Source organism: Panthera leo, chromosome A2 (assembly GCF_018350215.1).
Source record: "Panthera leo isolate Ple1 chromosome A2, P.leo_Ple1_pat1.1, whole genome shotgun sequence".
NCBI lineage: Eukaryota > Metazoa > Chordata > Mammalia > Carnivora > Felidae > Panthera > Panthera leo.
The window spans coordinates 150,634,260-150,706,348 of record NC_056680.1 but is presented as its reverse complement, the minus strand read 5'-3'; positions in this window follow the sequence as shown (position 1 = coordinate 150,706,348).

The window sequence follows — 72,089 nt, the reverse complement described above, 5'->3', positions numbered from 1 at the left end:
ACAAACAGCTGATTTCTTTCATCCCGACCATCCATTCCCGACGCTTTCTTGGAAATGTGTCATGCTACAACATTTACAGGCGATCTGAACTCCACTGCCTCAGTGAAGAGACCTGGAAGAAGGAGGCTCCTTATTTCACTTATTTGCCTTAATGTCTATATTAATATCTATATTAATATCTATATCTTGATATCTATATTCGCAAGCTTCAGATGTGCAGACTCCAAGATCCGACGGCTATAAAGATAGATTTAAGTGACGGGACAGAAAGCAAGGATTCCCACAACGGGACATATACTGCTCGGTACTCCATCCTGGATAATGGCACCCAAGTGTCTATGACTTTACCTGTCTGTGAACAGCCCTCTATCCCTGTCTGACACATAGTGTGTGTTCAAAAATATGCGCCGAATAAATTAATCTGAGTTGAAGCTTAAATGGGGGCTGGCAGAACCAGATCAAAGCCTGGAATAGGGATCCAAACGTTGCAGGCGACTTCCTCCCAGGTGGCAAATAGGTGTTTGTACATCTGGCGAGCATCAGTGTGGAGGAAGTCAGTAGAGGTTGCAGATCACGATAAAGAAATATTCAGTGTCAGGAATGCAATCAAGACAGGAAAAGGAGATGCAATGAACCAAAGACAAGGAGACCTGAAAGTGAAGCAAGAACTCTCTCAGATAAAAAGCCTTGAATGTTTTTGCAGCTATAGGAAATGCCAATGGTAAGCTTCCCAATACCTGGTCAATAAAAGGATCCTGCCGTACTTAGCAGATGCTGGCGGGGCAGAGACGACTATTTCTCAGAACACCCATGTTTTCTATTATGGATCTACCAACAACGAACTTTCACGAAGCTGCTTAAGATTAAGTAGAAACATGACCAATGGGGGGAAGTGATGAAAAACAAAATCTGGGTTGCCATACAAAGGAGCTTCATTACCACTGAAGCAGAATGTGGGCAGAGGCAAAACTTCCATTGAAAGCGTGAAGCATGGTGTGCACGACCACAGGTCAGGGCCGGCGGAAGGGGTTTCCACACTGTGTGGGGAGTCTGCCTACGTAACTGTTGGGGTTAATTCCATGGATAAATCTACAGTGTTATGGTGACTGATCCCAGCATGTTAAGAGTAACCGTCAACCTAGAATCTCTTGCTAGAGTACTAATGAGAAACCATTTGTAACCTACCTATTTGCAGGAGAGGAGAATCCCAGAAAAATGCAATTCCTTTCATTTTTATTAACTTTTTTAATTATGAAAGCCCTTTTTAGTAACAACATGAAAAAATTATTTGCAACACTAGTGAAAATATCATGAAGGACACATGGTATGTTCACATGCTCCCTGAAATGTCGGCACACAGATCCTACCACGTGGCATTGGGGGTTCCTCCATGGAATGCAAACTTCTTTGTGTCGAGTCTTTGCTCACAACTGGTTCTTTCGAAGAAGACACCCATCTCTCAGGGCCTAACTTTGGCTGACTGAAGACAAACAACTGATTAGATGGAAACAACTCACCAATTGCTTGACTGACAAGGAATTTCCACACCTGACTTATCCAATCAGTTTGTGTAGGCAGAACAAGGAACACATTCCTGGAACGACTTAAGGACTTCACATGTGCCTGGCGTGATTACCGTAACTCAAAAATCTGGCTTGGAAATCTCACATCTTTATAATGATCGTAGTAGGGAAAAAAATGGTAACTTGTTTCAGTGTTGTTGTTGTTTATCATTTATAACCTCTGCTTTTGTAAGAAGCATTAGTATTTTTCTCTGTGTTTGCCAGATGCATAAGCAGATCACTCAAAGGAAACATCTTACATAAAATGTGGCATCAGATTTGCAATAATGACCTAAAAACCCTCTGCTTTATTTGATCTACAAAATGATGTAATTACATTTTATGTAAGGGTTCATATTTTCCAGGTATTTAACATGTGATCGTTTATTTAATCACTTGGTCATAACACTGCTCCTCTTGGCATATCCTTTATAATATCTATTCAATAGAGAAGTAAACTGAGGCTTGGAAGGATTTGGCAAGTATACAAGAGAGTCACTTTCATCATTTCGTAAAGAGTACATTTCTCTGGAAAACAACAAAAACAAAAGGATCTTCAATCAGGCTATACCTCAGCATAAAAATGCAAGGGAAGAAGAAACAACTCAACAGACAGGGTCTTTGGTAATAAAATCGGAGTGCCAGTCAACTCTCTAATTGCTCTCAGTTGCCGAGTAGAGTCAAGGATTGCATCCCAGAGGAATGGCATCAATTCAACAGCTGAAAGATACATTGGCATTATCCAAGCCTGTCCAAGGGAATAACGGGGAGTAGCCAGGATACGGAGAGAAGCCAGAACATGATGGCTGTGGAGTTCAGGGAGGGCAGGAATGTGAGGAGCTGTAGATGGACTGTGTAGACGTATAGAGGGTGGATAGACATAAACTGGGATAATAATCCATGGCAGAAGATCCCACGGGATGTTCAATGTGATATGAAACAGCCTTGGCTTTTTACTAAGAAGTACAAGAAGGACATCTTTAAGCCAGTGGATGTAGGTGCATTGTCAGTGGATCGAACTAGTTACTATGTGGAGAAGAGCAGAACCAGAGAGCTAGTCTGGTAAAGAAAAACAATAGGGTTCTTATGATAATCTAGAGGAAATATGACATAGGGCTGCACTAAGGTAGTGGCAGTGTGAATGCAGAGAGACTGGAGAAGTAAAATTGTGTCTGCGAAGTAAAATTCACAAGACTTCTTACGGATGAGATGTGCTGCATAAAAGAAAGCAAAGAGTCGAGGATGACGCCAAAGTTGGCAATTGAGCAAATGAGGTTTAGGAGAATATAGAACAGATAACAACCGTGACTGTGGAAACAAGACTCCTGAGCATCTCCAAGGGCCCAGTTGAGGCTGGAGACCATGACTTCCCCGTGGCCCCAATCTTCATGGAAGGGACATTTCTAGAGCACCTGTCAGTCATGGGCAGGATATAGCATCAGAGAAGGCAAACTTGTTTGTATTAGAAAAGGGGGTATTTCTGAACGAGCATGAGCTGAGGGCAGGAGGGAAAATGACTTGGAGTAACGACAAGAGTGCGGAAGTGATGGGTTGTGCAATTTAAATCAGTAAGGAAAAGAAATGAAGAGAGAAGGAAGCTGGTAATATGGCTAAGTTGGAGGGGAACCTTGTTGAAGGTCCTTACAGTGTGAGGAGTACACACTATTAGAACAAGAGAGCTAGAAGGACAGGAACTTGTAGACAGAGCGGAATATTGGCGTCTCGGATTTTAAGAGGTGACAGAACCATTCCAGATGATGACATTCTCGTGGGTTTGGGTGACGTGACACGGGTGACCCCATGGACCTCACTGGAGACAATGAGGAGAAGGGGCTGAGAGACCAGATTACTAGATTGGTGAACATTAGCGCCTTCCAGGGTGACTAGGAGGCTTGAAGTGGGGATGAAGAGTATGGGCAGTTGGAGCTTCACTGAAGGAGACAGGGTGGGCTGGCAGTTGGTAGGTAAGGGTAATGGAAAGAGTGAGGGTTGGTGTAGCAGCAGCATGAGCCACAGGAGAGCAGGAATTTTTTTATTCTGGAAGCTCTGGAGGATTCCAGCAGCCAGCTCCAGCTCCGGAGGTCCCTGGGTTGTGAGAAAATAAGCATACTCCGTTTGAGATGGCTGCAGGGAAAGCGGTGCCCTCAAGGGATAGTAAGGTGTCAGGGAAGGAGCTGTAGGGAAGGAAAGTCGTTCGGAATGGAAATGAGAACTTTGGAGGGGAGAGAGGGAAGTCTTGGCAGGAGTAGGTAGATGAGGCGTTTGTATCTGGGAAGAGGAAACACAGCGCGCCATGAGTGAAGCTCAGGGAAAGCTAAGCTGGGAAAGGATAGTCCAGCGTGGACTGCTGAGAAACAGTGACAGAGATCTAAGATGTGATGAGTTTAAGGTGACTCTATTCTCCCCCCCAACATGATTAATATGCAGATCTAGCTTACGCACACTCAGGGTTTAGTGTGTGAAGGGTGCATATCCTAGTCTGGAAGGCAAAAGGCAGTAGGGGGGCAGCGCTTGGACACCTTCCCCAGAAACGTTCTGAGCTGAAGTTTCAAAACGCTATGCAGAGCCTCACAGATGTGGTCAGCATGGGTCTACAATGTGGAGCTGATGAGCTGCTCATCATAGTGATTAGGAACACACTACAGTCTCCACTCTGTAAACGGATGTGAAGTCTCATTTAAGTTCAAAGTCTGAGTCACTTGTCAACATTTATGGTCAACCGTTTAATCACTCTGTGATGCTGCCCCAACTTATTTTACGAACAGCTATAAAAGGAAGGAACTGAGGTGCAGTGGGTTTCAGTATCGTAGTGAAGGGTACACACTGATAGCAGTGAGAACGAACGAGAGCTTGATAAAATGGGAAAAGAACAAAAAACAAATGCCATAAAACTCAGTCACAAAATACACAGCTATTGGAATAGCGGGGGTCATTTAGTTAGGGACAAGGTGTCCCCCATGTCTCTGAAAGCCCTGGGAGCTTCACTCTGTTGCCTTCACTGATGCCATAAGCAGGTATGAAGCTCTAGAAAACTAAAGAAAACTAAGCTTGGTGTTGTTTACGAGCAACACCGAGGAATACAAAAAAAGGTGACAAAGTCGGGATGAGTTAAATACCCAGACCAATAAGCAATCCACAGAATGAGGACCACTTGACTAAAGGATACATAGGACATGACAGTCCCAAAAGGGCCAGGGTAATAGGAGTAGAAGTGGGCGGTGGGTCAGGAAATGCTTAGTCCAGGAGGTGAAACAAACAGGATCTTCAAAGTGGAGTGGGTGGTCACAAGTTAGAAATGGAGAGAAAGGGCTTTCTGGAAAAATGGAGCCATCAATGGCACAGAACTGTGCAACGCTGTGGTCCACTGGGGGGACGGCACACAGTGCTCGAGGGTTCCAGAATCAGGGGTGAGGAGAGAGACAGAAAACCAACTAGGGTGGTAAGAAGTGACATGATTTGAAGAACTTCCTGGGACTTGGGCTTTTCCTACAGGTAGTGGAGATTATGGAAGGATTCTAAGCAGGAGGATCATCTGACTGGATTTGCAAGTTAGAAGGAGCACACCAGCTTCATTACGAATGTGAATGTGACATTTGAAATCACCTACTTAATACTAATTGATATGTATGATAATGATTTTTAATTAAGGTAAACCATATTCGTCAGAGCCTTAGAATATATGGAAATGTATAACATTTAAAGAAATATTTTCTACCCGACTGAAAATTGTAATGGAAGCCTCTTGATCCTAACATGACCTTATTTTGACATTTTAAGTTTAAAGGAGTACAATACCATTTTTTTGGAAATCCACTTACAAAAACATCTTTTTCCCCCCCAGTAATGCTGGATGAATGTCTGTTTTCATACAGTGCTTTGAACTGAGAACAGGCAAAATAAAATGTTATGACATGTCCTAGGGGTCTTCAAAAGGTTGTCCATTCAGCATAATATAGAGGAAATGGCCAACGGTTTTCTGCCACATTGCACTTTAGAAATAGCTAGCTATACAGAAGTTATAAATGTTCATTGCCTGGGAAAAGTATTTGGACCATTAGTAATAGCTATTTCTCCAGATTCACCCCGATTTCCACTTGGTTAAGAAGCCACTCAGCATGATTTTCTCATATTCATATCTCATTATGCTATGACATTAGAGGACCTCGGTATATGGCTCTCCTGCGGAGGAACCACCACCAACGGAAATGGTTTATCCATCATTGAGGCAGCAATGAAATGAGGTACGACTGTTGCCTAGGTTACCTTTCCCACGGGATCTGCTTTAAGTTGTGAGTCTCTCGCTGACCAGGAATGAAGCACAGGGTCATTTAGGTCCCACAGAAAGATATATCACTGGGCTGCTGGAAATGTCCCCGTAACACCAGCCTTGAGAATCAACAGTCTTGCTGACGATGTCAAAACTTGTGGACAATGTCACTTCGGGGGAAGATTTCACCAAATGATTACGAACTCTATGAGCATCAAAGTTGGAGGATAATTAACACTGAGATGGAGTAACACGGGGGTATCAATTCTAGAAAGTTAGGGAACCAAGACACTAGTTGTTAGTAGCTAGTCATTTTTAGGGCAAAATTTCATCAAACATCTATACGTTAAACAGAGAGCATGATGCGTGGGCTGATCTAAGTGAATTTCGACTTTAGTCTCTCCTGAGATGTTAGCAATTGCTGTGCATTTCATTTGCTCAATAAACCTGTCCGAAACACTGAAGGACATAACGTTTTGAGGTGAACAGTGCCCAACGTCAGTAAATTTATCATCTCGTTGGGAAGACGGCACGTTGTGTTCCACGTGCACGTGTTGATATCTTTCGGTTTCCTGTGCCCTCCGTTCATTTTCCCCATCGCTTAAAAGCTTCCTCTTCTCAGAAGCAAGCACAGTTATTCTAAATAGGCTAATAACCCTGATGTTACTGGCTAACGTAGTTATTATGGAAGGAAGAACGTTATTTATAAGAACCTTTGGGAAGATGAAATAAAAATTAAAAAAAAAAAAACAAAAAAAACTCTGACATCACATCTCTTCCAAATCTGATCTTGTAATTTTCTAGGAAGATGGTGACATTGACCCACAATTGGTGTTAATGCTGAAGATAGTACACTAACCCCAGCAAAAGCTATCAGAAATCTACTACCCACCCTTGCTTACCTCATTCTCTCTTTGTGAAATAGAGTAAATGCGTGCAAAATAGCTCTCGTGGTTTTGTGATGCAGAGAGAAACCAGAGAGAACATAACCAATTAATCTGTTAGGACTCTTTTATGATGCTGAGCCTGTGGACAGCCAGCAACCGGCCTCTCCTTTCCATGGGTCAAATAGTAATATGTTTTCACACCGTTACGGACCCATCAGAGGTGAAGAGACACATAAAGTTTGTAATTCACACACTATTTCCCCGTGTCAGATCACGGGAAAGGGTAAGGAAATTAAAAATACGGAGACAAATGCTGAACAGAGAAAAGATTTGAACATCCAAGGAAGGAAGAGAGGAGAAAGGGATGTAAGAAAAGAAGAAAGGCAGACAATGAATGGACAAGCCTAAAAAAATATGGAGGAAAGCAAAGAAACGTGAGAAAGATTAAAAAGAGCAGTTGTGATTGGCTTTTATGTAGAAACTTCTTTTTAAATTTATAATATACCAATTTCTGAAAAGGACTTGGAGAGGTTTTATAATGAACTAAAGGCGTATAGTAGACCCATCAATACACAGGTCAAAGAAACAGAAGTCATAAAAAAGGAGGCAGATGGGGCGCCTGGGTGGCTCAGTCAGTTAAGGGACCGACTTCTAATCACGTCATAATCTCGGGGTTCCCTCTGCTGCTGGTGCAGAGCCTGCTTTGGATCCTCTGTCTCCCTCTCTCTCTGCCACTCCCCAACTTGCTTGCGTGCACGTGCTCTCTCTCTTTCAAAAATAAACATTAAATTTTTTTTTTTACAAATGAAACTTCTACAACAGAAATCAAAACTTGACTCTAAACTTGAGCTTCCAAAAGAACTATACCTACACACACATTTACTCCGAGAAAGAGAACAATGTAAGGAACTGTCCATTTCCCTTAATCCTGAATTGTAATAGGGATTTAGCCTTTATGTCTTTATATGAAGATCCCCATATAATATAGTAAAGAGCATTTTTAGTGGTTGTTTACAAACACAGAGAAACATTTTATGCTATAATATTAAAAGTGAGAAAAACTTAAAAAAGGAACATTTAAGGAGAAAGGAGATAAAAGGGGATAATGTGAAGAAAAATAAACTACAATGTTTTAAATGCTTTTTACTTATTTTTGAGAGAGAGAGAGAGAGAGAGAGAGAGAGCACGCAAGCAGGGGAGGGGCAGAGAGAGAGGGAGACACAGAATCCGAAGCAGGTTCCAGGCTCTGAGCTGTCAGCACAGAGCCCAGTGGAGGGCTTAAACCCACAAACCATGAGATCATGACCTAAGCCAAAGTCAGACGCTTAACCAACTGAGCCACCCAGGCACTGCCCACTCCCCCCGCCGCCCCCCCCCCAAAAAAAAAACCTTTAATGTAGAATGTACGTAAAGAGGGGAGAAAAAAAGAAAAACATGGGAGAAAATATTGTGAGAACTAGAAATGTAGCAATACCCATTCAAGAACATAAAGAGAATATGCATAAAATAAACCATCGGTTGAACTAAGTCACATGGTCCTCAGAATCCGTATCATAAAGATACATTATAGACAAGATTCTTTAAAAACTTGAAAAAAATACAGCGTCTTCAATAAAGTCAAGGCAGACCCATTACAGAGTGAATGCTTCTTTGGAGAGGATAGTATAGTACCCAAAATGAGGAATGGAAAACATTAAGACATACAGGCAAAAGGCCAGTGAAGTGTGTTCTTATTTTAATTTATTGTTCTTTCCAAGATAAAATTCGATTTCATAACCATGCAGCTGTATTTTCAAATTGAGACGCTAAAGAAAGGCAGATCAGATTTCGTTTATATGCTTACATTGCTCCCAATAATAAGAATTTTGATATAATGACCAAGATGGGAATTACAGTGATAGTGTAAAAGGAAAGTTAGAACACCACTGCCTCCAAGAAGAGGCACCTAGTCCAGAAGCAATAGTGAGAGTAATACAGTCATGATTCCTATAAACAGGACCTAAACCACTGAGTTAGATTACTCATTGCTCCTTTTTCTTTTAGACCCTTTCACTATTAATCCAATATATAAGCACCTGCAAGGGGCCAAGCTGGGAGATGGACAGAATTTATACATAGATGAACGTGGATATCTAGCTAATTCCTCCTGGCTTCTGTTTCCAAGTAATAGAGTAAGATTCTCCAATACACATTTTAGGCTATCACACAGGACCAAAAAAAAAAAAATTTCTTCTTTTCGAAATGTCTCTTGATTTGGAAAACATAATTGTGCTTGCCACATTTTCTATTGTTTCGTGTCACGCTGTCCTGAATTCTCAGAGGCTGCTCATTGGCAGTATGGATGAGAATTCTGACACAAAGAACAGTAGGCATTTCTTTGTCCACTTTCCTCCCTGAGATCCTGAGAATTTTGCACATCATTCTCAACACAATTTTCTCCCTTGATTTATCAATTGTGATGAGAAGTTGGAACTTGTTGACATAGGTGAGTCTAAAAAAGAAATTCCTCGGGGCACCTGGGTGGCTCAGTCAGTTGAGCGTCTGACTTCTGCCCAGGTCATGATCTCGCAGTCCGTGGGTTCGAGCCCCATGTCGGGCTCTGTGCTGACAGCTAGGAGCCTGGAGCCTGCTTCGGATTCTGTGTCTCCCTCTCTCTCTGCCCCTCTCCCACTCATGCTTTGTCTCTCTCTCTCTCTCTCTCTCTCAAAAATAAGTAAACATTAAAAAAATTAAAAACAAAATAAAGAAGAAATTCCAGTTGACAAGTTATGACATTCCTCAATCTTCCTATAAAGAAAAACACATGCCAGTCCTTTAAAAGTTTTCGGAATTCTTAATAATATACGTGACAGAAAGTGCGATCAATGTGTCCAAATTACCGATCACTTCAATTTAAAACCTATCAGTCAATACAGGGAAGGTAAATTAGTCACATCAATGATTCATTATAGTCCCAAGCACTTGAAAATTGAACATACTTTTCTCAGTGAATTATTCAGTAAATTAATCTTACAGTGTGCATGCACAGCCTCAATTAATTAATCCCATTGAACCAGAGATTGATAGGGCATGAATGTACTTTATGACTTTAAGCAAGTAATAAAACTTTACGAAGGCATCTCTCCTTGTATTCAGCTTTCCCTAAACTCTCAAAATGAGCTCTGCAATAGTGATACATCTCTCTTCTGACACTTATCTCTTTTCTCCCCGAACACATTCCTTACAGGAATGATCTAAGCATTGTAATAGAAGTCTGTAGGTTGATTAATGGTGCTGACTCCTAAAAGTTTGTAAGTCATACTCTGGATATAGTACAGACGCTTTGGTAGGAGCATTAATCCTTCCCCCTGGACCACTAGGGCATCACATAGGATCTCAATTCTTCGTTCTGAAATCAGCAATTATCTAAAAGAACTAAAAGTACCCAAGGACTTAATTTGCCATTCACTCCGCAGAGTCTACTTCATTATAATAACAAACATTTGGATGTAACTTACAGTTCACCAAAACCTGTCATTTGCATGATCCCATTTGTCCCCCTATGATAGTTCTACATGGGAGATAAGGTACATTTGGTTAATACTTCTATTTTACCAATGAGAAAACTGGGGCTTAAAATTCCACTGCTTATTAGAGTTACCCAACACCCTATGAAGGTAGGACCTGAAACCATGTCCTCTTGTAGAATTCTGCCTCATTTCCCGTGTTTTAAAGGGGCTTGTTCTGATTCCTTTCATGGGCCCTTCCGGGTACAGTCACGACGTTCCTCCATGATTCTACTTTCAGGGAGGGTGAAGTCATTCCCAGGTGGGGTTCTAAACTGAAAGCCCTTCAACACACCCTCCAAAGAGCCCTGCTCCGCCTTTCTGAAGTAAGCAGGCTGACAGGGTTTATTCTTTTACTAACCACTATAATATGCAATTAACAAATGAAAGCTGTAATTGTTTTTCTTCCAAATATAACCTTTCTTTAGATGCTGTTTTATGAATCTTTCACAATCAGCTGGAGGGTAGGTGAGTCTGAGGTTGCCACTTCGGTGATCGCATAATCAATTGAGAAAAAATTGCACGAACTGAGAACAAGAGTAACAACTGGAACAATAATGAAAAGAAGCACAAGGAAGCGGAGGTAAGCAACTGCATGTGTATTTTTGGAATCCTGCAAGACAGGAGATTACGTTAGGCGTGAGAGGAAAGGAGTTAAAGGCAAGTTTCACTTGTACTGTTTGTGTGATCTTTTGCAAAAGGTCTAGACTTTTCATTCAATATATCAAAATGGCATTTAAATGCACGACCAGATAATGAACAGTATGACACTGTTCTTGGCCCAATGTGCTACCAATCTGATCTAAATAGTTTCTGCATTCAGAAATGAGTTTCGGGAAATAAACCTTAAGTGGGCAGTAAACTATAATGGGAAAAAAAAACAAATACAAAAACATTTGCTGTCAGTCTCCCAGATCTGCTACCTGTGCGTTTTATCCTTTCTCTGGCATTTTAATATATTAATTTATAATAAGTTTATAATTAATACATTAAGCTTCTGAAAACATGTCTAATTTAATGAGTATTTCATATCTATCCAAATACTTTCTTAATGTAAACCAGGCCATTCTATTAATGCACAAGCATACATCAAAGATATTGTGGGTTCTGTTCCAGACCACTGCAATAAAGTGAGCTTCATTATCTTTTAAAAGTAATACCCAATTCCTGGCATTGTTTTGACAATTAAACTACTAACGTGATAAGCACTCACTACGTACACAGAAATGGTAGCTGGTTATTAGGTCTCCAGCAAAATCAGATTATATTCTAGGGCTCCCATCTTTGAGAGCAGAGGCTCAGCTCTACTTGCTATGGGCATGAGCTGGGAAGGAAGTCCGCTCAAAAATAGACAAATGTGCTCTAGAGACCTCCTCCAGAAACAGACTCCTCCAGAAACTGGGAGATGACTTCAGCGCGATTTCCAAAGAGGTATGTTTTCGCTTTTGAGAAAGGATTCCTTTAAACAACTCCTTCTTGCACAGATAGAAAGCTGATATTTTGCCACCCTGAATAAGAAATAGGCTGATTCATAATTTATTCTATTTTCATTCTAAATCTTTCAATCAGAAAGAAGCCAGGCACAAAGAAGGTGCTCGAAAACATGTATCATATCCAGGCACACCTCGTCTTGCTCTGCTTTGCTTTACTGCACTTTACCGATACTGTGCTTTTTACAAACGGAAGGTTTATGGCGGTCTTGCATCCAGCCGGTCTACTGGCACCATTGTTCCAACAGCATTTGCTCACTTCACATCTCTGGGCCACATTTGGGTAATTCTCACAGTAGATGAGACTTTGTCACGATTAGTATATTTGGTGATCTGTAATCAGTGATTATGACCTGCGGTCAGCATTTTTTAGCAATCAGGTATTTTTTATTAAGGTGCAGACATTGTTTCTTGAGCAGAATGCTGTTGCACACGTTAACAGAATACAGTATGGGGTAAACATAACCTTGGCGTGCACTGGGAAACCAAAGAACTCATGTTGCCCACTTTACTTTGGTTGTCTGGAATTGAACCCACAATCTCTCTGAGGTATCCCTATAAATTAATGGATGAGTCTGTTTTAGATTATGGAAGTATTGCATTAGATATTGAAAACTTACTAAGTTAGACATCTTTCAGGTGCTTAATGTATGAAAAATGTATTAATTACAAGTTTATTATAAATTAGTATCTAAAAATCAGTTCTCCACTTGCATCCTAGATTTTTCCCCCTTTTTTCCCCCCACATAATAGTGGTGAGCTAAATAAAGCTATAATAATAATAATATAACATTGACTGAGGTTTAGGACGTGCCAGCCCTCACAGCAAGCGCTTTGGCCGATTATCTCACTTATCCCACACAGCAACCCTGAGCGAGGTGCCTTTACTACCCTATTTCATAGACGATGAAACTAAGGCGTGGACAAATTAATGTTATGTGCGTCGCTACTAAATGTACTGAAAAAATCAACTAGTAGCTTTGTGATAGTAATGACACAAATTTATCTGTTGAAGTCATCTTGTTAAAATTAATATGGTATTTCCATGGGACTGCTTACACTCTGGGCCTGTTTCTCATTAAAAATAACAAGACTCGGGGTTCCGGAAGATGGCGGCGTAGGAGGACGCGGGGCTCACAGCGCGTCCTGCCGATCACTTAGATTCCACCTACACCTGCCTAAAGAACACAGAAAACCGCCAGAGGATTAGCAGAAGGGAGTCTCCGGAGTCAAGTGCAGACCAGAGGCCCACGGAAGAGGGTAGGAAGGGCAGCGAGGCGGTGCGCGCTCCACGGACTGGCGGGAGGGAGCCGGGGCGGAGGGGCGGCTCGCCGGCCAAGCAGAGCCCCCGAGTCTGGCTGGCAAAAGCGGAGGGGCCGGACGGACTGTGTTCCGACAGCAAGCGCGACTTAGCGTCTGGGAGGTCAGAAGTTAACAGCTCTGCTCGGAAAGCGGGAAGGCTGGAGGACAAAGGGAGGGAGAGCTGCTGAGCCCCCGGACGGCAGAGCTCAGCTTGGCGGGGAACAAAGGCGCCAGCGCCATCTCCCCCGCCCATCCCCCAGCCAAAATCCCAAAGGGAACCAGTTCCTGCCAGGGAACTTGCTCGCTCCGCGCAAACACCCAACTCTGTGCTTCTGCGGAGCCAAACCTCCGGCAGCGGATCTGACTCCCTCCCGCTGCCACAGGGCTCCTCCTGAAGTGGATCACCTAAGGAAAAGCGAGCTAAGCCTGCCCCTCCAGCCCCCGTGCACCTTGCCCACCCACCCCAGCTAATACGCCAGATCCCCAGCAACACAAGCCTGGCAGTGTGCAAGTAGCCCAGACGGGACACGCCACCCCACAGTGAATCCCACCCCTAGGAGAGGGGAAGAGAAGGCACACACCAGTCTGACTGTGGCCCCAGCAGTGGGCTGGGGGCAGACATCGGGTCGGACTGCGGCCCCACCCACTAACTCCAGTTATACACCACAGCACAGGGGAAGTGCACTGCAGGTCCTCACCACGCCAGGGACTCTCCAAAATGACCAAACGGAAGAATTCCCCTCAGAAGAATCTCCAGGAAATAACAACAGCTAATGAACTGATCAAAAAGGATTTAAATAATATAACAGAAAGTGAATTTAGAATAATAGTCATAAAATTAATCGCTGGGCTTGAAAACAGTATACAGGACAGCAGAGAATCTCTTGCCACAAAGATCGAGGGACTAAGGAACAGTCACGAGGAGTTGAAAAACGCTTTAAACGAATTGCAAAACAAAATGGAATCCACGATGGCTCGGCTTGAAGAGGCAGAGGAGAGAATAGGTGAACTAGAAGATAAAGTTATGGAGAAAGAGGAAGCTGAAAGAAAGAGAGATAAAAAAATCCAGGAGTATGAGGGGAAAATTAGAGAACTAAGTGATACACTAAAAAAAAATAATATACGCATAATTGGTATCCCAGAGGAGGAAGAGAGAGGGAAGGGTGCTGAAGGGGTACTTGAACAAATTATAGCTGAGAACTTCCCTGAACTGGGGAAGGAAAAAGGCATTGAAATCCAAGAGGCACAGAGAACTCCCTTCAGACGTAACTTGAATCGATCTTCTGCACGACATATCATAGTGAAACTGGCAAAATACAAGGACAAAGAGAAAATTCTGAAAGCAGCAAGGGATAAACGTGCCCTCACATATAAAGGGAGACCTATAAGACTCGTGACTGATCTCTCCTTTGAAACTTGGCAGGCCAGAAAGGCTTGGCACGATATCTACAGTGTGCTAAACAGGAAAAATATGCAGCCGAGAATCCTTTATCCAGCAAGTCTGTCATTTAGAATAGAAGGAGAGATAAAGGTCTTCCCAAACAAACAAAAACTGAAGGAATTTGTCACCACGAAACCAGCCCTACAAGAGATCCTAAGGGGGATCCTGTGAGACAAAGTACCAGAGACATCACTACAAGCATAAAACATACAGACATCACAATGACTCTAAACCCGTATCTTTCTATAATAACACTGAATGTAAATGGATTAAATGCGCCAAATAAAAGACAGAGGGTATCAGAATGGATAAAAAAACAAGACCCATCTATTTGCTGTCTACAAGAGACTCATTTTAGACCTGAGGACACCTTTAGATTGAGAGTGAGGGGATGGAGAACTATTTATCATGCTCCTGGAAGCCAAAAGAAAGCTGGAGTAGCCATACTTATATCAGACAAACTAGACTTTAAATTAAAGGCTGTAACAAGAGATGAAGAAGGGCATTATATAATAATCACAGGGTCTATCCACCAGGAAGAGCTAACTATTATAAATGTCTATGCGCCAAATACCCGAGCCCCCAGATATATAAAACAATTACTCATAAACATAAGCAACCTTATTGATAAGAATGTGGTCATTGCAGGGGACTTTAACACCCCACTTACAGAAATGGATAGATCATCTAGACACACAGTCAATAAAGAAACAAGGGCCCTGAATGATACATTGGATCAGATGGACTTGACAGATATATTTAGAACTCTGCATCCCAAAGCAACAGAATATACTTTCTTCTCGAGTGCACATGGAACATTCTCCAAGATAGATCATATACTGGGTCACAAAACAGCCCTTCATAAGTTTACAAGAATTGAAATTATACCATGCATACTTTCAGACCACAATGCTATGAAGCTTGAAATCAACCACAGGAAAAAGTCTGGAAAACCTCCAAAAGCATGGAGGTTAAAGAACACCCTACTAACGAATGAGTGGGTCAACCAGGCAATTAGAGAAGAAATTAAAACATATATGGAAACAAACGAAAATGAAAATACAACAATCCAAACGCTTTGGGATGCAGCGAAGGCAGTCCTGAGAGGAAAATACATTGCAATCCAGGCCTATCTCAAGAAACAAGAAAAATCCCAAATACAAACTCTAACAGCACACCTAAAGGAAATAGAAGCAGAACAGCAAAGGCAGCCTAAACCCAGCAGAAGAAGAGAAATCATAAAGATCAGAGCAGAAATAAACAATATAGAATCTAAAAAAACTGTAGAGCAGATCAACGAAACCAAGAGTTGGTTTTTTGAAAAAATAAACAAAATTGACAAACCTCTAGCCAGGCTTCTCAAAAAGAAAAGGGAGATGACCCAAATAGATAAAATCATGAATGAAAATGGAATGATTACAACCAATCCCTCAGAGATACAAACAATTATCAGGGAATACTATGAAAAATTATATGCCAGCAAATTGGACAACCTGGAAGAAATGGACAAATTTCTAAACACCCACACTCTTCCAAAACTCAATCAGGAGGAAATAGAAAGCTTGAACAGACCCATAACCAGCGAAGAAATTGAATCGGTTATCAAAAATCTCCCAACAAATAAGAGTCCAGGACCAGATGGCTTCCCAGGGGAGTTCTACCAGACATTTAAAGCAGAGATAATACCTATCCTTCTCAAGCTATTCCAAGAAATAGAAAGGGAAGGAAAACTTCCAGACTCATTCTATGAAGCCAGTATTACTTTGATTCCTAAACCAGACAGAGACCCAGTAAAAAAAGAGAACTACAGGCCAATATCCCTGATGAATATGGATGCAAAAATTCTTAATAAGATACTAGCAAATCGAATTCAACAGCATATAAAAAGAATTATTCACCATGATCAAGTGGGATTCATTCCTGGGATGCAGGGCTGGTTCAACATTCGCAAATCGATCAACGTGATACATCACATTAACAAAAAAAAAGAGAAGAACCATATGATCCTGTCAATCGATGCAGAAAAGGCCTTTGACAAAATCCAGCACCCTTTCTTAATAAAAACCCTTGAGAAAGTCGGGATAGAAGGAACATACTTAAAGATCATAAAGGCCATTTATGAAAAGCCCACAGCTAACATCATCCTCAACGGGGAAAAACTGAGAGCTTTTTCCCTGAGATCAGGAACACGACAGGGATGCCCACTGTCACCGCTGCTATTTAATATAGTGCTGGAAGTTCTAGCATCAGCAATCAGAAAACAAAAGGAAATCAAAGGCATCAAAATTGGCAAAGATGAAGTCAAGCTTTCGCTTTTTGCAGATGACATGATATTATACATGGAAAATCCGATAGACTCCACCAAAAGTCTGCTAGAACTGATACATGAATTCAGCAAAGTTGCAGGATACAAAATCAATGTGCAGAAATCAGTTGCATTCTTATACACTAACAATGAAGCAACAGAAAGACAAATGAAGAAACTGATCCCATTCACAATTGCACCAAGAAGCATAAAATACCTAGGAATAAATCTAACCAAAGATGTAAAAGATCTGTATGCCGAAAACTATAGAAAGCTTATGCAGGTAATTGAAGAAGATATAAAGAAATGGAAAGACATTCCCTGCTCATGGATTGGAAGAATAAATATTGTCAAAATGTCAATACTACCCAAAGCTATCTACACATTCAATGCAATCCCAATCAAAATTGCACCAGCATTCTTCTCGAAACTAGAACAAGCAATCCTAAAATTCATATGGAACCACAAAAGGCCCCGAATAGCCAAAGTCATTTTGAAGAAGAAGACCAAAGCAGGAGGCATCACAATCCCAGACTTTAGCCTCTACTACAAAGCTGTCATCATCAAGACAGCATGGTATTGGCATAAAAACAGACACATAGACCAATGGAATAGAATAGAAACCCCAGAACTAGACCCACAAACGTATGGCCAACTCATCTTTGACAAAGCAGGAAAGAACATCCAATGGAAAAAAGACAGTCTCTTTAACAAATGGTGCTGGGAGAACTGGACGGCAACATGCAGAAGGTTGAAACTAGACCACTTTCTCACACCATTCACAAAAATAAACTCAAAATGGATAAAGGACCTGAATGTGAGACAGGAAACCATCAAAACCTTAGAGGAGAAAGCAGGAAAAGACCTCTCTGACCTCAGCCGTAGCAATCTCTTACTCGGCACATCCCCAAAGGCAAGGGAATTAAAAGCAAAAGTGAATTACTGGGACCTTATGAAGATAAAAAGCTTCTGCACAGCAAAGGAAACAACCAACAAAACTAAAAGGCAACCAACGGAATGGGAAAAGATATTTGCAAATGACACATCGGACAAAGGGCTAGTATCCAAAATCTATAAAGAGCTCATCAAACTCCACACCCGAAAAACAAATAACCCAGTGAAGAAATGGGCAGAAAACATGAATAGACACTTCTCTAAAGAAGACATCCGGATGGCCAACAGGCACATGAAAAGATGTTCAACGTCGCTCCTTATCAGGGAAATACAAATCAAAACCACACTCAGATACCACCTCACGCCAGTCAGAGTGGCCAAAATGAAGAAATCAGGAGACTATAGATGCTGGAGAGGATGTGGAGAAACAGGAACCCTCTTGCACTGTTGGTGGGAATGCAAATTGGTGCAGCCGCTCTGGAAAGCAGTGTGGAGGTTCCTCAGAAAATTAAAAATAGACCTACCCTATGACCCAGCAATAGCACTGCTAGGAATTTATCCAAGGGATACAGGAGTACTGATGCATAGGGGCACCTGTACCCCAATGTTTATAGCGGCACTCTCAACAATAGCCAAATTATGGAAAGAGCCTAAATGTCCATCAACTGATGAATGGATAAAGAAATTGTGGTTTATATACACAATGGAATACTACGTGGCAATGAGAAAAAATGAAATATGGCCTTTTGTAGCAACATGGATGGAACTGGAGAGTGTGATGCTAAGTGAAATAAGCCATACAGAGAAAGACAGATACCATATGGTTTCACTCTTATGTGGATCCTGAGAAACATAACAGAAACCCATGGGGGAGGGGAAGGAAAAAAAAAAAAAAAGAGGTTAGAGTGGGAGAGAGCCAAAGCATAAGAGACTGTTAAAAACTGAGAACAAACTGAGGGTTGATGGGGGGTGGGAGGGAGGGCAGGGTGGGAGGGAGGGCAGGGTGGGTGATGGGTATTGAGGAGGGCACCTTTTGGGATGAGCACTGGGTGTTGTATGGAAACCAATTTGACAGTAAATTTCATATATTAAAAAATAAAAAAAAATAATAAAAAAAAAAAAAAAAAAAAAAAAAAAAAAAAAAAAAATAACAAGACTCTGGGGACGCCTGGGTGGCTCAGTCGGTTAAGCATCCGACTTCGGCTCAGGTCGTGATCTCGCGGTCTGTGAGTTCGAGCCCCGCGTCGGGCTCTGTGCTGACAGCTCAGGGACTGGAGCCTGCTTCGGATTCTGTGTCTCCCTCTGTCTGACCCTCCCCCGTTCATGCTCTCTCTCTGTCTCAAAAATAAATAAACATTAAAAAAAATGAAAAACAAATAACAACACTCTGGGGCGCCTGGGCTGGCTCAAGTTGGAGGAGCGTGCGATTCCTGACCTCTGGGCCGGGAGTTTGAGACACAGGTTGGGTGTAGAGACTACTTAGGTAAATAAAACTTCAAACAATCAAACAAACAAACAACACCCACACTTTAGGTGGTTATGCCTTTGACACCTCACAAGCTGTACCAAGAGTCAGAAGTTCTGGATGCAAGTCCCAGCTCTGCTACCCACTGATGGGAAAGGGGAGACCTTCTACCTTAATAGTTGTTCTCCCCCAACACAGAGTGACAATACTGTTAGGTGAGATGAAGAGAGTGTGCTGGAAGGTCCGGAAGAGGGCATGGGGTCCCAGTTCCTTCAGGACAGGGAGCATGGTTTATTATCTTTTTATCTCTCAAAGCAGTATTTTCTTCTCTGCTATGACACGCACATGGGTCAGTGAAGGGGCATTCCCTCGGGCATACTTGGAAATTAAAAGGCAATAAATATAATTCTACTTTTTCTTTCATTCAAGTGAGTATACTACAATGCAAGTGAGTAAGATTAAAATAGATCTGTTCCAATGTATTGGGAAAGGACACTATTCACAGATTTTTGTGCCGTAAATATCACTGTCCATAAATTACTTGTGAAGCATGTCAAAAATAGTTGGAAATGGGGCATCTAAGCTAACTTGTGGTATGTACTCAATAAATATCTGTTAATTGAATATATGTAGAAGGAGGAAATAAGTCAAACAATTCTTTTATTCCTTGATAGCATCCAATATCAAAGAAGTAAATCTTTAAACCATAAAAAAACTATAATGTTATTGAAGAAGGATCAGAAATGTTTAATTATATTTTTTGATATTAAAATTCCTTTTCTGACAAAAAGCCTCTCATAGGAAGGTGTGAAAATTATAATCTGTGTTTTAATCACGTTTGTATTACAAAGACAAAATTTTAACAAAGAAATTATTATAAAGAAAATGAGAAATCGCCATTAGCCCATTACAGTATTCTTAATTTATTTTATTCTTTGAAAGCATTGTCTATAGGGGTAGATATTTAATATGGTTGTAATATGTAAAAAAGAAATTGAAGAAATTTATGGGTGGCCACTTGAGAATTTAGTGAGATCTACTGAAAAAGCAGACCTCCTTATCCACAGAATATCTAAAAATCTGCCTGAAGACTTGTTCTAATCAATAGTGGTAAGAATATCATAATATGTATAGAGGAGAAAGGCAAAGCAAAAAAATCACATTCATCTGAATCATAAATGCTACGTAAGAAAACATAAGAAAATTCAATATATAAACTGGTTTGAAAAAAGGAGAAATTGATTGAACTAAGACATTTGATAGCTATATTGTAACTAGTTGCTAAGTGTTAACTTGTAACCAAATACAATCATTCCAATTTCTTCCTCCTTCCCCCAAACCAGTCTGTAAGTGAAGATATAGGACGAAGATCCAAATAAACAAACATCAGACAATATGGTGGCAAAGAGCATGGCTTCGACCCCAGCCCTGCCGGGACCTAACCTGTCTGACTTTGGGCAAGTTACTTACTAAATGTTCTGATCTTTAATTTCCTTAAGTTTAAATGGGGAGAGATAATGGCATCTAATTAATAGAGTGGTTGTATATACAGAACACATAAGCGTTACTTCTGCTTTTTTGTTGATTTTGCTGCTGTTATGTTTAAGAAACTATCAATCCAAAATATTATGTTAGATATACTGTTAGGTATTATATTTTCGACTATGATGGGAGCTATGCAATGTGACAAAACACTAATTTTTAATCCATATCATTGTTGAAACCCAACATTTCATTTGCTGCATAAAAACATTGACTTCTCAAATGAGTAATTTAGCATTATTATACAGTAAGGTTGTTGGTTCTGTTACTCTTAAGTAAGGCTATTTGGGTGGGATTGATCAGAAATATTTAAAGTTGTCTTTGGGAGTGAAAGAAACCATGTGTAGCTCCACTGCGAAGGAAGAGAATTTGTATAATAGAACAACTAAATCACTGAACAAAACAAAGTTAAAAACACAACATTTGGAATAACAGTTGAGTGACTGTAATTTGAATAATTTGGTATCGTCTCCCTCTCCCTCCCTCCCTCCCTCTCTCTCTCTCTCTCTCTCTCTCACACACACACACACACACACACACACAAAACCACTTAATTTTAATTAACGGCACCAAAACTTAAGAATCATACAGTCAGAAGAAGTATATAACTCCTCATCACTAACAAAACCTCAGTAGCACAGAAAAAATAGTTAACAATAATAAAAAAGCAGATTCAAGTTTCAAAGATGGCACCATGCTATTGAAAGGAGAGAGAGTGATGGCAGGTTTAGCTGTGCCTAAGTATCCACACACCTCCAATCATGTTTTTTTATGCCCTTCCTTAGTAAACACAAAAGGCTTTATTCTGAGAATCTCAGTGATGAAAAGAGATTTGCAGTCTTCACATCTTACAAAAAGGTGACAGGTGTAGTAGCTGAGCCAATAGAGCATTTGGTGCTTTTATATAAGGACCTTAAACTTCTGAAAGACGATTCAGAATCCTGTGAGAGGACCTATCAAATTGTAACACTAGTTACTTCGCTTCAGTTTAAACTCCCAGAAAATAAGGAAGCATTACGGTCATGTGGACATAGAATGTTACCAAAAGAAGCAAAATGTGTATGTTTACTATGCTAATCAAAATCATGCTAATTAAAATCTGAGTACTTATAAGTTATGATTCCATGTATAGAACTGGGCAATACTTTAAATATGAAGAACAAAGTGATTAGCGAAGCATCCCTTTTATCTGCCTGAATTACCTAAATAATCTGAATAGAGTGCTGAATGTTGTCTTTGGTCTTTCCTACTTTACCTGCTCCCCTAGCCATAGCCCCACTCCAAACCCTCAGTTTGGTTAAAAGTCACACTTACCAGCTAGTAAATATGCATGGTTCTTGGTGTGTGTGTGTGTGTGTGTGTGTGTGTGTGTGTGTGTGTGTATGTGTATAAATTTATCTTGGAGGGAAAATTTATTCAACCCATATAACCTTTCTTTCACCCACTGTTGGTTATACTCTGCAAATGACCTAATACAAGATGACTTCAGTACCTTAAAGTCAATCCTTCTCTGATAAAAATGGTGGCTCAGCCATGTGTGCTTGAGAAATGCGTACAAATGTGCGTGTGAACTAAAGAAGTGCATCTAAAGGGGTTCACTCAGGTAGATTTGAGTATGAGACTCTCTACAGACACATTTGAAGAACATGAGTTTCAAGAATGCGCTTAATCTGCATGTGCATGTATATATGTACATAAATGTGTGTGCATGCGTAGATAAATATACATCTTCTTGGGATGCAATTCAGCATAGTTATAAACCTGAGCTCTGCAGCTGTATCTTTGGCATTCAAATCCTAGGACCAGCATTTAGAAACTGTGTGACCTTAAGCAAGTTATTTAAATTCTCTTTGCCTTAGTTTCTTCATCTACTGAGTGGGCATAAAATTTTACCTACCTCATGGAGTCGTAACGAGAATCAACTAATCTTTTAAAAGTCTTAGCACTGGCACATAGTCGTCAGCAAAAATTATTGTCTATGATTATCTCCCCAAAAAGAAAAGATACGTGCACTGATAAGTATAACTGTGCTTGCCATGTATGTGTTGGAGAATAACACGGTCTATACCTTATGTGCATTTACTATTTTCTCCTCCCCCTCCCCCGGCCACTCCATAAATGTTGGCACTTTCGTCACCATTAGAGAACAGTAACAGAAAGAAGAGCTGGAGGGAGGGGCAACTGGGTGGCTCAGTAGGTTAAGCGTCTAACTTCGACTCAGGCCATGATCGCACCATTTGTGAATTCAAGCCCCGCATCAGGCCCCGTGCTGACAACTCAGAACCGGGAGCCTGCTTTGGATTCTGTGTCTCCCTCTCTTTCTCTCTCTCTGCCCCTCCCCCACTCTCTGTCTTGTCTTACTCAAAAATGAATAAACATTTAAAAATTTTTTTGAAAGGAAGGAAGGAAGGAAGGAAGGAAAGAAGGAAGAGCTGGAAGCAATCACTGAGCCCAGAGTAATCTCTGACTCAATGTGATGAAATTCCAGTGAGAAACCTGTGTGCCCTTGGCTAGTCAGCCTATTAAACATATTAGCACACAATTAGCACACTTGAAAATAAAGCAGGGACTCTATCTAGGCAAAGACTTGTTAACTCCTTGGGAAAGCAAAATTGAAACTCATAATTCAAAACAATTTAAAAACTTCCTTATTGTTCACTGCCTGTATAGGTGGCTTTAGTATTTCAAATTCTGGGTCTAGTAAGGAGATCTCACTTACGTATTAGAGGTGCAGACTTATATTTGCTCCCCCAAGTTTACGCTCACGCGTATATTTCACCTCTTCCTTTCGTGGACATATGCAGATTTGTAGATAATGAAAATAAAGTTTCTGATTATGTTTTTTTTTATTATATTCATCAACAAAATGGCTTAGATTTGCAAGTAAACATACGGACCCTGTCCAAAATTCCACTTTGAACATCAGGATGGGCTTGTTCACTTTGAAAAAAAATAATACTAATACCGGATGATTCAAAATTTAGTCAACATATATAAACATACTGCTATGGTCAAAAAGAAGAGATAGAAATTCTTCACTGACTGTTCATTAGTCAGAATGCTCACGACTCCACCTAATGTACCAGAGTAAGTAGACTTTGCCTCTGTTTCCCACCTGTTTTGGTTTTCCAATTTACAGGCTTGTCGAATCCATCCCGCAATCTATAACCAATTTATAATACAATCTGAAGATACATTGATTTATGAACAAATACAAGTACATATGCCCTATCATACCCTGCCTTTGGTCCAAAAATGCTAAAGCACTGAGGCAGTTCTGCAACATACTTAAGAATAAATACCTGGTAACTGTGCCCTTTCATTTTCTAGATGTTTGTTCGTGAGCAGATGACTCAAGGCTCCATTATTTTGCCCTCCCCAAAGAAAGATGATGACGAAAAGTTGAATCTCATAAAGTTGTTTTGAAAGTTAAATGAGATAATGAATAGAAAGAGCCTAGAGTTCGAGGCATATGTTAAGTCCTCAAGCAGTTAACTGTTATTATTTTTCCTATCCTCTACGTCTAAATGCTCTTTTCTTCCATTTCCAACAAGGTATTTGCACATCAAGCGTAAAACCAAGTGATTCCTTTGTAAATCCTTCACGGCATCTCCAAGGAAGCCAAGCACATTTTTCCTTACAGAAAAACTGGGAAGCATCAATATGGAAAGAATGATACTGGGAAAGAAACAAGAAAAACGAGGTAAGAAATACACTCTATGCTGCCCTGGGTCAAGAGCTTGGTGAGCTCTACTTTGTCTTTCCTGAATCCCTGATAACACCTTCATAGTCTGAGATGGAACTTCTGGGATGGAAAACCGGGGGGTTACAGAATTTAAGAAAATATAAGACAGAGATTTTTGGTGTAAGTTCTGGATCTAACATTCTTTCTTGTTCTCTGGCCTGATAATGCCTATTTTGCAGGTAGCTTTGACTGCGAGAGAGTACAAAACCCAGGCCTGTTACACAGGCTGGCTCTAGTCTCAAAAGAGAGGTACAATGGGGCACTTGAAATTTCATTTTAAGAATTTACCCTTTCCTGAATATGAAATAAGTAGGGATTCAGGGTGAAATGTAAGACTACGACTAGAATGTATAGGCGCATCCCTGTTGGTGTGTGTGTGTGTGTGTGTGTGTATGTGTGTGTGTGTGTGTGTGTGTTTTAATAATCTGAAGGTCAAACAGAGTGAAGTGTGCAGAATATTTCACACAAACATCCATCCAGTCCAGTGACAGGTTCTAGGTTCACTCAAGGTAGCCCATCCCAGTTCTCACCCAGAGAGGGGAAATGACTCTTGTTCCCACCCCCACATTTCTGAACTGGGTCAGGAGCACTCACAGTCTTGTGGGATAGAAGATTTTAGATTTCAGATTTCTATAGTCATCTTAAGATGACTTAAGCATCTTAAGGTGATGCTTTCATGTGTGAAAGCAACAGAAAGGTATGCATTGCTATGCACTGGCTCAAGAAATATTAAGTTCGATGAAATAAAACTAAGTACTTAAAACCATTTTTCAAGACATTGAATCAGAACAAGGAATTTAGAAATAGATCTTGCTGAACAACGCTTGTAATCATAGAAACCAGCGAAGCAAGGAACAATAAAGTAAGAGTTAATACAGCACAAGGCAACTGATTGGAAATACTTGAAAAAAGAAACCATGTATAGAAGCATATGCATATGTAATGAAAATAAAAAATTTAATGGTGATCATTATACTCTAAATCCTCATGTTATATCGCAAAAGATCTGAAACTGAGTATGAAGTAAGCAAACGCTAAAGCAAAATACACTACATCTTATCCTTGGCTTTGATAATGACTATAAAAAAATAAGGATAACCTGTAATTTTTCAAGGTAAAACTAAGAGCTAATTAAATTCTGAAAACAGATTTACACTCTCTAAGTCATTATTGTGAGAAAAAGAAAGGTTGAGAAGGCAAAAGATGGAGACGAAATAAAACATGAAGGACAAAATGAAAGCAGACAAAAAGGCAAGAGGAGACAATGTGAGAGTATTAAACTACCAACTTAAAAGCAAATACTCAAGGATCAAAAAATAAAGAAACACAAGTGCAGCCTCCTTAAAAGAAACTGACCTCAACAAAATGACACAGAGAATTTAAAAATAAAAGAATGACCCATGGTTCTCAAAATAAAAGAGAAGAAGCAGGTGGTAGCAATATTCGCTTAAGAACTAGAATTGCAAGCAAAATGTTTTAAACAGAACAGAAAAAGTAGTAATAATTATGTATAAAATTCAAAATGTTTTCAAAAAAACCCTATTAGAATTCGACCAGAAACAGTTAAGTGCAAGAAACGCAAATACAGCTAATAGATCAGAGAGATTACAAAAGAAAAGAAAAGAAAATGAATTAACAGAGTGAATATAGGGAATAAATATAAACATAACACGTGTGTATCTGTGTGTATAACCACCCCTCTTCATTAAAAAGTACAATCTTCTCTTCAATTTCCAACTAATTCAAAACCTGAGAAACTGAGAAAAATCTTGAAGAATAGACATTATAAGGCCACATTTCTGACCAAAGTGCAATAAAATCAGAAATTTACAAGAAAATTTCAGTAAGAACAAAAGCAAAAAATACTCAACACTTTAGATATTAAAAATTAAGGTGACTATTGAGTTAAAAGAAAAGCCAAACCACAATTTTCAACAAATACGACGATTTGTGTTGAACCTTGGGTTTTGCTCTCATTGAACTGTATGCTTACAAATCCATTATCTCACCGAATCCTGCAAAGCACTCTAAGAAGTATTTTTACTATATATTGCAAATGAAGAAACATAACGAGTTAAAGTTCCTTTCACAATACGTGCAGAAGTCAAACCCAAGCCTGCATTTTTCTGTGCCCATGTTCTTCTTAACCGGATTATATTTCACATGTTTAGATGAGACCAAAGCAGGTTTTAGAGACAAATTCATAGTTATAAGTGTTCTCAGTACCAAACGAGAAGGATTTCAAGAAGAAGGTGCTAAGTGTTCAACTCAGGAAGTTATGAAAAGAAGGGGAAAAAAAGATCCAAATGAAATCAGATGAAGTAACTACAAAAATAAGTAATAAGTTATAAAATCAAAAGTAGAAGAATTCGGAGTATTAAAATTCATAAAACTCTGGAAAATCTTGCCAAAAGAGCATGAGAAAAATAGGACTACAATTAGGAAAAGAAAAAGATAACTAATAACAGATTTGGAGAATAATCAAGTTTAACAGAATCATATGCACAATTATTTGGTAACAATTGTCAAGAATTTTCATTAAATAATCAATAATAGATAAATGATAAATCCATAATTTACCAAAATTAATGAAGATATATAAAATATAAATAATCAAAAGGCTTAGAAAAAATATAATCCATATTTTTAAATTTTGTAAAAAAGGATTTGAGCTTTGTATCAAAAGTTTTATGGGTGGGCCATTCCAACATTTAAAGACTTGATAATCCTCATGCTTTATAAAAACTCTTCAACAGCATAAGGGAAAAGGGGAAGCCACCAATTAATTTTATATAATGAGTATGATTCTGATACAAATATGAGCCAAACGGAACTCAAAACTTTTTTTAAAAACTTTGAATCAATCTCAGTTTTGAACATAAATGCACAAAGTTTCAGTAAAATAGTAGCAAATGGAATTCAATTCAACAGTACATTAAAAGAGAAACTTATCATGACAATTAAAGTCATTTAAATTAAAAAAATTAAAGCCATATCAACAATGTGTGTACATATATGTACGCACACATAATAATCCCAATGCATTAAAAACAAAGTATCTGATAAAAGGCATTTCTTTAATATCAGAGCACCTGCCTTAAACCAACCTCAATGCCATACTATTGGTAAAAGACTAACAGAGTTTTTATTAAAATATAACAAGGATTGTTTCAACATCATTATTGTTTTTTCAGTTTTATAACATTAATATAAAACATCTACCTAATTCAAAAAGATGTTAAACAAAACAAAAAATATATTTATTGCAAAGCAAGGGGCATTTTTCATGATTTATAATGAATGTATAATGGGGCCTATTTATAAATAATATATATGAAATCCAATAAACTAAAATGTTCTAAAAAATGCAACGTCATACGCTAGACTCACCTTTCACTAAAAATCCTTCTAGACAAAATTAAAATCCACAAGTAAATATTTTACTTGTACTGCTGTCATTTTAAATTAACTTTTATAAACATAAATCTTTCCATACTCCTTTCCATCCTCATAGAGTACATCATGAAACACGTTTTAAGAATACCCACAAAAATAACATATATTTTGATACAGAGGTGGGAAGTTTGTTCCCATCTTTGAAAGAAGGAACAGCAAGATTACCTTTGGAAGATATGCATAAACACTGTGGAAGACACCACCTGAATTCCCGGGAAGATGGGGTTAGAAGTGTCCGCTGCTTGTGAACAGCTCAACAGCATGGAGTCCTCCAGGTTGGTGTATCTCTAAACGTGACCCACCTGGAGATCCATGGTGTCGAACAATGAACTTTCCACACCAGCAAGGTCTCCATAAAGTGAGGGGAATCCTCTTCACCATCGTTGGTTGAAGAACACACAACCTATGTCTACACTAACCCAAATCAGATTCTGTCCTTTGTCTTCTAGCTCAGAATTTCCTCCATCCATTGTCCATTTTTAAGCTCCCGGCCAGGATGTGTGCTTCCCAGAATCCAGATTAATCCTGAGCTTGGACATGTTGCTTTTGCTAAAGAAAGACGAACATGCAAACTAGCCAAACATTGCAAGTTGTGTCTACTTTCTCCTAAAGGTCCAAAGAGCACACCATGTTGGTTGCTGTGTAACAAACACATGAAATTGTACTTAGTGGCCAAATATATGCATCTTGCTGTGGAATTTCAAAGCTCCACGACTATGCTTCTGTGATTGCAGTTGTAACCTATACTTAACGTGGTGGAGAAAGGATGCCCAGCTAACAGTCATGCGTGAAAACTGACACGGGGTTGGAACGTTAAAGGTCTAGTTGTTTCTGATTTGCCCTTTTCCATTCAGGGTCGTCCTAACAATGGTCAGGACAATTGTTGTCCCCGCAGTCTAAGCTGCTCTGTCCTCACTGTGGTCTGCTCCTGGTGCAGACCAGGAGCTACGTTTCACGGGATCCTTGAAGTTTTTTTCTGCTCTGCTTATTTCTGCTGTGCACTTGCTCCAAACACAGCCATTGTCCTGAGGCTGGAGTTGAGGTATAAGGAAAGAAAGTATCTGCATATGTGGCCTGTGTGCACAGGACCAGGGAAGGGCATTATTTAAAGACACGTATCCCATCTGCTTCTGATTTTTAGATGTACTTACTTGGGGGCAATGTCTGTCATTTTTCAATTAGAGAGAGATAAAAATTAAAATGTATACGCCACTGGGAGATACCATAGGTTAACTTCTCACTCCTTACGAAGCTGCTACCTAAATCTAAATTCTTCTGGAAATTATACCAGTTGTTAATTCTGAAAAAACATTCTAATTATCTTAACTGCTGACAACTGACTGCAAAACCAGATAGATGGACAGATAGATGAGTTTAAAAGAAACATCACAGTATGAATGTTAGTAGGAAATGAATGCTCCATATTTTGATCTGAGAGTAACTTCTGATAGTGCAGAGAGGAGCTTAGAGCCTACTGGAAGCCACAGAAAAAACAAAAGATCTGGTCAGGGAGGGGGCTGAAGTGTTAAGTTCTTCATTAATCTAGTTTAACTAGGAATATCATTTCATTACAGGAGGAGAGAATGATCGACTCTACTGACAGTTCTTCCTATCCGGCTCTGGAATAGATGAGAAACATCGCAGATGTATGCACACTCCCGTGTCAGAAAACCCGGATTTCAGTTTCATCCTGGGTTCTAACAATTTAACCAGCAGCTACCTGTGCAAGTCACCCAGCCCCTGATCCCATGCCTCTCCGTGTGTTATTGGTAAGTGATAACAGTGTTTGTGAGGTATGAATAAGATAATGTGTGTGCAAGTTCTCTGTACATTGTAAAGCTTACACATTTAGGAAGTTTTTATACCATTATTATTTTTTTAATCCAATTGACCAAGGAGCTGAAAGGCTAGGTCCTTACAAAATGGGATCAAATAGCAGCTGCATGTTTTTAATAATAGAAATGGAAAGGAGGAGGGAAAATGACAAAAGGGGTTCATCAAGATCCAGAGACCATTGCTATCTGTGTTGCTACACTACAGGCTCACGGGAGAAGCTGCTGGTCTGTCTGATTCACTCCAGAAAGGGTCCAGAACATGATAGATGCTACATAACTAGACGCTGGAGAAAGAAATGCGTGTTTTTCTTTTCTTGTGGTCGGTATTTGGTATGTCCGTTTTCAAAACCGCCTAGAGGCCAAAACCACACTGATACTGGAAATGGGCCTCTCATGCACCTGCCTCCATCCATTTCCACCTTGAGCACAGAGGCAAACCCACTGTACCTTTCTACTTGGCCAAGAACCAAGGGTCACCACTCAATGTCCTTAATTTTGTGCAGTTCACAATTATTTGGATCCCCAAAGGACATTTTCATTTTCCCAGTACAGGGGTCTCCAAAGAGGGGTGCCTGCACTTCAGGGGATGTGTAAGATGATCCACTGACTTGCAGGAAGAATTTACCTCATTCTTTTTTTTAAAAGATGTGTGTGTGTGTGTGTGTGTGTGTGTGTGTGTATAAATTATATTTATAAATTATATAGGTTAATGGGATATTGCTTGACTATATCCCATTAGCCTATATAATTTATACATAAATATCCAAATATTGATCAGGGCTCAAAATATTGTGATTAGATGTAAGGAGCTGACATCCTCACTAAGTATCTACCTATATCACTCACATGTATCAGTGTCCTCCTGCTGATTCCCACACGACCATCCCCGCTTCTCTCTGTGTCGCAGAGCTTTATCAGCAACCTAGAAATCTGCTCTGCCCGGCCCTTGTGGCAAGCCGGAAGTGTCCCCAGGAGGCAGCCTTCAAATAATGATTATCTCAGCCGTGAGTATCGACATTGCCCAGCTCCCTCAATCCTCGGGCAAGATAATTCCGAGGCCCGGTTTCTGAGGAGTCCACACGTGTTTTCAAGCTCCAGTCACCCTCTGAGGTGCCCAGCCTGACAGGACATCCTTAGCGGACTGCCTCTAACTCGGCTTTTGCTTCCCTGCATTTATGTCCCGAGCACAGGTAGGGTCTTGGAGAAACCCCGCACCAAAAAACAGTCGTGTGGTCAAGATCGCCCAGATGCCACTGCTCCCCACTGTGCCTTATTTCATTGATTTCCAAGGCAATCCTCTCACAGGTACTGACAGAGCAAAATCAGTCCTGGTTTATTTCTCTCTATGGTAGAGTATGGCTGCAACGCCTAGTACAAAAAAAAAAAAAAAAAAAAAAAAAAGGAACATTGCAGCAAAACGTGTGGGTTGGTCTTAAGGTTTGTTTCCTTTCACCCGTACCTCCAGAGACCATCCTGGGCTGTTTCCGGGTTCTAAGCGGACAGAGAGGGAAGACACCCCACTTGGTGGTGACAACAGCCTCAGAAATAACCCTGCTTTTATTTGGGAGGCATGACTCTTTTTTTCCCTATTAATTCACGCAAACAAAATCAGGGCTCACTAGGTTTCTATTTGTTTGTTTATTTGAACAGTCTTCAGTGCCTCCTAGAAAACAAAAGGGAAAACAATGACACTAATAAAAACTAAGTACTCCTGTTTATAGAAGATTATTCTTCTTCATCTGATACTTTTCACTGTTTATCTTCCCTCGGGAATTTACTAGAGGTATCTGCATGAACACATGCTTTTTAAGCTACAAGTACATCCGTATCTACTGTTTGTCACCTAATCCATAATGCTGTCTTTGTATCTTTCCTCCCAACTATGAACTCGGAAGAAGATTCTGATGGTCTCAAAATAAGTCTTTGAGTTCAAGGAACCGTAAAACAAGAGACGGATTACTACACTGTGTAGTTTACAATGCACACAGACACCTTAGGGAGAGGTTGCAGCATTCAGTATTCTCTCTCTGTATCTGCTGCATTGTTTCTAAAGAAAGTAATGGAACACTTCTCAAGCCTCTTATATTAATGCCTTCTTAAATTCTTAATTTGGTTGAATGACATATATTCTGACTCTCAACGACATGAATTAGATGCTTAAATATCACACTCCTTAACCAACAAATATGCAAAGATGTGGCATATCTTAGAAAATTTTTCATACTGTTTATCTCATTTGGGGTAGTCAATGGAGATCAGGAAGGTGGTAAGAATTCCCTGGTAGCCCCATTACAAAGACTCATTGAGTTTAGAATCGGTGGCTTAGATTCTTCTTGGGGTGAAGCCAATTATTCACATTAAAAAGTTAAGGAGCAGTCATTTGTGATCTGTGCTATCACAGGAAGTCTGGGGGCCCAATTGTGGGGACATTTTCTGTTTGCCAAACGACAGAGTTTCAATACAGAACCAGCTTTTCCTTTTTTTTCCTTAATTTAAATTTTAGTTAATTAAACAGTGCAATATTGGTTCAGGAGTAGAATTCAGTGATTCATCACTTACATACAATACCCAGTGCCCATCACTTTTCTTTATAAATAATGGATAATTAAATATAAATAATGAGTAAGAGCAACACATATGTGAGAAACCCTCTAGAATGAAAGTGTTCATTTATTGAAGGCAATGGTCTATGCCTACTCGCCCATTATGAAACTACACAGATGATGAAGTTTTAGAGATGACTAGGAATATAATCAAAATATTGATATTCAGAATTACATAACATTCCTGAGAATAATAACTGTGATGTTTTGAATTTACGTAGCACAAACTCATGGTAAGCCGTAAATCAGCCAAATCAACTTCGGCACAATAAAATCTGCCCTACTTACAACTTGACGCTTCATCATGAACTCTTCAGAATTTTCTATTCTTTCGTACCTGTTTTATGTCTGGCCTTATGTTAGCAACAAGATCTGAAGAGTGAAATCTTTCCGTATTGTGTCCACCTTGATGGATAACCATGTTAAGTTTCTTTAACAAATCAAACAAGTGTTCATTTTAGCCTTTTAATTTCCCGTTTTGCGTAGCCACGCCATAGCATTGACTGGTCTACCTTCAGGGTCTACCGCACCCAGTATACATTGAACACATCCTTTATTCTTTTTCCTATTTACTATGTGTCACAAGATAGCTCATCCTTTCTGGTCAGCTACTTCTTTCTTGAAAGTCAATCAGTCACTGGGACAGTTATTCTTTCGTTAATCAGGCACAGAAAGGACTCCACGTGATCTGTTAATTCACATACACACACACACACACCACTCTAATATTTAATCCAGTCTTAGAGATTTAACAATGTGAAGTAATTAACGACATGAATGATAAAATCAATGTACCAAACACTGATTATTGATAAGACCAACTTTTCTACTAGTTGTACCCATTGAGTGTTTGTCAGTGGAGACACCTTGTTACCAAATTAAGAGTATTTTCTAGATTTAACACTACTCAGCATTTAACAACTGGCAAGTTTTTGTTTTTAATCCTGCAAGCACATGATGAAAACATGAGCTCATCAAGTAAGCATTCCAAAAAATCGTTTGTATACACTACGTGAAAATACATAAACCTTGAGAAAAATATTTCATTATTTTCAACGTTAATTTTCCATTAAATTCATTATCAACTTTTCACCTGAAGTGTCTGATAACTAGAAATAAGATCACCTGAAATTTATTTATTGCCATCACAATGTGGCCATCGCTGGCAACAGCAGCAATCCTGAAGTATTTAAGACAGGAAGGAATAGCCCTGTATTGGCTAGCCTTTGTGATTCTATTATAGAAACACACAAAAATTAGATAGGATGTTGATTTTAGATAGAGATGACATTTAGAGTTTTACTTTCCTTTGGCCAGGTTTCTTATTTTAAAAAGAAAAACCTGCCAAAAAACACATTGCCGGGAGACATGAATGAAAGGCAAAAAGTGGGGAGAAACAGTGATTAGGTTTACACAAAAGTAAAAATTAAGACACGCAAAGAAGCAAATATGAGCTCTCCCCTGTGAAGTACAACAAAAGCATGTCTGTTTTTACTTTTCATGACTATTATTAATGCTTGCCAAAAATGGCTCTAACAGTGGTGCAACCACAACGCTGTAATTAGACTCTGCATTACACCTAGGTATTCGGAAGGCAAACACAGAAAACAAAAAGCAGGGAAATGAATAAAAGATCAACTATTTTCAATTAAGAAAAATGACCTAACACCGCTTTCCAGTTCAGGAGCTCATTTATTACAGATCTGCCTTTGTTTGTTACCACTTGGCAATCTTATTTCCTAAAGGGAGACAGCATGAGAGCTTTTGAGCTGGGAACAAACGTGAGTTGAAAATAAGCTGTTTATATATGAATATACATATGCAATAGCAGTTTGCCATTATTATGCTGGCAAATACTAAATGCAGATAGTGACGATCTCTCTGCTAAGACTTCTATATCGCAGCTTACCCTAATGCTCCTCTATATGCACTGGCTTCCACAAACTCAAATGTTCAAAAAGGAACTAATCAGACTTAGGAAACTGGCCCCTTTTCCATCAGCCCAACTGCCTACCCTAGAAACCCAATTAATCGCTCTTGGGGCCTGATTTTTGGAGGGCCAACCTACCACCACTACCACCACCAACACACGTACCCAATCACCCAGGCCAATCTAGCCTGACTTTTCAATATTTTCCCAACCCATCCTCTCCTTGCCACCTGCATCAGTACTGACTTAGTACTGGGGGTCCAAGGGGGGTCACCGCCCTCTCTTACCTCATTTACTTTTCTGGGCTCCCTCCTTTCAGTCTTTCTTCTTGCCAAATTATTTTGCAATCTTCAATCACTGTCATTTTTCTTAACCATAAATCAATTGTTTCTCTCCTTCCATTAGCCTTTCAATGATATTTCACTTCCTTAACCTCAACCTTGTTAAAGTGATATGTAAGATTTTTGACAGTATGTCATGGCCAACCTGTACAGCCAATGCCCATCACTCACCCTGCTCACTCCTGAGTCTGGTCATCCTGAACTGCCTTAATTTGGCAAACCCATCATGTCCTCCCCTCTGGTCATTCTTCAACCTCAACTGAGATTCCATGACCCTAAAGATGTTCTTATGTACTTTTCAGTTTGGGCTAGAATCGCCCTGAAAACATGGATATGAGTGCACACGTGAAAACACAAACACACACACACACACACACACACACACACACACACACACAAACATACACATATGCAAGGCAGAATTATTAACTCTAAAAGTACTGGGGTCTTGGATCTCTTGGGTTGTATAGCTTACAACATATTGAACAATCTTCCAGCCTTGAAAGTACCACATTCTACCTAGAAACATAATCCCTCCTAGTGAGAACATTAATGCTGTCTTTAGATACACTTGAAGATCTCATTATATTGCTTTCCTAGACCTAGACTAGACTGGGAAATTCAGGGAGTTGGAATTCAGGAAAGTAACATTGACTTTAACCTCTCATAATCATTGAGGAATTGTGTCCCATTTCTCAGAGGATTGTGGGTACTGCGTTTCTAAGTGCCTCTGGTGAATATCACCTCTTAGACCTTCCAGAGGCCATCTAGTTCAAGGCTCTAACTTCAGGGTGAGACTAAAGCCCAGATGAATGTGACACTCTCTAAACAGGTCTACTATTATTGTTGAGGTTTTTTCAATTTCAGAAAGATTAGAGATAATTTCCCCACTGCACAAATGCTTTTCTTTCCCTCTTGCATTGTCTGTGAAGAAAAAGAAAGAGGAATCTTTATTACATTCTCGAAGACTTGGACTATATGAAGCATGAAATAGGTAACAGAAGTGTCATATGCAAGAAGACAGTCCACCCAAAAAGTACCCCCAGTCTGTCACACATCACACATTCCCCCAGCTCCCTGACAGGTATATCAATTAATTGATCTCACTGATGATATACAGCTTCAAGACTTGCATGGCCAGAAGCAGAACTTCATACTCCTGAAATAACGGGAATCCAATCCATGTTTTATATGATGGCGACTATACTTCTTTTTCATTTAATTATTTATTTGAACATCAAATAGGCTGAGAAAATTGTTTATAGATGCTTGAGCATCCCACTTGATTCTTTACATTTTAAAGGTGCAAAAGAGGTTTACAAGTGTGTTTCATTACACAAAGCAAAGCTGCAACAGAACACAATGACATCAATAGGAGTATGCGTCAGCAAAAAGGCATACTGATCCATCAGATGCAATCTGACATTTGAGGCTTTTGCCATAAAAAGGAAAAAGTGATTTACCAAAGGAATATCATTTTAGGTGCTATGGGCAGGGTAAGGAAAGGTCTAGTAGCAGGAAAGTTTAAACTGTGTGAATCTTAACCATCTCAACCATGGGAGACAGGGGAATTGGCATGTTAAGACTAAAACCCCAACTGTTTACGAGCAGGGCTATTAAACTTATTATCAGAGACTCCACGCTAAGAAGTGTAAACTGAGGCACAGAAACAGCATGGCCAGAAGAGCGGAAACATCAGAAAGGGTTCATAGAACCTGCCTATTAATTCTGCATTTTATTTAAAAAAAAATTTTTTTTAACGTTTTTATTTATTTTTGAGACAGAGAGAGACAGAGCATGAATGGGGGAGGGGTAGAGAGAGGGAGACACAGAATCAGAAGCAGGCCCCAGGCTCTGAGCCATCAGCCCAGAGCCCGACGCGGGGCTCGAACTCACAGACTGTGAGATCGTGACCTGAGCCAAAGTCGGACGCTTAACCGACTGAGCCACCCAGGCGCCCCTAATTCTGCATTTTAGATGTAACTCCTGGACTAATGAAGAGATGGAAACGGAATGAGGAAAAAGTCTGTAGCTCCAAGGAAATAAGGAAAATTGCAGGACTGAATTGCTAAAAACTTGAGAATTTCAAATTGTATTTTAAGAGGATTCTTCAAAGTTTTTAGGACATAGATTCTCATTATACGTGCTCAAAATTATGCATTACAGGACACACAGAAGTTTTATCAAACTGGAAATGAGGCCTATTTTAAGTACGCAGCTTTATATTTCTACCCACGGGCCCATTGTGAAGATCAAATAAAGAATAATGTTGTGAACATATTTTATATAATTAGGTAACATTATGAAAATATATTATTATTCCCAGGAATTATTTGAATCCACGCAGATAAAATATTCTGTCCTAATTTCCTTTGCTGATCCTAGAAAAAATTTCCAGCTCTAAGATACCAAGAGATACCTCCATATTCCAAAGCAGTGTATGAGTTTACACAATACTGACTCAAAAAATAAAAATTTAAGAAGCTGAAGTGCAAATGTAAAGCCCATTCGGTGACAGCCTTCAGTTTGTTCCTTTGCCTTATCCCCCTACTTGACAACAATGACAATCAGGCCCTGTTGAACAAATACTGTCCTTTCTGAAGAATTCTTGGTGATTGATAGGTGGCCACAGCTAAGTGTTGGATGCTTCTTGAATATAATAGCTTACATACTGTTTATAGCTTGCAAATATTGAGAGCCTTTTTTCTGATTGAAAATAAATCCATACACATTGTAAAAATTAAAAAAAGAACTCTAAAAAGTATAAAGTGAACGTTCATTATGTTTTTTCTGAGAGATAACCAATATTGCATTTTCTGTAGATCCTTTGGGATTGTTCTTATTCATATGCTACCCTTTACATATCTATTACGATGATCATGATATAATCATTGGTATCATTCTATAGACAGTGTGATCAGGAAGGATATTTTGAGATCAGATACTTTTGTTTCTGCCATTATAAAACACTTTGTAACCTACTATAATTTTAGATAATGGTTTATATTGAAGGGTGTCACCTCCAAGCTGATCACAGTTTCAATGATGATAGAACCAAGAAGAGACAAGGAGGTGGGAAGACTGACTTTGTCTATTGAGAAAAGGTAGGATAAATTGGTTAAGAGTCAAGAACAGTGGGCATATAGCCAGAAAAAATAAACAGAGAAAGAAAATTTGAAGATATAGAAATAAAAGAACAGAATGAAATACAGTGTGTTTTACTAAGAAGAGTGTTTTAGGCCCAGCTGGCCCCAGAATAAAATGGGTTTGAACTGCACAGGTCCACTTATACACAGATTTTTTTTTTCTGGTAAATACAACAGCACTGTAAGGGTATTTTTCTTCCTTATGATATTCTTAATAACATTTTGTTTTCTCTAGCTTACTTTATTGGTAAGAATACAACATGTAATATATATAACATACAAAATATATTAACTGTTTGTTACCAGTGAGGTTTCTGTTGAACAGTAGGCTATTAGTAATTAAGCTTGGGGGAAGTCAAATGTTATACATGGATTTTTGACTGCATGGTGGGGTGTTAGTGCCCCTAACCCTCACATTGTTCAGGAATTGACTGTATAGTTATTTCATTGTGCTCCCTCCCTATCTACCCTCTTCCTTCTTTTCAGGGAGGATGGAGATTCCTGGTCAACACACAACCCCTCAGGCCATCCCCTATTTACTTTAGGTAGGAAGATGGTCTATCAACATAATAAAGCTAGAGATTAAGCTGAGATGCTTATATTATTAGATAAAAGGCTTCTTTGTAAGGCCTACATCTCCTAGTAGGAAAGACTGCAAGAAACCAGAGATCTACCTACCTGGCTTCAAGGCTGGATTCAGGAACCATGATATTCTGTGGTCAAAAAGTTTGACTGCGAGAGTATAACGTCTTAAAGAAGTTAAGACCTCATCAGGGAGCAACTCAGAAAGAAGGAAGTTATCCCCAGTTAACTCTGGCCTAACTGGTGACTGGGGCCTAAATGGCAACCCAGCCGTAGAAGGAAAGAAGGAGTTTGCACCCTTATCTTGACTCTACATCATTATGATCAACCAGTGGCAAAATTATTTCAATTCAGGTAACTGATTGTCCCATTCAGTCCTTCCAGAACTACCAGGTATAATGGAAGGATAACATTTGCTTCCTACCTTCCCAGACAAGTCTTTGCTGCAAATCTTTCCAATATCCTTCCCCAGTCTAAAAGGATCATCCCTAAAAAGGCCATGGGATTAGAGAAAACATGGGTGCTACTGTCAGGAATGTTTGAAAAGATGGAGAACCAAAGAGATATGAACCCTTAATCTAACTTCACTGTAAGAGAACTTTGGCAAAAACACCATATTGTTTTTTTCTTCTATGGCATCACCCTTGGACATTTTCAGATATGTACAACTTTTCTCCATTTTGGTATTTAAGCTCTTCTCAAGTTAATTCGAACTTAAAATTAACTCACTGACACCAATTTATTTGTGTTTTTAGGCTTAAGGCCGTAATTTTCCATTCTGCTCATGCTATGGATCTTTCTCCGCACCCCCCCCCCCACCCTTGAGCTTTTTCTATGGGTTGGTACAATCTTGATGGTTCAGGGACTACCAAGCAAGGTAACCCAGAGAGGGTCTCACTAGACCAATACCATCTCACTGAAGAGTGAGGTGATCATTTTCCTTTATTTGTCACAGTAAGCAAATCTTGTTCTTTCAGTCTTCTGAAAGCATATCCTTGATTCACGTATCAAAGCAAGAAAGATAAATGTCATTAAATAAATGAACAACAGTACACCAATTATCAGTAACTTAAGAAAAAAGGGATTTCTCTAAATATAAATTATCATCAATACTATCCAGTACATGTGCCTTTCAACTCCATCCGAGTATTAATATCTACTGTATACCAGATACCATTTTAAGACCTGGTGACTCGGTGATAAATTAAAGAGCTCTTGTCCCTGCCTTCTAGTGGGATATTAAAGACATAAAATAAAAGTTACATAAAATGACTGCGTTAAATTCTAGGAAGAAATAGACAAGGTGCTAAGCTGGCCTGTAAACCAAGTCATTATTTTAGAATCACAGGGAACAGCTTTCTGAGGAGTGGCAGATAATCAGACTACATAATGAGAGGATGCTTTCCACGCTAAGCATGAGAAGCTTCTATATGAAGGAAAGAGAAAATGGCATATACTCTAAGCAGAAGCCTTAAAGCAGAAAGGACCCATCATGGTCAAGAGACTGAGACAAACGAGTGTAGCTATGACCTGATTGAAGAAAAAAGCAGCTCAAGATGAGACTGGAGAGGTGGGAAGTTCTAGATGCACCTAAAACCATGATAAGAAGTGTAATGAGGGAAGGGAGGGAAGAATCAAGAATGAGTCATCACAAACACTCCCTCATCCAAGTGCCTATGCTGAACATCATTAGTAAATCATGTTGATAACATGTGTCCTTGATGGTCTGTGGGCTTCCTCCCCAGAAAACCAATGATTAACATTAGTCTAATCATGAGAAAAACATCAGACAAACACACATTGAGGGCTGTTCTTTAAAATATCTGACCAGGACTCCTCAAAGCTGTCGAAGTCATCAAAGGCAAGGAAAGTCTGAGACACTGTCAGTATCAAAGAGTCTAAGGGAAAAGACATGACAACTAAATTTATTACAGTATCTGAAAGGGATCTTAGAACATAAAAAGGATATTGGGTAAAAACTAAGGAAATCCCAATAAAGTATGGACTTTAGTTAATAACTGGGTATCAATACTGGGTCATTAGCTGTGTCTAATGTATCATACTAATGTAAGATCTTAATACAGAGAAACTGGGTAATGGGGTATATGGGAACTCTGTACTATCTTTGTAACTTTCCTGTTAACTCTAAAACTATGCTAATTTTTTTTAAAAGTTTATTTTAAAAAATCACTCCTGGAGCACCTGGGTGGCTCAGTCGGTTAAGTGTCCAACTCTTCAGCTCAGGTCATGATCTCGTGGTTTGTGGGACTGAGCCCTGACAGCTCGCAGAGCCTGCATGGGATTCTCTCTCTCCCTCTCTCACTGCCCCTCTCCCCCCTCAATCTCTCTCTCAAAATAAATAAAATATTAAAAAAACAATCAGTCCTAAGTTTCGAGACTTAGCAAATTAGTTGATAGCGAGTGGTACCATTTCCTGAAATGAGAAAGACAAGGAGACAAAAATGGGATAAATGCAGGAGGAAAGGGAAACAAGCTTCAGGAGGCAGCAAAATTGTACTGTGGAGCACCTTAAATTAGAGATGTTAGTGAAACCTCCAAAGAGAAATGCCAGGCAGATGGGAATGGAGTTCTGGAAAGTAATGAGAGTTCTAGAGAGTAAATGAGCCCCTGCTCCCCTCCAGCTGCCGGGGGGGCTGCCAGGAGTTGGTAAAGGGTACAGAATAACGGGGACAGAAACAGAGTTTCACTCTGGGATGATGAGAAATGTTTGGAGATGGATAGTGGGGACAGTTGCACAACAATGTGAATGTATTTCATGCCACTGAACTGTACATTTACAAATGGTTCAAACAGTAAATTTTATATGATGTATATTTTCCCGTAATAAAAAAAAGCCCACAAACGACTGGGTGGCAGAAACACAAATACTTATTTTATTAGTCTTCTTTTTGAAACGTTTACTTGTTTATTGTGAGACAGAGAGAGAGCATGAGCCAGGGGGTAGGGCAGAGAGAGAGGGATAGAGAATGCCAAGCAGGCTCCGTGCTGTCAGCACAGAGCCCAACATGGGGCTTGATCCCAAGAACCTTGAGATCATGACTTGAGCCCAAATCAAAAGTCGGATGCTTAACCAATTGAACCACCCAGGCGCCCCTACCCTTTTCTGTATCACAAGTGTAATAATACAGAACGGCAAAGTACACACAAAACCTTAAAGTGCTAACAAGAACAATGAAGGTTGTGACTGGCACATATTCTAGATGGGAAGTCACGGACAGTATCTTTGAGGTGGTGACTTTCAGTTGCTTGACCTTTCTCTAGGTGTCCTTCCCAGAACAAACTTCTTTGGGATCTAAAGACAAAGCCATTGGCTTGCATTTGAATCCCAGCTTCAGCTCTTACAGGCACTGTGACCTTGTCTTTCTTTTTCAACCTTTCTAAGCACCCTTTTCCTTATCTGTAAATTGGAGGTAATATTTATCTTGAAGGTTTAGGTGAAGAACTAAGGTTTACACACACACACACACACACACACACACACACGCATTATTGGACCTAAAGATGTACTCAACAAGGGCAGCTTTATCACTATAAACAGGGTCTTTGGACAGAGACATCTGTCACAGTCTCCTTCAAGTGGGCAAAGCCAGTGTGGCACACCAGGCACCCTGTTTAAGGTGGAAGGTTCTATTACTCACTAGAGCAGAACCCATGGTTTCTAGCTATCGGGATGAGAGCAGTCCTCTGGGGCTTCTCCCTAGAACACCCCTGATAAACAGATGTTTTCTATTCATGATCTTTCTGCCTCTGAGTCACAAATTCTCACTGCTGCAGAACAGGGCAATTTCCTTTTGAGTACTGACATCCTTTGGGGATTCTGCAAAGGAAAACTACTTAATTTGAAAGGTAGCCAATGGTCAAAAAATACTCTGTGCAGAACCTTCTTTTGTTCTCCGGATATATGATCAATGAAAGAATACAGGAGATATCACAGTTCTGATTCCACGTGCCCACCATCTTTCCTTAGGTCCCATATCCATTACCTCCTTCCCAATCTGTCTCAGCAGAACATAAGTCACCACTTCCAGAAATCACATCTAAGTGCAAACTACACATTTCTTAACTCTCCCCAAGATTAAGAATATTTTGTCTCAGTTTTGAAGGAATCTCCTTAAGATCTGGGAAATAACTTTAACCTATGACACCAGATCAGGAAAAAAAATGCAGAACTATTCATCGTAAGGTTCACGCTGGACTTTGATGGAAAACATTTAGGAACAGCTGGATATGATAAGGTATGCTAGGGCAGGGAGAATTCTTTATTCTTCACTGGATAATCCTAGTCAACTGAGAAAGTACCCAACTCTCATGTCTGCTTTATGTTTAGGAAATATCTCTGGATCCAATAGGAAAGTAAGTCAGTCTACCAAGACAAGGAACATAATTTTAAAAGATTTTCAAATGGAAAAAAAAATGCATCCCTATAACAGTACTATATAGATAAGCCAAATAAAAACAGGTGGAAATGTTTATCTGAATCTAAATTTGGGGAAAGAGCAATAATAATTTTACCATGCTTCCACTGCATAGCATTTTAAATGTTTACAAAATGCTTCCAAATTTATTTCTTCTGATTCTTAAATTATCTTGTGAATTCAGAAGTATGCGTACTGGTAACGTCCATTACAGAAATGCATAAGCTGCAGGATTGAATGATGATGTCCTGAGAGTCTTTTCTTTCTTTCTTTTTTTCTTTCTTTCTTTCTTTCTTCCTTTCTTTCTTTCTTTCTTTTTCTTTCTTTTTTTTTTTTTTGAAAAAAGGTGCAATGCACTTGAGTTGGGACCGTTGATTTGTTTCCTGGTTCTGTCACATACTTGAAGTTGAGATTGGGCCAGCACTGAAGTACTCACATTCTTCATCTGGAACTCAGTAATAACACCTACCTCACAGGATTATAAAGGGGGCGATAGATGCAAAAATCAACGTGAAAGCAGGAAAGGTTCAATGGCTGCAAGGACGAAGCTCAAGAAGAAGGAGGCCTGAGGTCAGGTCACCTCTCTGTGAGAAGGCATGGCTCCCCAAGCGCTCAAAGCCACCTGCAAAGGGCCGGCATTCGATAATAACTCAACACGCGATCTCACGCCACCAGCCTTTCTCCTCAGCACACATCTCCCCGTCGGTATCGAATATTATCCCAATATTCAAGAGCAGTAGCTCTGAAGAAAACGAGGACAGGATAAATTGGGTTGTGAGACAGAACAGTTCTTTTCTGAATAGGTGATCGCCTTTAATTGGAATAATCATACCAACGTCTCTTTGAAGCCAAGTCACCGTATTAACAAGAAGAACTCTTCTCATGATTTCCCATCGGAGGAAGGAAAACAGATCATAGCCGCATGTTAAATTAAGGGAAACTATGAGGCCCGGGGCTCATCAACGAGCAGTCTGAGCAGGAAATGCTAATCCCTCATTTCTCAGAATTCGCTCCCTAGCAGAGAGACCTTCTGCCCAGGAGACAGAGGGCTGATGATTGGTATAACTTGGAAAAGGTTATTCCTACCCATAAATTGAGTTCCTGTCTGAAAACCTGCTGAACTACTTCTCACTGAATTCCCACAGCTTCCAACACCACAGAGCAGCCGTTCACCTTAGGCTGAAGCAAGGATTAAACCAGGGAGGTTCTCAAAAGTATCACACCTCTCCTGTGCCCACTGCAATTTTGGGCGCGAGTGCGCACATTTCGGAGACATGACACAGAAGAGGGGAATTCAGCGCCTTAGCATTTTAAGACGGTAGAGCCTTTCTTAGGGTCCATTTTAGGAGCCCATGCACTAAGCTGTGAGTTGATGCGTGAGTCTTCTGTAGGAATCGGCAGCACATAAGTAAAATTCTCCCGTTTAAATACGGCAGGGCGAAGCAACACATTCAGCAGAGCCATGGCTTAGTACGGCCCTGAGGAAATTGTAGTCCGTTGGAGAGTCCCAGAGAGCTCTCCTCAGAAGGCCCACAAGACACCTTGTATCCCACCCAGAGGATGTAAAAATCCTGTGTGGTTTTCCTTCAGATCGGCCTTCCCAAAGATTCCTGTTGTCTCAGTGAATCAAGGCTGGTCATCAGAGCCCCTCAAAGGTCAGGGAACTTCTCTTCCTCACATCTTTCTCTTCAGACGGGGCCACAGTCAGATCACAAGGTTATTTCCAACTACAATTTAAAAAAATGTATTCTAAGTGTCCCACAAAGGGAAACTGCTCCACAGACATCAAGCAGCAGAGACTTCTTCCTCATCTCCTCTGACTAGACACTTGGTTTCCTCAGGAGGGTGACAGAATCATTCTCGTCAGGAAGGGTCAGGGAAGTCTGGAGTTTGACAGTCAATTCTCTGTCCTTTGAGGGTGAGCTGCTTCAAGAGAAAAGTGTGGATACCTAATTCTTTGTGTACGTCTCTGTAACCCACTTGCAGGATTTATCACACCTGAGCTGCCAGTGAACTTTTTTTGTACACTCCAGGGCATTTCCGGGAGTGACACAGTGGGTTCCCTGTGAGGAAGGATGGCACACACAGCAGGACAGAAGGTCGGCATTCTGGATCCCCATTCAACCTGTATCAACTCAGGCTATCGTCATCGGAGATGGCTAACTCTGAATTTCTTCAACTTGTTGCTATCACCCTTTTAGAGTCTTTGTGAAAATGAAATGAGATGACAGATCTAATAATTTGTTGTAAATTGTAGTTTTTTTTTTAAACAAAGATTGCTTTCTTGAAACTATCATTATACAACCCACAAATAGGACTTCAGGAGAGCGGGGATCAAGCCCAGCGAGGAAGAGGCAGACATGTTCTGAAGCCAAACTGAGACACCTAATGCATTAGGTACATTAATGGGACAATGGAATACAGAAACTGTCAATGAGAACCACCACCACAAGTGAAGTTTCTTAACCCAAGCGATACGATGTTGGTTCACCTGTCTTGCCTTACTTCCGTAAGAAATGAAAGAGTGGAACTAGTTATACTTTGAGGAGCATTACAAGTATCCGTGAAACTTCTTCAAAAAGAAGGATCAGAAAACTTTGTGTTTGTAAAGTGCCAGGTAGTAAATATTATAGACTTTGAAGGCCCCATTTGGTCTCTGTTGCACATTCTTCTTCTTCTACTTCTTTTTTAAACGACCCTTTACCACTAACAAAAAAAAAAAAAAAAGAATTCTTGGCTAGTGGCCATATAGAAACAGGTCGAAGGCTGTATCTGGCAATAACTCCTACTCTAAAACAATGCCGTGACAAGCTTTGGGAACTCTAAAGCAACATGCAAATATAAGGGGTTATTCGCTCAAATCCATACTATTTTTTTTTTCTGACCTCCCAATGTGTACTTTATATATTTTGATACATTTTCTTTACTTCTGTTGTGACACCTGCTTCTTGATAAATTAAAGTGCAGTCATTCACTCTATAGCTTACACGCACTTACATGTAGAGAGGTGTTATATAAATTTGTGTCTTTAAAATATCATATATATAATAAGCACTCAACTATACTAACAATAAATAATAACATCAATAGTATATATCCTGCTCTCTTTTACCACAATTATTTTATGTGGGTCTTCTTTTTCTTTTTAATTTTTAAAAAAATTTTTATTTGTCTTTGAGAGAGAGACCGAGTGACTGGGAGAGGGGCAGAGAGAGAAGGAGACACAGAATCTGAAGCAGGCTCCAGGCTCTGAGCTGTCAGCACAGAGCCCGATGCAGGACTCGAACTCACGAACCATGAGATCATGACCTGAGCTGAAGTTGGATGCTTCCGAGCCACACAGGTGCCCCTATGTGGGTCTTCTTTTATAAGAGATTACGGGCCTCTGAGTGAAATCCACTTGGGTTCAAAACCAAGCCATGCCACCTATCTGCTTCATCTTGAGTAAGTTATTTGACTTCTCTAAACCTCTCTCCCTCTTACGTACAATGGGGATTATGATGCCTACACCAACGAGCCATGAGACCTGAGAAAGACGATGCACATGGAAGAACCTATCCCCATGTCTGGCACTATTTGCTAAAGACTCATTTCCATTTCAAGCCATACCCTTAGCAATCACTCATTCCATCAGTGACAGCAGTGGATCCGTGGCAAATATTTTTTGTCGTGTTTAACTGAACTACATATACCACGTTATCGAGCTGTGCCTACATAATAACCAAACAACCAGCAGAAAGCACAGAAGCCCACCAATCATGTTATGTGGGAACCCAATCATGGTATCTGGGGTACTGATAGACCCTAACAGATTGCTATGGTGTAACTCCCCGAGAGAAACATGGTTTTCACTGGATTGCCATGACAGCATCTTGGTTCTCTATTCATAAATACACCTTCTGGAAAAAATGCTAGAAGCTCTAATGCCCAGCAGAGATAAAACATTTGGATGACTGATTCAATTATTCACCGCTTCACCCTGGAGGTTTCAGTGTCTCGGAAGGAGCCAATAACTAGCTACACCAATATAGATAAATAACTAGAATTTTAAAAATAGGATAAATTTCCTGCTTCCTTCAGCGTCTTGGTTACTTCCTTAGTATACACATAGGAATGGGCCTACTCTTCTCCCTAAAGCCCAGATCATTACGAACGGGGGAAAGTCATGGAATAGTAGAGACCTTGCTCTGTGTTTACACGGGCCCACTTTCTTTTAATACAGGACACTATGACATTGGCAAGACATCAGAAGTTAGATAATCCAATGGAATGAGCTAATTAATCTTCTCTGCCATGGTTCTATCCAATTTTCTACTGCCTTATTAGGTAAATGTCAGATGAAACAGAATGGTACGGGGCATAAAATAAAATGTTTCCCTTGGATGAAAGATTTTGCTCATGGGAACCAAAAGGGTAAGTCTATACCTTTGCAATAGCATACTGGCTTTTCACGGTCTGATCCAAACTACCTCTTCAGCTTTCTTGAAAGATTTTGTTCATGGGAACTAAAAGGGTAAGTCTATACCTTTGCAATAGCATATTGGCTTTTCACGGTCTGATCCAAACAACCCATATTCCCATACCCACTGCTGTAGCCACTGAGAATAAGGTGCAGCCACTGAGAATAAGGTGCAGCCACTGAGAATAATGTGCAGGACCGTGAATGTTCCATTCTTATGCTTTAGCACATGCTGTACCCTCTTCTTGGAGATCCTCCCTCCCCCCCTGCCATGGACTGAATGGTTGTATCCCCCTCCCCAAATTCATCCACTGAAGACCTAATCTCCAGTTTGATGGTATTGGGAGATGGTGCCTTTGGGAGCAAGTAAGGTCTTATGACAGTGGAGCCCTCGTGATGGATTAGTGCCCTTTATAAGAAGAGACAGAAGATCTTGCTGGCTCATGCTCGCCCATCCCCTACCCCCACCACATGAAAATACAGGAAGATGATGGCTCTCTGTAAAGCAAAAGGAGGGCTCTTGCCAGAACCCTATCCTGCTGGTACCCGGATCTCAGACTTTCAGCCTTCAGAACTGTTAAGAAATAAATGTTTGCTGTTGGAACCACCCAGTCTGTGGTAGACTTGTTATAGGAGCCCAAGCTGACCAAGACATCCCATCAACCCAGTAAGACTGTACTTGCTCTTTAAATGTTCTATTAAACCAAGCCTCTGCTAGGTTAGTCCCACTTCTCTGTGGTTGTGGGAGTCCTAATACCTCTATTATAGGACACATATATTGTGTGTCATTGCTTATTCCTCACCTTATCTCCCAGGACAGACCGTAAGGGCTGGAATTATGATTAATCATCTTTGTATTCTCGATGTCCAGCAGAATACCTGGTTGCCACTAATTTTGCAGCAATAAATGCTGAAGAATAAATGAAAAAACAAGTATTTCCAGTGTGTTACTATCTGTCCCTTATAAAGCACTCCCATGTGCTTCTGTAGAAGGACTGAAAACCTCAGGGAGATGGAGAAGCAAACTTTCAAACGTAGAATGATGAGAATGATACTGATACGAGTGATGGATTTTCTCCCAGTTTTAAGTTTGGATAATGTCTTCTTTATATATAGAGGTACCTATACGTATATGGTACCTGCGGAATTTTGGACTCTTCTGGGAAACGGTGGAATTGAGGGGAGTTCCCCAGTCCTGCTCATCTTTGCAAGCAAGCTGTGCTCCAGCTCTCTGTGGAATCCATCAGACAGAGGAGGAGGGAGGCGATGGGGTCTGATTTGTCCCTCCCTTTTTGCCATCATTAAGGAGGTGCAATCTGCCACAGAAGGACTGTCATCCCCGTCCCAATACTTGTTCTTTAAGCTTACGTGAAGATGGATGAAGCATTTCTTAAAAGGTGGGGTAATTTAGCTTCCATCCTCCTTAAATACAGTTCCTCTGAAAATGAAGTCCCTGCTGTCTTCCAGTGGATTACTGGTACCAGTGAATGGCACCAGCTCATTGATAAGCTTAGGGAGCACATATGGGACAAACGATGAAGCAAAGCAGATTTCCTGTGATTTTTGTTGAAATGCTTCAATTCTGATCGTAGATCTTCACTTAGTGTGGACTTCTCTTCTAGTGAGGCAAGATACGCAGCTTTATTTCCTGGCGACACGTCTCTTTGATTTTGCCACCGAGTGACCCCCAAAGAGAATACAGGATTTACAAACGAGGTTTCTGGCATGTTGTCCTATACTTCCTTGTCCTCTCACAGCTCCAAACGCCTCTTAAAATAGCTTCGCCAGTGGCTCCCCAACACCTCCCAGGAGCACATCACATTCCAGTGTAAGTGACAGGGGTCTGAGAGAGCATTCTGTCACCTCACTGTGAGTTTCTCTGGACCGTGAAATGCCCAGTGTCCCAGACAAGTCCAGGTCCTCAAGTCACCACCAACTGCTTCTCCTTGCCACTTTCATCTGACATCAAATAAAGAAAAAAAAAGACAACCACACAAAAAATGGGCATTTCATTTTGAAAACATTTGTGGTGACACTGATTACGCTTACGGTTATCAGGACTTAGGAGAGATGACAAAAAAATACAGCTTTGCGACTTGTCTTTTCTTTCTTACTCTAAAGATACTCCACGGGGGCGCCTGGGTGGCTCAGTCGGTTAAGCGTCTGACTTCGGCTCAGGTCATGATCTCACGGTCTGTGAGTTCGAGCCCCGAGTTGGGCTCTGTGCTGACAGCTCAGAGCCTGGAGCCTGCTTCAGATTCTGCGTCTCCCTCTCTTTCTGACCCTCCCCCATTCATGCTCTGTCTCTGTCTCAAAAATAAACATTAAAAAAATTTTTAAAGATACTCCACGGACAACTTCTGTCAATTTGGCAGTAAGGGTGACAACATAGCTTCCCAATGACCTCATGAAATGGGGACGCAGAAGAAAGAAGTGGATTTTGACCTTGTTTTCTAAAAGGCTTCATCCATTATACTTCCCTCTGCTTTTTAAAAAAGATGTCCTATATCTCAAGGAACAAATACATTGTGCAATTTGTTTTCAATTATTCTTTATTATGTAAAGTGAAAAGGCTGAGTTGATATCTTCTTACAAGCATCAACAGTATTTAAAAAACCATATCGGTCCTAGGGCACCTGGGTGGCTCCGTCGGTTAAGCGCCGACTTCGGCTCAGGTCACGATCTCACGGTTTGTGAGTTCGAGTCCCACATCGTGCTCTGTGCTGACAGCTCAGAGCCTGGGACCTGCCTCGGATTCTGTGTCTCCCTCTCTCTCTCTGTCCCTCCCCTGCTCGTGCTCTGTCTCTCTCTGTCTCTCAAAAATAAATAAACATTAAAAAAAATAAAAAATAAAATGAAAATTAAAAAAAATCAGTCCAAATAGATACTGCAAAGATTAATGAAAGCCCTAATTATTTACATGCAATTAGTAGCAAAAAAGACAAGATGAGATTTCTAAAACTTCCAGAAAGCAGGAAAGCAACTACTCTCAGGATCAGAGTAACCTGGGAAACCAGGGTCGATTCTTGGCAGGGACCCAAAACGATGACACAATGGTTGATTCATGTTCTGATAGGTTGGCACCATGTCACATCTACCATTAAAGTTTTGATAATCACTCATGTTGGAACCTCTGCCTTTCCACCCAAATCTCGCCACTAATTGAGACCCCTCTGTAAATCATCAAGGAAACAGACGATGGGAAGTGGAGAAAAGAATCAGAAGTCCCACGCAAATAAGGAAGAATTAGAAGGGTTGTTTTCTGTTTGTTTTGTTTTGTTTGGTGCTCAAGTCTTTCTTGGAAGGAATTAAACTCTAAGGTTAAAAATAATCCTGTGGAGCATTTCGTAGCGTAGTCATGGTGAAGGAATGAAATTGACAATGGTTTGGGTATCAGGATGTTCAGACGCCAAATCCTGGCTTTGTCACTTCAACTCGTCGTCACCCACAGGACAAGCCACTAGTACTTCTCAATCACAGTCTCCTTAACTGTAAAATAAGGGTGTCAAACTAGATGAAGTTGGCTTTGCTAAATTCTTGAATGTGAAGCTGAAGGAACTACAGGTAAACTGAAAACAATGCAGTTGTCCCCAAGGTCATATTCTTAACCTCTACTCTATACTGCCTGACAGTGGGGATGCCTTTTGAGAGACACTGGAGCCTCAAGTCAGGGACAGTGGTCAAAGCCTTTTCTTCTTACACTGTGGAGAAGCAGTGAAGGCCAGTGGAAGATTCCCGAAACCAGGGGAGCACAGGGCTGTGACTGCCGAGGCTGTGGCGGTGCAGGTCCGGGGAACGCGCTGCCTTAGAGAGGGTCAAAGTGGGTACATGTGGACCTCTCCTTCCCAGGTGATACTCGTGTGTGATGACAGAGAGGGGTCAGGTCCGAGGGGAAAGTGGGGACGCAAGCAGTGTTAGGCACAAAATAAGTGTTTAGCAAATATCTGTTGGTGAATGAATATGAGAACGAATAAATGAATCCTCCAATTCTACGTATTAGACCAAAGCTGTAGTATGGCAAGTTACCCAATATGGTACTTAGTTTCATGATGTGGATTGTTCTCTATTTTTGGTCATATATCTTGCGGATGGAGTAAAAAAAACAATCATGAGTCCTGCAAATCCATCCTGGTACAGGGAAAAAGGGTCTGTTTAAATCAAACGTGATCTATGCTGGCTAAAATTTGTTTCGACGTAGGTTCCACATAAAACTAAACAAGTTGTGTTCCTTTAAAAGTTCAGGTCCTAGATATTAATTACATTGAACTTAAATAAAGTAATAATACTACCATATACCTACAAAGATAGCCCATAAAAAATTTTGCTCAGGTTTAGGTGAAGTGTTGGTCTCCAAAGCAGGAAAATGTGCCAGAAGGAAAGATTTATTCTGAAAAACACTTTTTTTCTCTTTACCTAGAAAGAGAGATTCTTTGAGCTATTTCAGAAAATGATAACTTGCTATTATGAAACCAACAGAAGAAACAATTTGGGGTAGGAAGAAACTTCAAACTTTGAGCATACTAGTGGCACAAAATTATCATTAAATAAATATTTATTGAGCTCTGTTATATGACAAGAATAGATCTGGGCACAAGATTCAATGCTGAAAAGAAGAATTTAAAAAGAAAAAAACAAATCTTGCCCATATGGACCAGGTTTCTTCTAACGAAACCAGAGAATATCAATGACAATTCATTATATAAAGGAGTTAAATATACGATATGTGTGGAAACTGAAGAGTGGGCTCAAGCAAAGACATTAAAAGTCAAGTTAAAAAAGTGGGTATCATAAGCTGCCCAGTGCAAAGGTCATGTCTGAATACCGGGAATGACTAGATCAATGCTATCAAATAACATCACTTTTCCTGAAGGCAGAGAACAGAGAAAAGGGAGGAGGAGTATGAATGAACCTCTTAGGACTCTGTTGACTTCTCAAATAGAAACAAGAATGCTTGGTCTCCTATTGGGTAAAACAAAATAAGATTCATAGCGCTCCATTTACGGGTCAGTAGGAAGTATCTTGGGTAAATTTTTGGTTTTTACTTAGCTTCCTCAGGAGCCCTGACTGCTGAAGCTTGGAAAGTCAACTGGGAAGGAGAAATGGAAAACAAATAGCCCCGTGGTGTCCTTTTTTTACCTCTTCTTGTATATGCAGACTCAATGGAGTAGAAGAATGACCAAAACTGGATACACAAACCATTTAAGTTTTTCACGAGAAAGGTGAAAGATTTTTGTTGCTGGAATTACCAAATAAGTAATTTAAAAAAAAACATCTTATAAAAAATATAATAGAAAGAAAACAAAAATAGTTACATAAAAACCACAAGCCAACTAACAGTGCTCTTTTCTCACTAATTGCTGAAATAGTAAAGGGGAAAAAAAGAGAATTAAAATATTCACAACATGAGTTCTGCTGTGACTATTATTAGAAAGCTCCAGAATTTAAGAACATGGAACTATATGATTAGAGAAAACCCAACACAAGAATAAAATAATACACGTAATGAAATGAGAAAAAATATTTCTCGAATGCATAGCTAAAAGGTATCTTCAAGAGGTAAGAAAAAATCATTTGCTGATTTAATGAAAATACTAAAGAAAAACCAATGCAATGGAATATTATCCAGAACTAAAAAGCGACGAACTATCAAGCCATGAAAAGGCACGGGGGAACCTTAAATGCATGTTAGTAAATGAAAAAAGCCAATCTGAAAAGGCTCCAAACCCTATGATTCCCAATATATGACATTCTGGAAGGAACGAAACTATAGAGACAATAAAAGGATCCAATGATTGCCAAAGGTTAGGAGGGATGGAGGGATAAATGGGAGAGCACAGAGGATTTTTAGGGCAATGAAACTACTCTTTATTACGCTATCATGGTAGATACATGTCATTACATATTTGTCAAAACCCTGGTGTAAAACTATGGACCTGGGCTGATTATGATGTGTTAAAGTAGGCTCACCTACCGTAAGGAATGTACCAGTCTGGTGTAGGGTGTTGACAGTAGGAGAGTGCATAGGGGCAGGGAGTTTAAGGGAACGCGCCGTGTTTTCTCCTTAACTTTGCTGTGAACCTAAATCCATTATAAAAAATACAGTTTATTTAAAAAAAAAAAGCCACTGCAGTAAGAAAAGTTATCTTTCAGTAATTATACAGAGTCATACAAAAATACCCGTTTGAAGTTTAGATAACTGAACTATTGTTACTGCTCCATTTTCAATTATAGTGCAAATGTAAACTAGGGGCACATGGGAGTTTGAGAGGGGAAAAAAAAGGATTTTAAAAAGTAGCCAAATATTTGCTGCAAGTGGAATGAGTAAGTCACACTAATTTCATTAAGAGCCGCAAACAGGGATAATGACCTTTCGAAAAATCTGACCAATACATAGTGCAGTGATTTCAATGATCTGCAATTTCTAAGTCTTAGGGAAATGAGCTAAGGGATTTACAGCCGCCATCAATTACTTCTGAAAATGCATCCCGTACCAAAAGGTGCCAAAATACAGGAATTGGAGCGATATCTATTAAAGGAGAAGAGAGCAGCGCTGCCAATTATAGCCAAGTCTCTAGACTCAGTATCTACTAAAATAATGGGACCACACCAGAGGGAAAAATATAACAAACCTTAGGCACTCTAAAAGCTACAGAGAGACAGGGGCAATTAAGTAGCAGAGGATTGAGGAACCAAAGAAAGATCCAAGACCATGGGAACTTGCACTGTGGTAAAGAAACAAATGAGCTAGTTAACATCAAAAGAGGACACACCTGACGACCTCTTTTTTTTTTTTTCCATGAAAACGACCCCTGGGATTTAATCTGAATGCTTCCATGATCCAAAGACATCGTTTTCTTTTCTTTTCTTTTTTTGAATATGGAAACTTGCTGGAATACAAATATGACCTCTTTTCTGTATCTCTGCTTGAAAATAAAAAACTCAATTGAATTTAATTGAAAATAAAAAAAATCAAGTTTTCAGTAAATTCTTAAAGAGGTAGAAGCCACGGTATCTCCTCATAAATGAAGGAATTTTAAAGAGGAACGCTAAGGATGCGAATTTCCTGAAGGATGTGTTATATAACAAACTAGGAGGGAGAAGAGCAATTATCACTTTAATTAATTAGGGCCCTGTTGTAGGTCCCTTGTGAAAGATAATCCTTGATTAAAAGTGTCAGTGTGTAAAAATATAGACCGATACTGAAATGTGAGAGTGTGAAATTTCAATTAATTGTAAAAAATTAGCTGGTATTGTCATTTACCAGTAGACACTAATGATTCTCTGGAGACTCTGGACATACAAACAAACAGAGTTGACAGTGTAAACAGAAATAGAATCAATCCACTCATGGTTCATCCCTCAAAATAATTCTTTTGGCCTTTTGTGTTTTTAGATCTGCAATGCAGAGGTTAATGTTAAGTAATAGCAATCGTTTTGCAGAGAAATGGAATACATGGAATAATACGAAACAGAAGGAGATGAAATAATATTTTACTAGCACACAGTGTTTTTGCAGGCAACAAAAACTCTCCAACATACATATGCTTTATAAATATTCATGAAATCATATTATCTGCCTTGGGAATTCCATACCTGGAAGCCTTGCTGAGACTCTTTCCCCCGCTGTGCCTGGAAAGAGTTCCCGGGAACGAGGAAGGAGCAAGCATTTTCAAACTGAAGCCTAGAATTAGACTAAGCCAAGCGGTAAGTAGCCACAACACATTCTGAATCTCACCTGAGACCAATTCCTCGAACATAAACTTGGTTTTCATGATTCTCTTTCCTAAACACTAACTCAAGACCCGAAGTGTGATGTGCCTCTCTGTCTTTTTCTCTTCTCCCTCTTTTTCTTTCGCTTTATTATTGAAACTAGATGCCAAATGATAGAATGAGCCATTCTTCATTAAAAAAGAAAACAACCCTGCTTATGGCATAGTAAAACAAAACAAAACAAATTTTAAACTGTTCTTTGACATCAGGTAGGAGACTGATGCCTGTGGCAACAAACTCCCTCTAAGACCTAGAACAAACTTTTCTGTGTCAATGAGCTCCAGCTTCTGGACTTGCAGAGAAAAAAACAAAGGGCAAACATCTAACACATAGGGTTGGCATGAAGTATAGGAATGATATACGTAAAGAAAGGGCCTGGGTCCTAAAACTTGGTTGGTACCTAAGAAAGAGTGGCTGTTGTTTCCTTGTTTTTGTTGTGATTATGATGGTCACAGAAATGTATCTCGCCCAAAATTTGAAATTTTCCCTCACATGGAAATATCCAGTCACGCTCACTTTAAAATCAAAGCAAAAGTCTGACTCCTTGTTTACCTTCGAGTGACATCCATTGGCCAAGACAACAGAAATTAAACTACATCATCCACCACTCCTTGCCTCCAGTATTCCCAACACACAGTACAAGGGGAGAAAAACAAGTTTGTAACGTTGAGGCTTACATGAGGACATAATTGCCCACTCCACTGATAAAATCTGACAGAAAAGTAATTTTGAGGAAGAAGCAAGAAACTAGCGGCCAGATCTGGGAAACACTTTGGCCCTGGGGCTGCTCTTTATCTTGTCCCTAAAATGAAACCAAGTGTCTTGATGCTCTCTAAAGAACACAGTCAAGTAGGGTTTTCCTATCATTTTCTATTTTTATGCTGGTTATATGGTAGGAGACTTTTCTCTCTGGAGCAGGTGACGAGCAAGGCACAGGCTCTGAGAAAATCTTCATTGTGTCCCACAATATCCGATTGTGAAATGTATGTTCTTCTCTCTACCAATCAAATTTAGACCATGCTTGGATTTTATGAAGAGGGGGAGAAATCAGTCTTCTTGTAATTCTTTAACTCCCCATCGCACTCCTCCTAAAGATCTCCCCAGTGGTTAAACAGTCAAGAAATAATAGGCTGGTCTTCCTGTATTATTCCATCTTGTTTACTGGCTTGGCATAGTTGGGGAGGCAAGGCAGTAAAGCTCTTTGCTTTATTAAAGTGGTGACCAAAAGTGGTCACTAAAGTTCATGACCAAGGGTGAGCAAAAACATGAAGAAAAATCATTACAACTTTCCTGTTCCTAGAGGAGGGATTATATATGCCAGATCAGTCTGTTACTGAGGATCATGACAGGGCACCACCATTTGGAACCAGTTAACACTGAAATGTATGGCCATTAACATTTAAGACAATTCCCTCCCTCTTAACGCCTCCTCCAGGGCTGCGAGAGAGGAAGAGAATGAGGGCCAGGTGGTTGGCCTGGGTGGCTTAGTAATGGAAACTTGGTCAGAAAACCAGATAGGAGAGAGCTACAGAGGAGCTCTGGAATAATGAAGAAATCTTCCCAGGAAGATGGCAGGGAGAATGAGAGGAATTGTGAAGGGGAACGAGTGAAGCAAAGCAGAGAAACGAAATCAAGTGCTTACGTCTTAAATGGCCAGGGCTGAGTTAACATAAGATAACGCATGTGGGGTCTGTGCCCCTCTCGATAAACAGGTACAGGGGCAGTGAAATGGAAGAGAAGCATCTTTCCCTATGGCTGCCCTCCCGAGTAATTATTTATCTACTGATGATAAGAGAAAATCAAAGTCTCTGGCCACAACTCGTACGACGTCAGGGCGGCGACGTTCAGGTTGAGCATCCTATCTGTGTTCCTCTTCAATGCCCTTTAGATGCCAATTCTTCAATCTGGTATCATTTAAAATGTGGCCCTGTGATCACCCACCTCAGTATCACCTGAGATGCTAGTTAAAAAATAGATTCCTGGGCCTGACCCCAAACCTGCTACCTTAAAATCTTTGCAAGAGAAACGGTATTTCAATGACTCAACCTGTGAATTAATCTTTGAAAGGCCTTTTTAGGAGACAGTCACGGTTTAAGGTCTTCAGAGTCTGGTCATTCAAAGCACTCTACCTGGTAACTCTTGAATACCGACTGCTGAAAACGCGACCCCCAGTTCTACCATGAGATCAACACTCAAGGGCGTACAGGGTTCAGAAAAGAGAAGTCCTGGTTTTGAGACTTTTCTGAACCTAGGAAATAGAGAACTTGAAAATATGGCTCTGCTCCCACACTTTCTGCTATTCGTTTCCACTGACCGGAAGAATCCGCATCTTACAATTTTGTTGTTGCTACTGTTGCACATTATCCACAGGCTGGACATGTGAATTTCAACCGGTGTGTGCCCTAGGGAGAGGCTTCTAGCTCCCTTGCCACGATGAAAGAGACTGGGAGACGATGCATACTGATGAAATTCCATACTGTTCCTGAAAACATTGGGAAAAGACGAAGCTCCACATTTCCAATCCATTTGAAACTTACATGTTTATAAAATTACGGCCTCTGTTCTGCTCTCAGATCTCCTGGGCCTCCCTGGGAAGGTCCAGATGCGGCTCTACCAGCAGCATCGGTTAATATCGTGCAAGTTGCCTGACACTTCCACAGGCCAAGCCTTTTGTAAACAGTGCAGTTTACTATCCAAGAACACAATTCAGCCAACCCCACAGAAAATGAAAAACCTGTGTTTTCACGTCCCAAGCACTTTGCTATAACGATCAAGTGCCAGAAGTGTCACTATTCTTATTTCGACTATGCATATCAAAACAACTAACATATACATGTACCCAGAACATATGACGCAGTGTGCCTGACTGTGGGAGATTAAATGAGATACAGAGTGTAAAATATTCAGCCACATCATAGCTTTTCTTAGCTACTGTTCTAAGTTTGGGTGATGGCCAGTATACGGGTCACGTTTCTCACTGCTTACTATCCTAATAATAAATTAGATAAAGAGGAGGAAGAAGAAGAGGAGGAGAATAAAGAGAAAAATAAATATACTGGCCAATATTTATTTTGCATTTCTCTCGGGTCGGTCATTATACAGCCGTTTATGTGTATTATCTCGTTGTGCAGTGGGAAAATATAGACACGCAGAGAGAGATAGGACCTGGCAAAAAGGCTTTGGTCAGTTATGGAAGAAGATCTCATGTGGGTTTGAGTTTCAAGTTTACCCGACACAGTTGAGAAACAGTGAAGAATTTTTAACAAGAGAATGACATGTTCAGATTTGCATTTTAGAAAGGTCATGCTGGCAGCGTGAGGCATAGATTGTACTAGGGGAACACTGGAGGTGGGAGACCAGTTAGAAATGCAAGGCTCTGGTGATAGTTCATGTGAGAGAAGCTAAAGGTCTGGAAAAGTTATGTGGATGGAGAGGAGGCAATTCTCAGAGACAGGTTGGACTGGGAGACACCATTAGATGGCGTGAGTAGAATCTGGACAGAGAACACAAGAAGACATTGCTTATTGGAGATCAACGTCACTTCGTCTAATGTGTCACGTAATTTGTGATTAATAATAATGTACAGGGGTGCCTGGGTGGCTCAGTTGGTTAAGCATCCGACTTCAGCTCAGGTCTTGATCTTGCAGTTCATGAGTTCGAGCCCCACGTCAGGCACTGGGCTGACAGCTCGGAGCCTGGAGCCTGCTTTGGATTCTGTGTCTCCCTCTCTCTCTGCCCCTCCCCTGCTCATGCTGTCTCTCTCTCTCTCTCTCTCTCTCTCTCTCTCTCTCTCAAAAATAAAAAGATAAAAAAAAATAATGTACAGATTGACATTACCATTCACACAACAGACAGTAAAACTTTCAAGTTTCTTATACAACAAAACAACTAAAAACTATTTACAATATAAAACTATCTATATCTATATCTATATCTATATCTATATCTATATCTATATCCTATCCAACAAGAAAATGTTCCCATTCTAAAGATAAAAGACTCCCATTTTGAAGTTTTAAAGACTTCAAAATATAGAACATTCCATTAGATTCTTATTCAGAGATACCTCAGTGGAATCTCTTTGTCTCCCATAGAAATATTTTCACAGCAATTTTAAACATAGAAGGGTATAAATATCCCAGCTTTCCCATAACTTTCTAGAATTCTACAGAGTAAACAGCCCTATGTTCAGGCAATGAATTTCTTCGACTAATCCTTCTGCTTTAAAAAATATACTACTTACAGGTCTTTCTTGCTTGTGTCTATCTCAAATTAAAATTGGAAGTGAAATTTTCTCAAAGTTTAAAAAAGGATGTTCTCGCCCTATCCAAAGTACTGTGCTTCCTGTTCCTGAACACCAGAGGGCATCATTCAGTGAAAGCCAGGATTTGGGAGAGAGGGAAAGACAAGGAATTCCACTGCTAATGAAAGAAACTGATTTTTTAGTGTGTACCCTTATCTACCATGAAGCATTACCATGGTAACAGCACCAGTTAAGATGATTGTATATTTAGGTCACAGTATAAAAGAAGGAGCTTGAACATGAAGGGGGGGGGGGGGGAAGGGAAGTGAAATAAAGACAAGAATATATGAAGTGTGGAAGGAAGCAGACCAGCCAGAACCTACCTCACTCGCCCTTTGCCAATGGCTGTTTCCCAGAGCCACATCATGCCTTTCAAAACAAAGGTGGGTAGTAAATTCTAACTAAAATGAAAAGTTGCCACTGGAATTCAGAACCTTGAGCACTAGCAATCTTAATAAATTACGCGGAACTACTTCAGCATGGCAGAACGAAGAGAAAACTAGACTGGAAGTCGGGGTATGTGTGTTCTCAGGCAGTTCTTGGTCCTCTGAATCACGGTGGAAAAGCCACTTCCCCCACTTCCACACAGATCATGGGTCACTCTAAAAGATACCAACATCCTCCCTCATCCTTGCGCACCAGACAGAAGAAAATCTTAGTACAGCCATAGGCGAAAAGAACATCTGCCAAAACGCCAGGTGATTTCAGTGCCCTTGTTTTCCTTTGCCAGAGGCATTCACTGATTAATCAGAACAAGCATGTTGTGCCAAAGAAGAAGCTAGTTGGCACTGGATCTTTCTTGCTTAGGATTTAGGGGCTCCAACAAGCACATGCAGAGTTGAATCAAAAGGATGAGGAGAGGGGCGCCTGGGTGGCTCAGTTGGTTAAGCGTCTGACTTCGGCTCAGGTCATGATCTCGTGGTTTGTCAGTTCGAGCCCCACGTCGGGCTCTGTGCTGACAGCCCAGAGCCTGGAGCCTGATTTGGATTCTGTGTCTCTCTCATGTGCTCTGCCCCTTCCCCTCTCATGCTATGTCTCCCTTTCTCCAAAATAAATAAACGTCAAAAAAAAAAATGTTTAAAAAAAAGGATGAGGAGAACAATGCTGAACTCTGGACACCACAGTTCTGACTTCCCCAAACACAGGCAAAATGAATGCTGCCACCATTCCGAGAGCCAATCGGTACAGCACAAGACAACGACTGAAGTGCAACAGGCTGTGTGTTTGCATCCTGGGGCTGCAACTTACAAGCTGTGCAAAACTGGGCCGTTACCTGATGCCGTAACATGGGAAAGATAACATCTTCCTCATAGCACTGTTGCAAGGATAAAATGAGAACTGCTTCATCTATTCGTTCATTCAACACATATTTAATGAGCTCTAGAATGTGCCAGCCGCTATCTGAAACAGTGGGGATAAAGCACTAACAGATGATATAATACACGAAAGGTGCTTAGGACGGTGCCAGAGACTTAGAACACAATCTAAAAACTCATTTCCAAGGAAAAATAACCTGCTTCCTTTGTCCCACAGAAAGACACCACCGCCACCACCACGCCCCCCACCCCCCGTGACCTAGCCGAGCTTTGGGGTATACAGTCGGTCCACTGGCTCTGACACCTTACAACAAAAACAGTCCCAACACCCGCCCCATGAACTGAAAGCAAAGTGAAGACAGGGGATAGGACTGAAAGACAGGTAGTAACAGTCACAAGGAGAATATGGACAGTGTTTGATATATAGGAGTCTGAGAAAAATTACCCGGCACTCATACCATGAACTGTCCAGCCGGCTCAAACGTAAAGTTTAAACGAGGAAAGCCAGTCCGTCAAGGAAAACGTGTCAGCAAATGTGTCGGTCGGTCTCTGGATCCTACTGAGGAAAGTGAAGAAGGATGGAGATCAGATCACGAGTGGGGTGTGAGTGCTTGGGTGTGGATAAGCACTGACACGCATTCTCTCACAGGCAGACCCCAAACAAAGCCTGACATCAGTGATGCGGGCTCCACCAAACACTTCTGACGGCACACCCAGCTTCTCCACCTCATTGTTCTCTCTCCCATTCCTCTTCCACTTCCTGTTATTCTACGGCCCCTCTTCTTCCCTTTTGCACTTGCCTTAACTTTGTCCACTGCTGTGGATCAGAGAGACAGGCACCTCCTCATCAGCCTGCCTCTCCTCCTCCACTGACTCGGGTGCCATGTTTTCCCTGCCAGCCGGCAGGCTGGGGACTGCTGTTTCCTTCAGACCTCAGAGGCTGCCCCTCCCTCCTGTGCCCTTGGCCCTGGGGGCTGGCTGCCCTGGACTGGAAGTGGAAAATGTCACTAGGATGTACCTCCAAGTGCCTGACGTTGGGGTTATCTGCGCAAAGGGGATAGGGTCACATTTGGAGCAATGTCCCCAAATTGAAAGAAATGTGGGGACTCATCCTAAAGGGACTTTCACCTACACTTGACTGCTCTTCTTTCCATATCTGCCCCTGACGTTGAGAGCTGTAAAGGTTTCCTTTGGGTTCCCTTGAACTTGAACTATGATAGGGATATTCAAATCCACCTGTGTTGTCACTCCATTCCCTCTCCAGACACCCTGAGGCATCCTTACATAAACAACTATGCCTCTTTCTTTTGTGGGAAGACCAAGCATCTGTCAGGAAGCTCACCCTCAATTTTGGGTCCCAGGAATCTCCCCTCCTCCCACCCTACTTCATTCATAGAGTTTTAAAACCCTAAGCTCACTTGGCTGGAATTTCCACACCTTTTTAAGGGAATTTCCACACCTTTATCTTTCAGGTTTAATTGGCCTATTTGTTTAGCCCAGAAAAAATACAGAATCAACAGAATTTGCTTATGTATGTACTGCCTCAACTGGAACACATTACTAATATTAGCAATAAGCAATAAAAATTCACCTGGCATTAATATGTTACTTCTTGAGACTCTGGTGACGAATCCCGCAAAGCTGTAACCTTGCTGGCACAAGATTCTTCCCTCCATGTGAGGAGAGGCTCAAAAGTCTGGGTTCTAAATTGCAGCCCAGCACCGTTCCCAGCGTGAAACCGTCTCCCGGCCAAATCCACTAGGTTACCTCTATGATTATCAGTCCCCGTGTTGTCACCACCCCAAATACGGCATGCACACGTGCCTAATTGTGGCTTAAAGGGTATCGGCGTCATTGTTTGCTTATCAGTCAAAATGGAATCTCCTGCCATATGCTTTTCAGTACACCATATACACACACACAGACCGCCAACAACATGCAATGCATGGCCTTTGCCCCAGGACACCGGGTTGAACACCAGGACTTTATGAACTGCCTCACTTTCAGAGCTCTCTGAATCCAGGGAAACCAGAGGAGCCTGGAGGGAAGTGAGGCGCTCATTACCCCAGAACCCAGCCATTTGGACTTCCCAGGGCGGACTGGGGAGAGGCTGCCCGCCTGCTGCGGGGGTGGGGGGGGGGGGCTGGCCTGAGGCTTGCTGAAGGCAGAGGCCTGGTGTGCCCCAGCCTCTGGCCCCCTCGGAACGCTGTGCTCACAAGAGCGCGACAGCAGGAGCCAGAGCACAGGGCCATTTCCTCCTCCAGAGTCTCCCCACCCTCACCCCACCCCCAAAGTCGACTTTTTCCCAGGCCTTCCCGGTCGCCCCGCGGTTTCCCTCTGGAGTCTGGAGGGCTCCCTCCTCTGAGTGGCCATGGCGGTGGGTGGCCGAGGCCGCAGGTGCCCGGGGCTGCGGAGCCGGGGCTGCGTGCCAGGGCGCGGGCTAATGTGCGGTAGAGCGTGGGGACGTGTGTTTGTGTCGCTGGCTGCGTGTACTAGGGGACGGCCGAACCACACGGCTGGCTGCCACGTACCCACTGCACCCAGCGCTAGGAGAAAGAGCAAGAAACGCAAAACAAACCGAGAGACAGACAGAGAGAGAGATGGAAAGGAACTAGAAAGTCAATGTGGGGGATTCCGAAGCTCAGGACTGGGAGGCGCCTGGCTCCGGCTGGGCTCGCAGTGCCTGGTCTGGCCAACTCGGAACCCTCCTGTGAATGAGGCCACAGACCTGCCATGGCCGTGAACTGACATAAGGACACGGGAGGGCGGCTTGGGTGAGCTATCGGCGGGCAGCTCTGCTTGCCTGAGGCGTTTACCTCCATTTCTCTGCTCTCCTCCTGCTTCTCTGCACCGACTCCCACAGATATTTCCACACAGGCAACAGCCTTGGTCTCCTGGCCTGGGACTGGTGGTGCCACGGAGCCTCGCAGGGATGATTTTGTGGCTCAAAGCAGCCTCGAGGACAGCGACGGGCAGGAGGGTAGAGAAAGGGATGGGGACGCTGGGGGAGACTGAGGCAGTAGGTACGTGCTGCTTGCTGGGTCACTAACTCGGGGGAGTCTTCCCTTCTCGAAAGCTCTCCCAGGCGAACCTGCTCCACCCCGCGGGGATGGGGGTCAGGGGCACGGGGCAGAGCGCACAGGTGGGATTCCTGCGCGATCCACCCGGCGCGGGCTTGGACCGCACCTCGCGGGTTCCGCGAGCTACAAGTTAGCGGGGACCACATAGGTCCGCAGGTGCGGACGACGAGGGGCGCTGTGGGTGCAGCGCCTCTAACCGCGACCCCGGACCCGGGGTGAGGTGGGGGTCGGGGGAGCCCGGGCAGGATACGGGACCTCGCGAGCTCCGGGCTGGGGCAGCGTCCCCAAGCCCAGGCGGATGGATGACCTGGTGTGCAGGACCGAGGTGGGATGGGGTCGCGAGAGGCTTCCCCCTTCCTCCGTCCCGGGATCTTTCCTCGTTCTTATCGCCCCCTGCCCCTTGGCCGAGCAGCAAGCCTCCCTCCCGAGATGTGGCTCGACTGCCCGAGGCGCTGCTCGCAAGGCGGAGCCGGGGGTGCTGTGCGGCCCCGGGCGAGCAGGGCCTCCACCCCAAACGCCCGGCAGACGTGGCCAGACCCCCCCCGCCCCCCCCGCAGCGGGAAGGACCGTGGGAGGCAAGCAAGGGCGACGCTCTCCGAGTCTCTCCCACAACGGCATCTCGGGGAGGGGGCTGGGGGTCGGGGACCGCGGCGGAGCCGGCGGGCTGGAAGGAGGCGCGACGCCCCGCAGGCGCGGCTTCCAGGCTGCCTTAGCCACATTCCGCCGGACTCAGTGACCTGCGGAATCGCGCCCCCGCCCCGCGCTTTGCCTCGTTTGCCCCCTTCCTTCCAGACGCGCCATCACTGCCTTCGGCCCTCCAAGCCCCAGGAGTCAAAGTTTCCATCTTTGAATCTGCACTTACGGAGGACTATGGTCCGATTTCCCAGCACCCCCCACCCCCTCGCCACCTCGATCCCTCCACGCCGGGTCCTGGGGATTGGGAGGGACCAGCCGCGCCAGAGTCCCCCGGCGCGGGCGAGCGGGGAGCCGGGCAGCGTGGCGCCCTTACCTGCCGCGGGTTGTAGCTCCAGCTGCCTCCGGGGCTGCGATTTCCTCGGTGAAGGCTGGCAGGAGCGAGGAGCCCTTAGCAGGTTCGGGGCTGACTGGCCCGGGAAGGAGCTGCGCACCGCTCAGAGTCCGGAGCCGGCCGCCGGCTCGCTTGCTCCCTTGATCTTGCCAGAGAAAAGGGAAAGATTAGTTGGGGCCGCGACGCCCGGAGGGGTGGGGCGGGGAGGCGGGGAGAGAGCGGACCCAAAGGCGCGGACCGGAGCAGCGGGGCGCGGGCGCGCGCGGGCAGAGTCGCGCACCCCACACCGGTCCCGGTCACTTGGCGAGTCTGGAACCCCTTCGCGGTTCAGGCAGGAGTTACACTGGCGCTGCCCCCGCCCTCCACACCGAGCCCCCAAAGGAAACGCGAAGGGGACTTTCAAACCTGGCTTTCGCGGAGACGACGAGTCTGGAGAGCCAAACAGGACCGAGACCTGGATGGACCGGCGAGCCGGGCGGGATTCATTTCTTCACCGAAGTGCTGGGGGAAGTAGTAATTAGTGCGGGGGGGGGGGGGGGGGGGACAACACCTACTTCAGTGCCCCTGGCGATTTCCTGGTGGGATCTGCGGTTTCAAGGCTCTTAGCCAACCTGCAGGCTGGCGTGTGTGTGCGCGCGCTCGTGTATGTGTGTGTGTGTGTGCGTGTGTGTGTGTGTGTGTGTGTGTGTGTGTGTGCACGCGCGCGCGCGCTCGCTCTCCGGAGCGGGTCTCTGCGCCCGGGCGCCTTTGGTATATAGCAGGAGACCCTGTCTGTTTTCCTGCGTGTGTGTGCGATTAGCTGCAATGGGCGGACAGTTTCTGGAGAAGAGAACATTTACAATTTTCTTTCAATATGACAGGATTAGTTGCTGTTGAAGGCGCTCCTCCAATGAAATCTCCTCTGCTCTCTGATTTGGCGGTTCTTCTGAGCAAATATGACAGCCTTTTGTCCGGGCTCCTTTCGCTCCTCCACGTCCATCCCCAGAGCCCAGGTCTCCATCTGCAGTTTCTACACCAGAACCTTGACAGTTACCACCAGCAGCTGCAGCACCATCACCACCCAGTCCCCTTCCTGCAAGTACATGATTGCTGTAAAGGTGACATAGGACACATTGGGAAGAACACAGTGTTGCTTCTCGATTGCGGAAGATGCTTAAGCTCAGTTTTTCCAGGTGGGAAAAATGTTAGAATGCATCCGCTATGCTTTGTAACCATGTAATCGTGCCGAACTGCTCACGGATTGCTTATTTCTTTGGGATACTGGCAAGTGTGTTACAGAAGTAATCTTTGTGGTTGTTGTTGTTGTTGTTGTTGTTTCTCATTTTAAGCGCGTTCCAGTGCCCATGGTTTCTTCTACGAATAGGCATTAGGTTACAAAGTATTTATGGCACTTCGTGGAATTTGGGGTCTCCATGGAAAGAATTAAGATGCAAACTTCTTGCGTTCAGAACAGCCTTAGGTTTTCATTTCTTCATTTTAATGAGAAATGGCTTCCAAGAAGAGTACTTATTATTTTTAGATAGTAACCCATTTGATAAAGACACAATGATATGATTCTGAAGTATAGCTAAGTACCAGACTTTGCTCTTGCGAAACTATATGTATATATGAAGATAACATCAATTTTTGATACGTTACACAGACGCATTTTCTCTCATTTACCTTTTGCAATCAAATGAAAAACACTGAAACCTTCAACTGAATAACACAGAATTAGGTACATCGCCTTTGGTATCACAAAGACAGAGAGCAGGTTGGTTTAATACGTCCAATTCAATTCAGTTCAATTCTTGATGCCCAGGTTCTGGTAGGTGTCAAAGAGCATATACAATAGCAAAAGTCAGTGTCCCTGTACTTTATAAGTTTTCTGTCTTATTGATAAGGGAAGACACTCATATGAAACACCTATGTAGCAGTCGACAGTCAAGATAATTGATTATACAGCAATATAAATTCACTGATAAATGGAAATCCTAGAGCTAAAAGTTTCTGGCTGTTCTGTTAACTCAGAGCTACCACCAAGCAGGATGTGGCATAAACTCGGTTTTGCCCTATTGAAGTCATCCTGAAATAATGAGTTACAACACTGTGGCTCTATCCTCCAGCCCTCACCCCCCTACATCCTGCCATCTCCAGGAGATGATAAGATATTTGTTAGAAAATCAAAACAGTGCTCCCCAATCTTGGTCCCAGCCTCCCCAAATATTTGGTCCATTACATTAACAACCTGATTTAGTCACTTCCTTTCCCTGAGGTGCTCTTTTAAAAATGAATTCACATCTTCCTTCCTTACTCCGTTATTTCTAGTAAACCTCTGTAAACCCATGGAGCTGCTTGAATCTTTTCTGACCACCCACACACACCAAAGCAGAAATGTAAGGGGGAATGGATCCCTGACCAGTAATGGAGAGCAAAAACCAGTGATCGGCTGCTGATTTGTTCCTTCGTATCATTAACGTCTTCTTATAAACAAGGCCACACATTCCGACCAGAGCAATACAAGCAAAAAGCCAATGAAAGCTGGCAAGTATTTTCTCAAACTTGAATAAAACAGAATCTGTGAGTAACTGAACTGCCGTGTTCAAAGGAAGCCACTATACTCGCGGCCTTTTGGAAAGGAGCTACAAATGGATGTAGCATTTTTGGCAAACAATCAGTAATGATGTCCATTTTCTTCTTCTAGGCCATTGCTGAAGACACTTTCGTATGTACACTTAGAAGCTGTGCCACTCACTGTGTGATTTTGGAAAACTCATTTAACTGCCCTGTAGAAGGGATATAGGTGGCAGTAATATCTCCTGGGGTTATTATAAGGAATAATAGAGCTAACTCATGTAAAACTTTCAGAAGCATGCCTAGTATATAGCAAATAAGATATATGTATAAGACTGTTAAGATTTTAAAACATAGGTTCTTGGATCATACCTCTGACCTACTGAATCAGAATATTTAAGAATGAGTCTTGCCAATGGGAACCACACTGCTCATCAACACCATGCAGTGAACATGTTAAACATAATCCACTGTAATAATGACCCCCCTCAAACCCCCATCCACTTCTCCTTCCCCTTCTAGTTTCTCTTTCTTTATAAAAGATCATGTGTATTCTGAACATTTTGTTTTTACTTGTTTTTTAATGTTTACCTATTTTGGAGAGAGCGAGAGCGAGAGCAAGAGCGAGAGAAAGAGAACACACATGGGGGAAGGGCAGAGAACGAGAGGGAGACAGAAAATCCCAAGCAGGCTTCCGCACTGTCGGCACCGAACCCGACGTGGGGCTCGAACCCATGAACCGTGAGATCACGACCCGAGCCAAAACCATGAGTCGGAAGCTTAACAGACTGAGCCACCCAAGTGCCTCTTCCATTGTTATTTCTTAAGCCAGTTTCCTTTCTGAGATAAAAGGTACACCCCAATTCCAGGCATACAGCTTTTACATTTATTAGTAAGCCATGGTGTGGAACATTTTCAAAAGTGCTTTTTAAAGACTTTGTAGAATGCATCTACGTGTTCTCCTTTATCTGCATGGCTATGTTCCACCTCAAAGAACACTAATAAATTAGTAATTTCCACTTGTGAAGCCAAACTTCCTTACCTACAACCTCATGAAGCTAGTTTTCGGCAAGTGCTAAAGAGCTCAGATGCCTGAAAGGGATGACTGAATCTCTGACAAAGCTCCCTTTTGATTAAGACTGTAAATAAGGTCACTCCTAACGTAAGGAGAAGGAGAATGACGGGTCTCACTCCCGGGAAGGTGGCGCATTTTTATTGTGCCACGTTGATTTTGGCGGAGCAATAATTAGACTTCGGTAATTAGATGCACAAATCAGCACTCTGTCATCGTAAGTGGATTAAGAGGGTGACAAGTTCAATTCGAGTGATTTCCCACCAGGTAGGGAGGCCATAACATTTTCTTAATTTTCTGCTTTCAAAGAACCAAGGAAGAAAACGAAGGGGAAGGCTTGGTCTCTATGGGGAAAACGGACCCAGAGCAGGAGGCCTCGCCTTCTTCACTTCCCACTCAGACCGTTCAGGAGCTGAACTAGGAGAGCACAGCATTAATCAGCTGGAGCTTTGGGAAGGGCAAGCTGATTTGGCTAATGCCTACCAAAGGGACTTTGCTACTCCTCGACCTCAGTCTGAAATAGAACAATCCTGGGCTAAAAGTGACCCTCCACCAGGTGACCATCACTGCTTAAAATGGGCTCTTCAGTCTCCCTCCCTGTTTTGCAATCTTCACAACAGCCTCATAATAGACACACTATTCTGCTGAGAGTAATTTGTTTTTCCCTACGCGCCTTCCCGGAGTAATTGAAATGCTTCTAGAAAAGATGGTCTCTTTTTCGCTTAGAAAATCCGAAGCTTTTCTTTTCCAGACCCTGCAAGAGGAGTTTCCACCAGAAATGAGAATCATTCTGAGGACAGTGTTTGGGGACAGTCTAACAAACAATGCTTGGCTAGTCTGTTTTCCTTTTCCTTTTTCGTGAAGTGCGGTATCACAGCTGTGTTAAAACCTTCCTCTCCTAGTGGGGATAGTGTTAGCCACAGCCTGAAAACTTTTACTGCTGCTGAGTCTAAAATATTTAAAATACAGTACAGAGCTCTTTTTCAAACAGGGAATGTAAAGAAGCGATGTGGGGGGGGGGCGGTGCGGGGAGCAGGGGGAATGAAACGCCACCCTGCAAAATGTTACACAGCTGCAATGGTGATAAATCAGTGTTAAGCATGCAGGAGAAAAAGGCCACTGGGACGCGTGTTTACTTAGGGAAGCATTTAGTGTTTGTGCATTCCTCCTACCAGGAGGTAATGCCGAGAGCCTCTTCGGAGGTAACCTCTAACACAAAGAGAAGTGAAACATCTCAACCACGTCAACCTCAGGGTGTATTGCGACAAACAGCTTAAACCTCCTCCTTCCATGGCCTAAGCTGGATGCTGGGGTCTGAGGTGGAGATAAGATTCTAGCAAGTTTCAAATGAAACTCTTATCAGACTCTCCTTTGTGCGTGGGGCTCTAAATGATTTGAATCCATGGCCCTTTGTGCACGAAAAGAGTAGTGAAGGAATACTCAAAATCCTTTTACTCCACAAAGAAACCTAATTTCTTAGAATGTGGAGTGACCTCATCACGTGCTCAGGGGAATTCACGTAATTTCTCAGATCATATACTTAACCCTGTTCTTAAGCTGGAAGGATCCTTCAAGGGAAAGGTGGAAAAGCTAACACATTCTCAAAACCCATATCCTGGAGCCACCACCAGACAGAACGGCCTCCGCACTAAATGTGATTTACCCTCTGTTTCATGAGAGTGGCTGAGATCATTGTGATGCAGAAAGCTGTGGTTTGGCAAGCAAGACCCAAACTGACTGTGTCTGATAATATCGCTCCAGACAGACCCTACTGTTTCTCTTACTAATACGCCCAAAGAAGCATCCCTAAAGCATTCCTTGGCTTCCTGTGCCTAATAAGACAGATCCTGGACACTCTGTCCTTTCTTCCTCATTGATGCAGCAAGGTAACTGGGCTTGTGGCTTACGGGCTTCATTTACAAAATCTCATGGGCGGTATTCTCTAAATCCCTGCAGAAAGGAATGAGGCAAGGCCAGGCCCCAGGCAAAGTCAATGTACGTGCTACATTCCTACAAGGCTTTTATTGGCAAACATTTTCCTGGAAAATGAGTTAATTTAAAAAGCGTGCCACATAAGCATGTATTGGTGATCATTGAAAATCTTCAATAACGACCAGTGAAAGATTCTAGCCCCAGAGCTCTGCAGCTGACACAATGTGCTCTCCGTATATCGATGCCAGGATATGGAGTATACAGATTCTCCTGCTTGGAGAAAGGTTTCTCTCTTGAGCAAGTTTCATGTAAACAAGATAAGCAATCAGGCAAAGCAATCACTGGGAAGGCATTACTAAAACTGGACCCGTATTAATGACCAATGAAGGGGAGCTGAATATGCTACCCCCAAATATGTGTCTTTGGCATATTGATTCTTTTGAGCTGTTTCTTTATTTTTAAGAAAGAGCAGACACAGAGGAAGCTCTGAAAACTGGGTAGAAGTTACCTTTTTGTCAGAGACATTTATAGGGGAGAACTCCATTTATAAAGGTGTCTCCCTTTCTGTACCAGGAAGAGAAGGATGACTAAATCTCCAGGATCTCCTATCAGTGGAGAAGGGAAGGGCTTAAATCTGACCCTCACTTACTGTATTCTTCTGGGTAACCTCCCACACTTGCTTTCATCTCCCTTCACCCAGGATCTTCTCTGGTCTTTAGCTGGAGATGTCATTAAAGGTGATCGCTTGGGCCATTTCAGGAGAGTCCCTCAGTTTTCCTGGGTCTCTCCCATGTATTCTGGAGGTATACACATTATTAAGCTTTTGCTTGTTTTCCTCCTGTTCAGGCAAGAACCCAGAATGGTAGAGGGAACATTATTTTTCCTCCCCGACATGATCGACCAAAACCTTGGGCTCATGCTTTATAGTAGCCAGCGTGGACAAATGTAACTAAACGTTGTGGGATTCCATGCCTAATTTCCAAAGTCGGTTAATGGAGAAGCCTAGAATAGGACAAGAGCGCCCCCACACACTCTTTGTCCAGGGTACTGTGTCTACGGTGTACTTCCAATTACTCTGTAGCTTTCTGCTTTCTTTTACTAATTTGTTTTGTATTGTTTTGTGTTTTGGAAGTAATAAGGTGACTGCAAAGTCACTTAGCAATGAGAGCCCCTGGCACATGGACATTTCTGTAATTTCTTGAGAAGAAAACTCTTAGTCATGGCTATTACAGCTTATTCTAATTATATAATAGCATTAGGATGAACGTAATGTTACTTAGAACTGGGATGCAGTCCCTGTGCATGGGATGGCCTCAAATGTTTTCTAATTCCAAGCCTATTTGCCTTTAAACATTCTCTCAGGCCCAACTGCTACTCTGTTCTTAGGCATTCTATACACTGGCTTGAGACTCACCAGATAATCTTGACCTCAAATCTCTACTTCCTAATGCTTCTGCTTAAGTTTAGACTTGAACTCCTTAAATTTATATATATATATATACACACACACTTCTGGTCTGAACCATGCTCCTCCTAGCTCTTTAAAAAATATATATATGTTTATTTACTTTTGAGAGAGAGAGAGAGAGAGAGAGAGAGAGAAAATAAATTGGGGAGAGGCAGAGAGAGAGAGGGAGAGGGAGAGAGAGGAATCCGAAGCAGGCTCCAGGCCCTGAGCTGTCAGCACAGAGCTTGATGTGGGGCTTGAACTCGAGCCATTAGATCACAACCTGAGCCAAAGTCAGATGCTCAACCAACAGAGCCACCCAGGTGCCCCTCCTCCTAGCTCTTTTAAGCCTAAGA